This window comes from Salvelinus alpinus, chromosome 8 (genome assembly GCF_045679555.1).
Source record: "Salvelinus alpinus chromosome 8, SLU_Salpinus.1, whole genome shotgun sequence".
Classification (NCBI taxonomy): domain Eukaryota; kingdom Metazoa; phylum Chordata; class Actinopteri; order Salmoniformes; family Salmonidae; genus Salvelinus; species Salvelinus alpinus.
Genome location: NC_092093.1, coordinates 84119930 through 84192018, shown reverse-complemented (window position 1 = coordinate 84192018; position 72089 = coordinate 84119930). Strand labels below are relative to the sequence as shown.

At 43.5% G+C, this 72089-nt stretch overlaps 2 protein-coding genes across 6 annotated transcripts; one reads left to right on the top strand and one right to left on the bottom strand.

Moving 5' to 3' along the window:
* Positions 1–28944: 28944 nt before the first annotated feature.
* Positions 28945–44410, bottom strand: LOC139583783 (uncharacterized). Of its 4 annotated transcripts, none has more exons than XM_071415233.1 (17): positions 43918–44410; positions 43577–43651; positions 41317–41547; positions 40308–40448; positions 39837–40073; positions 39523–39627; positions 39046–39291; positions 38766–38861; positions 37593–37817; positions 34187–34301; positions 34079–34102; positions 33603–33646; positions 33267–33506; positions 32947–33072; positions 29582–29824; positions 29391–29495; positions 28945–29234 (listed from the first exon to the last, which is right to left on the bottom strand). In XM_071415233.1, exons 1-17 carry the CDS (start codon positions 44311–44313, stop codon positions 29205–29207), a joined length of 2679 nt encoding a protein of 892 aa, XP_071271334.1. In that variant the 5' UTR covers positions 44314–44410; the 3' UTR covers positions 28945–29204. The 4 variants fall into 4 exon arrangements, with proteins under 4 accessions (XP_071271334.1, XP_071271336.1, XP_071271335.1 ...); XM_071415235.1 differs by having other exon boundaries at positions 39148–39291; XM_071415234.1 differs by having other exon boundaries at positions 41317–41538.
* A 9477-nt stretch (positions 44411–53887) lies between these two features.
* On the top strand, positions 53888–70513 carry LOC139583782 (inositol monophosphatase 1-like). Of its 2 annotated transcripts, none has more exons than XM_071415232.1 (9): positions 53888–53906; positions 58726–58800; positions 66009–66142; positions 66477–66581; positions 66869–66914; positions 67044–67152; positions 67560–67668; positions 67934–68085; positions 68334–70513. In XM_071415232.1, the coding sequence occupies exons 2-9, from the start codon at positions 58738–58740 to the stop codon at positions 68450–68452; spliced, it is 837 nt and encodes a 278-aa protein (XP_071271333.1). In that variant the 5' UTR covers positions 53888–53906; positions 58726–58737; the 3' UTR covers positions 68453–70513. The 2 variants fall into 2 exon arrangements, with proteins under 2 accessions (XP_071271333.1, XP_071271332.1); XM_071415231.1 differs by lacking the exon at positions 53888–53906 and adding an exon at positions 58220–58318.
* The last annotated feature ends 1576 nt before the right edge of the window (positions 70514–72089 follow it).

Here is a 72089-nt window from a genome sequence, read left to right as displayed (position 1 = left end):
CACGACGCCAGGTCAGCGGAGTCAATCACCACCTTCCGGAGACACCTGAAACCCCACCTCTTTAAGGAATACCTAGGATAGGATAAAGTAATCCTTCTAACCCCCCCCCCTTAAAAGAGTTAGATGCACTATTGTAAAGTGGTTGTTCCACTGGATATCATAAGGTGAATGCACCAATTTGTAAGTCGCTCTGGATAAGAGCGTCTGCTAAATGACTTAAATGTAATGTAAATGTAAATGTAAAGGCAATGCTAGCAAATACTAATTGAGTGCATGTAAACTTCTGACCCACTGGGAATGTGATGAAAGAAATAAAAGCTGAAATAAATTATTCTCTCTACTATTATTCTGACATTTCACATTCTTGAAATTAAGTGGTGATCCTAATTGACCTAAGACAGGGATTATTTACTCTGATTAAATGTCAGGAATTGTGAAAAACGGAGTCTAAATGTATTTGGCTAAGGTGTATGTAAACTTCCGACTTCAACTGTAATTCACAAGTGACAGGGTAATATTTTCACCCATTAGACTATTCTTGATTTATTATTGTCTTTACATATACTAAATAATATATATGTGTGACATTTGTTTCGATTTAGAATGGACCATTATCATGCACCTGTATCGAAACAGGGGTAGCGGGAAAAAATACATGTCATCTATGCACTTAAATAACGAATGGAGGGCGCTTTTCCCTGTGGTTTATTGTCATGCCAGCCAGATAGGCTATACTCCTGTTGTAAATATAAGCAATGTGCTTAATATTAGGAAAGTGTAGAAATAAATATAGTAGGCCTAGCCTATAGAAAGCTGACGGGGAACCTCGTCTTTTTATTAGCGGCCGTCAATCTGTTTTGTCTCCCAGTTGCATAGCCTATAGAAATGTGGTACAATATTAGCTCATGGGCTCTCGTGAAGTGTTTGATTAGATTTTCAATTACATTTGCATTGATGTCAGATTGATTAGAGGGACAATAGAGTGCTGAGTACCAGGCATTTATCAAGTTGGTAGGCTACTAATGACCATCAGCAGCATCAGAGCTTGGAGAAGCCTAATTACCAAGACTAAACGGTCATGTGGAATTTGACTGCCTTCATGACTCATGACTGCTGGTGTAAACAGCCCTATATACAGTATATACATTACCAGTCAAAAGATTGGACACACCTACTTATCGAAGGGTTTTTCTTTATTTTCACTATTTTCTACATTGTAGAATAATAGTGAAGACATCAAAACTATGAAATGACACATATGGAATCATGTAGCAACCAAAAAAGCGTGAGAGAGATCACCTTACTTTTTTATTGGGGTTTCCCTCTGATGCACTGCACAATCTTCTAAGTAGTGCTGTCATCACACTCTGTCCGATTGGCTATCATCTGGAAGGGGATAGGAATTCACCTGCCAATATACCCTTTCAGAGAAAGACTGGTTACTCTTTCAGATCATACTCAGGCCTATCATGTTATTCATATTGTAACCAGTTTTGTAACATACTTCTGGCCCTTCCTTGGACACTGTGTTAACTAACCTCCAGACAAGCTTCAATGCCATAATACTCTCCTTCTGTGGCCTCCAACTGCTCTTAAATGCAAGTAAAACTAAATGCATGCTCTTCAACCGATTGCTGGCCACACCTGCCTGCCCATCCAGCATCACTACTCTGGACGGTTCTGACTTAGAATATGTGGACAACTACAAATACCTAGGTGTCTGGTTAGACTGTAAACTCTCCTTCCAGACTCACATTAAGCATCTCCAATCCAAAATTAAATCTAGAATCGGCTTCCTATTTCGCAACAAAGCATCCTTCACCCATGCTGCCAAACATACTCTCATAAAACTGACCATCCTACCGATCCTCGATTCGGCGATGTCATTTACAAAATAGCCTCCAACACTCTACTCAACAAACTGGATGCAGTCTATCACAGTGTCATCCGTTTGGTCACCAAAGCCCCATATACTACCCACCACTGTGACCTGTACGCTCTCGTTGGCTGGCCCTCGCTTCATACCAGTCGCCAAACCCACTGGCTCCACGTCTTCTACAAGTCTTTGCTAGGTAAAGCCCTGCCTTATCTCAGCTCACTGGTCACCATAGCAGCACCCACCCGTAGCACGCGCTCCAGCAGGTATATTTCACTGGTCACCCCCAAAGCCTTTGGCCGTCTTTCCTTCCAGTTCTCTGCTGCCAATGACTGGAACGAACTGCAAAAATCACTGAAGCTGGAAACTCATATCTTCCTCACTAACTTTATGCATCTATCACTCCAGTGTTTAATTGCTATATTGTAATTACTTTGCCACCATGGCCTATTTATTGCCTTACCTCCCTTATCTTACCTCATTTGCACACACTGTATATAGACTTTTCCTACTGTATTATTGCCTGTATGTTTGTTTATTCCATGTGTAACTCTGTGTTGTTATATGTGTCAAACTGTTTTGCTTTATCTTGGCCAGGTCGCAGTTGTAAATGAGAACTTGTTCTCAACTAGCCTACCTGGTTTAAATAAAGGTGAGATAAAATAAAATAAAAAAAATGGGGACAGGGGAGGCGTGGACCTGGCCATTCTGTTAGATATTCGTGGGAAGATAGGTACCTTGGAGTTGGCCAGTGGGTTGTTGATGTAATGGGCCACCAGTGGTGCCACTCCACTCATAGCGATGGCTCTGTGAAACAGGCCCTCAGCCAATGGAGACAACACCTGTCAGGTGATAGATAGAGCCATTGGGTCAAAAAAATGCTACAATCTTTAGTTTTGGTGACAACCACACCTGTTCTGCACCTGACCATCTCACTGCTGTGTCACATTGTCTCTTTCATACCTACCAGAATGGAGGTACTGATACTCCCAGCAGATTGTCCAAAGATGGTGACTGGTCTCCCACAATGTCCTTGATATTATCACAGACCCACTGAAGGCTGGCGATCTGGTCCAGGAAACCCCAGTTACCACCTACATGTTCATCTCCCGTAGTTGAAACAAACATTTAATACATCTGATGTCTAAGGTTGCAATTGTTTTGGCACACTTGGCACATCAAATGAGCATTTGAGGCACCATTGTAAAACATAGTAGAGTTCAAGTCACTTATAGTGAATTGGAGTAAAAGTAGAGTACCACTAGTGAAATGTTGTCGTGGTCGTCCCATACCAAAACCTAGGCCACTAAGGCGATAGTGAATGACAACCACAAACACATTCTGATAGGCACGGTTGGGGAGTAATGGATAAAAAAAAACTGTAACTGTAATCCGTTATGTTACCAGAAAAAATATTGTAATCAGATTAAAGATACTTTTGAAAACTAGATGACTTCTTGTAGGATTACTTTTAAATTAAGAAAGGATGTTTGCAAAAAAAATATTTGACACCTTTCTGTTTTCTCAATGACATTCAAATCAGAATAGAAAAAACAAATGTAAGTTTGTTCCACCTCAACGAGTCTGACCACAAGTCAGAGGCCACTATGATGGCACACTAAATGTGTTTGATGGATCACAGGAAAAGAGCATGAATACTAAGCTTTTGTAGGCTACAGTCCAAGCTGCAGTGTATGTCTTCCAATGGTGCGACTTCTGTCGGCATCCAAAGATTATCCAACTTGAATAAACGCTTGTAGGAAAGGAAGACAGCAGTGGTGTAGCATAGGGGCGATACGGAAATCCCTTAGGCCAGTGGTCACCAACCTTTTCTGAGATCTACTGCTCAGATTTAAAAAAACATGACTTAAATAATGTAACATTAACCTTCGAGTCCTTAGGAAACTATGCAGCATTTAGTTTTTTTAATGTATTATTTATTACATTGTTATGCCAAGAAATCTTAAGTCTTATTACATACAGCCGGGAAGAACTACTGGATATAAGTGTCACGCTCGTCAGAAGAAGACCAAGGTGCAGCGTTGTACGTGTTCATGCTTCTTTATTTTTAAAAAATAACACCAAATAAAACAACAAAAGAACAACGAACGTAACGTCTTGAATGCTACACAGAGCTAACAAAAACAACATCCCACAACCTAAGGTGGCAAGACATGCTGTCCCTGATTGAGAACCATACCCAGCCAAAACATAGAAACACAAATCATAGAAATAAAGAACATAGAATGCCCACCATAATCACACCCTGACCAAACCAAATAGAGACATAAAAAAGGCTCTCTAAGGTCAGGGCGAGACAATAAGAGTGACGTCAACTTACAAACATTACGACCAGGAATACGACTTTCCCGAAGCGGATCCTCTGTTTGAACCACCACCCAGGACAATGGATCTAATCCCAGAAGCCGACCCAAGACAACAGCGCCGCAGAAGGGGCAGACTGAGCGCCTCCTGGTCAGGCTCTGTAGACGTGCACATCGCCCACTACTTTTGAGTATACTACTCGCCAATGTCCCGTTCTTTTGGCAAGGTAGACGAAATTCAAGCAAGGGTTGCCGTCCAGCGAGACATCAGAGATTGTAACGTTCTCTGTTTCATGGAAACATGGCTCTCCTGGGATATCTTGTTGGAATCGGTTCAGCCATCGGGCTTCTCCATGCATCGCGCCGACAGAGGTAAACACCTCTTTGGGAAGAGAAAGCTTCATGATTAACGACTCATGGTGTAATCATAACAACATACAGGAACTCAAGTCCTTCTGCTCACCCGACTTAGAATTCCTCACAATCAAATTCCGGCCATATTACCTTCCAAGTGAATTCTCGTCAGTTATCGTCACAGCTGTTGTCACGTTCTGACCATAGTTCTTGTGTGTTTTGCTTGTTTTAGTGTTGGTCAGGGCGTGAGCTGGGTGGGCATTCTATGTTGTGTGTCTAGTTTGTCTGTTTCTATGTTTGGCCTAATATGGTTCTCAATCAGAGGCAGGTGTTTTGTGTTGTCTCTGATTGGGAATCATATATAGGTGGCTTGTTTTGTGTTGGGGTTTGTGGGTGGTTGTTTCCTGTCTTTGTGTTTTCTCTGCACCAGATAGGGCTGTATCGGTTTGCCACATTTGTTATTTTGTATCGTGTTAAGTGTTCACTCTTTATCGTTTTATTAAACATGTTGAGCACTGGCTACGCTGCGTGTTGGTCCGATCCCTGTTACACCCTCTCTTCTCGCAAAGAGAGGGAAGGCTGCCGTTACAGAACCACCCACCAATCTCGGACCAAGCAGCGTAGCAACGGGCAGCAGCGGCAGCAGCAGCAGCAGCGGTACCAGGAGGAATGGACTTGGGAAGAGGTGTTGGACGGAAAGGGTTGCTACACATGGGAGGAGATCCTGGCTGGTAAGGATCACCTTCCATGGGAACAGGTGGAGGCAGCTAGGAGAGCGGAAGCAGCCGCGAAGGGGAACCGGTGTTATGAGGGAACACGGCTGGCCAGGAAGCCCGAGAAGAAACCCCAAAAATGCCTTGGGGGGGGGGGGGGTTGGGGGGGGGGGCTAAAGGGGAGTGTGGCGAAGTCAGGTAGGAGACCTGCGCCAACTTCCCGGGCTTGCCGTGGAGAGCGAGAGTACGGGCAGACACCGTGTTGTGCGGAAAAGCGCACGGTGTCTCCTGTACGTGTGCTTAGCTCGGTGCGGTACATTCCAGCTCCACGTATCGGCCGGGCTAGAGTGGGCATCGAGCCAGGTGCCATGAAGCCGGCTCAACGTATCTGGCCTCCAGTACGTCTCCTCGGGCCGGTGTACATGGCATCAGCCTTACGCATGGTGTCCCCGGTTCGCCAGCACGGCCCAGTGCGGGCTATTCCACCTCGCCGCACTGGCCTGGCTACGGGGAGCATTAAACCAGGTAAGGTTGGGCAGGCTCGGTGCTTAAGAGCTCCTGTACGCCTTCACGGTCCGGTATATCCGGCGCCACCTCCTCGCCCCAGCCCAGTAACACCAGTGCCTACACCACGCACCAGGCTTCCTGTGCGTCTCCAGAACTCTGTTCCTCCTCCACGCACTCTCCCTGTGGTGCGTGTCTCCAGCCCGATACCACCAGTTCCGACACCACGCACCAAGCTTACTGTGCGTATCCAGAGCCCTGTACGCACTGTTCCTTCTCCCCGCACTTGCCCTGAGCTGCGTGCCCTCAGCCCGGTACCATCAGTGCCGGTACCACGCACCAGGTGTATAGTGCGCCTCGAGAGTCCAGTGTGCCCTGTTCCTGCTCCCCGCACTAGCCTTGAGGTGCGTATCTATAAACCGGTACCACCAGTTCCGGCAACACGCACCAGGCCTACTGTGCGCCTCAGCAAGTCTGAGCTGCCTGCCTGCCCAGCGCCGTCTGAGCTGCCTGCCCGCCCAGCGCCGTCTGAGCTGCCTGCCTGCCCAGCGCCATCTGAGCTGCCTGCCTGCCCAGCGCCATCTGAGCTGCCTGCCTGCCCAGCGCCATCTGAGCCATCCGTCTGCCCAGCGCCATCTGAGCCATCCGTCTGCCCAGCGCCATCTGAGCCACCCATCTGTCCCGAGCCATTAGAGCCATCCGTCAGTCAGGAGCCGCTAGAGCCGTCCGTCAGTCAGGAGCCGCCAGAGCCGTCCGTCAGTCAGGAGCCGCCAGAGCCGCCAGCCAGTCAGGAGCTGCCAGAGCCGCCAGCCAGTCAGGAGCTGCCAGAGCCGCCAGCCAGTCAGGAGCTGCCAGAGCCGCCAGCCAGTCAGGAGCTGCCATTCAGTCCGGAGCTGCCATTCAGTCCAGAGCTGCCATTCAGTCCGGAGCTACCTCTCTGTCCTGAGCTACCTCTCTGTCCTGAGCTACCTCTCTGTCCTAAGCTACCTCTCGGTTCGGAGCTGTCTCCTCAGTCTGATGGGGCCCTTTGTGAGGGTTCCTAGGCCAAGGTCGGCGGCGAGGGTCGCCACTCAAAGGACGCTAAGGAGGGGGACAAAGACAATGGTGGAGTGGTGTCCTCGTCCAGCGCCGGAGCCGCCACCGCGGACAGATGCCCACCCAGACCCTCCCCTAGAGTTTTAGGGGGTGCGTTCGGAGTCCGCACCTCAGGAGGGGGGTACTGTCACGTTCTGACCATAGTTCTTGTGTGTTTTGCTTGTTTTAGTGTTGGTCAGGACGTGAGCTGGGTGGGCATTCTATGTTGTGTGTCTAGTTTGTCTGTTTCTATGTTTGGCCTAATATGGTTCTCAATCAGAGGCAGGTGTTTTGTGTTGTCTCTGATTGGGAATCATATATAGGTGGCTTGTTTTGTGTTGGGGTTTGTGGGTGGTTGTTTCCTGTCTTTGTGTTTTCTCTGCACCAGATAGGGCTGTATCGGTTTGCCACATTTGTTATTTTGTATCGTGTTAAGTGTTCACTGTTTATCGTTTTATTAAACATGTTGAGCACTGGCTACGCTGCGTGTTGGTCTGATCCCTGTTACACCCTCTCTTCTCGTGAAGAGAGGGAAGGCTGCCGTTACAGCTGTGTACATTCCACCTCAAGCAGACACCCTCAAGGAACTTCACTGGACTCTATGTAAACTGGAAACCATATACCCTGAGGCTTCATTTATTGTAGGTGGGGATTTGAACAAAGCAAATTTGAGAACAAGGCTACCTAAATTCTATCAGCATATAAATTGCACTACGCGCGGGGGTAATACACTTTACCACTGCTACTCTAACTTCTGCGATGCATACAAAGCCCTCCCCCACCCTCCCTTCGGCAAATCAGACCATGACACCATCTTGCTCCTACTGTCTTATTGGCAGAAACTCAAACAGGATGTACCAGTGACTAGAACCATTCAACGCTGGTCTGACCAATCGGAATGGTCTGACCACGCTTCAAGATTGTTTTGATCACGCGGATGCGGACTGGGATATGTTCTGGTCAGCCTCAGAGAATAACATTGATCTATACGCTGACTCTGTGATTGAATTTATAAGGAAGTGCATTGGAGATGTTTTACCCACTGTGCCTATTAAAACCTACCCTAACCAGAAACTGTGGATGGATGGCGGCATTCGCACAAAACTGAAAGCGCGAATCTCCGCATTTAACCATGGAAAGAGGTCTGGGAATATGGCTGAATATAAACAGTGTAGATATTCCCTCTGCATGGCAATCAAAAAAGCTAAATGCCGGTACAGGGACAAAGTGGAGTCACAATTCAACGGCTCAGACGCGAGATGTATGTGGCAAGGTCTACAGGAAATCATGGACTACAAAAAGAAAACTAGCCACATCACGGACATCGACATCACACTTCCATACAAACTAAACACCTTCTTTGCCCACTTTGAGGATAATACAGTGCCACCGTCGCGGCCCGCTAACAGGAACTGCGCCCCCCCCCTCTCCTTCTCTGTGGCCGACCTGAGTGAGACATTTAAACGTGTTAACCCTCGCAAGGCTGCTGGCCCAGACGGCATCCCTAGCCGCGTCCTCAGAGCATGCGCAGACCAGCTGGCTGGTGTGTTTACAGACATATGCGATCGCTCCCTATCCCAGTCTGCTGTCCCCACATGCTTCAAGATGGCTACCATTTTCCTGTACCCAAGAAGGCAAAGATAACTGAACTAAATAACTACCGCCCCATAGAACTCACTTCTGTCATCATGAAGTGCTTTGAGAGACTAGTCAAGGATCACATCACCTCCACCTTACCGGCCATCCTAGACCCACTTTAGTTTGCGTAGCGCCCTAACAGGTCCACAGACGATGCAATCGCCATTACACTGCACACTGCCCTATCCCATCTGGACAAGAGGGATACCTATGTAAGAATGCTGTTCATTGACTACAGCTCAGCATTCAACACCATAATACCCTCCAAGCTCATCATCAAGTTGGAGGCCCTGGGCCTCAACCCCTCCCTGTGCAATTGGGTCCTGGACTTTCTGACGGGCCTCCCCCCCAGGTGATGAAGGTAGGAAACAACATCTCCATCTCGCTGGCCCTCAACACTGGGGCCCCACAAGGGTGTGTGCTCAGCCCCCTCCTGTACTCCCTGTTCACCCACGACTGTGTGGGAATGCACGCCTCTAACTCAATCATCAAGTTTGCAGACGACACAACAGTATTGGGCTTGATTACCAACAACAACGAGACAGCCTACAGGGAGGAGGTGAGGGCACTAGGAGTGTGTTGTCAGGAAAACAACCTCTAGCACCCGATGTCACAGGAAGGCAAAAAATATAATCAAAGACAACAACCACCCGAGTCACTGCATAATCACACTGCTACCATCCCGAAGACGAGGTCAGTACAGGTGCATCAAAGCTGGGACCGAGAGACTGAAGAACAGCTTCTATCTCAAGGCCATCAGACTGCTAAACAGCAATCACTAACTCAGAGAGGCTGCTGACTACATGGAGACCAAATCACTGGCCACTTTAAAAAATTGATCACTAGTCACTTTAACAAATGGATAACTATTCACTTTAAACAACGCCACTTTAAATAATGGCACTTTAATAAATGTTCATATCTTACATTACTCATATCCTATGTATATACTGTATTTTATAGCATCTATTGCACCTTGCCTATGCCGCTCGGCCATCGCTCATCCATATATTTATATGTACATATTCTCATTCACCCCTTTTAGATTTGTGAGTATTAGGTAGTTGTTGGGGAATTGTTAGATTACTTGTTAGATATTACTGCACTGTCAGAACCAGAAGTACAAGCATTTCGCTATACTCGCATTGACATCTGCTAACCATGTGTATGTGACAAACAACATTTTATTTTATCTGATTTAAACAGTTCTGTATAAATAAGGTTTGTGCAGTAGGCAGGCTTAATACATTATCACAGCATATTGTCAATATTGTTCTTCTCAGACCATATTATACTTCAAAACTCGAACTTTGAAAACAAAATAGATCAGTTCAGTGCTTGAAACGAACTTGTTGTTTCCACCAGCTCCTGTGGCAGGTAGATTTAAAAATCTACCAGTCACTCAGATTTTTTGCAAGCCCAAATATATTTTCGCCATAATTACACCAAAAACAAAAAATGGATGAGCATGCTTTGTAATGTTTCTAAAACATTACTAATAAGAAGTGGTGGTATATTGCTCAATTTTATTAGATTTTTTGTGACGAGTCTTTTAACCAAAATAAAACAAATGAGACAAATGCTCAGCTGCCCCTTTAGGGGCAAGAGGTTACCGTGTGCCTGCTTGTGAGATATGAGAATCTGACTATTAGCCGATGTGTCTTCGTTGAAGCATACACTCAAACGTTGAAAAACAACCTAGCTTGTGAACAAACCAATGTAAATAGCCAAGAAACACAAGGACAATGGCTCACTTTAGTAGACTTACGAGTGAATTAGACCAACATTTTTGCCTGTGCGCAGTGCTACTAAAAATGTAACTTCACTTCAATCACAGTGCGCACAGCTCTCCCCAACCAGGCAGTGTTGATGCGCGTTGCGTGAGGTGCAATATATATTGTAGCAACCTGCACAGACAGCTGTGTGTTATGCTGTTCGTTGGTTTTGTTGTAATTACCAGTACCCAGTGTTCGCAAGGGTCCGACATGCCAATCAACCTGCTATCTGCAACCCAACCACGGGAATGCCTTGAATGTTCTTGGAATGTTCTTGGGAGGGGGTTGGAGCATTGCAAGTCTAAGGCCATGTTTAGCCATTGTTCTCTCTCTTATGTCTGGTCTTCACAAGAGATGGACATTGGTTGTTTTATACGGGTATCCTTCTTTTATTTGGCATGGGCTACGGCCAAACATTAGCCTGTGTGGAGTTGGGTTAATAAACCGTGAATTCGTAAACTCCATCCTCTTTCTGGACAATTGTTCCTTTATGATCTAGTCAAGTCATTACATCGGTGTTAGAAGTAAAAACGTAGATAAAAGTTAGCCAGCTAGCTAGCTGGCAACCGTGGCTAGCTAACGTAAGTGAGAACGGGGGTTGAAAATGCTTTGAGAGAAGGTGGAGGTAGGGGACGATTATGGCCAAGGAGGTGCGTATGCATGGACGTCGGAGGATCTGGCCGAGGAGATTGCCAGGGCATCGAAGTACATAGGTCGCTTGAGGGTGACCGCTAGAATGATGGCGGCTGAAGCGGGCATGAGTGCTTCGTCGACTGTGCTTTGCACGCATTCTGGTGGGCGGACCGAAGGGGTGACGTCGACACTGCGGAGCGAGGAATCTGGTGCTCAGGATGTAAACAAACATGGTGGCGCCGAGTCCCCGATTGCGTCTGTATCTGTTAAGACCCTGAAGTACTCCGGTAAGGCGGCTTGGGAAGCTTTTCATGCTCAGTTTGAACTGTTAGCTCATTTTGGGGAGTGGTCGAATGAAGATATGGCACTGCAGTTGGCTTTGTGCCTCACTGATGATGCTCTGTCCTGTTTTATATTGATTAGCCCGAGAACAGATGTGATTATGGGGCTTTAGTGGGAGCATTGAGGAGACACTTTGGACAGTGTGTACACCCCTGGCCGCTGCGTTCCGAACTGAGTAATAGACGCAGGCAGCCTGGAGAGCCACTACGGGTGCTAGTGTGCTAGCTAATGACATTGAGGTCAGGCATATACTCGGCAGGCATATACTCTCATGCGACCCCCACCAGTTCATACAAGCGCTCTCACCTACTGAGCTACGCATACAGACCCAGCTGGCTCATCCGAGTCATTGCAGATAGCCTTGGAGATGGCTTTGGAGAGGGAGCTCATGTGGGCTGGAGCTTCAGATGGGGCTTCGGTGGGGGTGCAGGGAGACAAAAACAGTGCGTGCTGGGGGGCAGAGCAGCCCAGAGCCAGAAAAGCCTGCATGAGTGGCTGAAATGAATGAACTCATTCGTGCTGTGCCGAATGCACGCAACACACTCCCTTGTCCGATGGTCTGGACACGGACGCGAGCAATGTGAGCATGGGTGGGGTGCTGGCACAGGTGGGGCCAGAGGGGGAGAGAGTGGTGGCGTACATCAGCAAAACATTCAACAAACATGAGCACCGCTACTGTGTCACCCGGCGGGAGCTCCTGGCTGTTGTGGCTTCCGTCAAACACTTCAAGTACTACCTGAGTGGCCTGTCCTTTATTGTAAGGACTGACCACTCTGCTCTATAGTGGCTCATGTCTTTCAAAGAGCCAGATGGGCAGGTTGCACGCTGGTTGGAGCAGCTTCAGCCGTATGACTTCGCAGTGGTGCACAGGGCAGGGGCACGCCACTCCGACGCCGACGCCAGGTCCCGTCAGCCCTGTACTTCAGACACTGTGAGCAGAGAGAGGGCCGTGAGTGAGAGCTTAGTGGTCAAAGTCTGAGAGACTACGGCTGGATGATGGCGTGCTACTGCAGGCATGGAAGGAGCCAGCTACGGGAGAGGAGAGGTGGCAGGTTGTGGTCCCTAAAGCACCGCGGGACGCTGTGCCCTAGAGCACTCATGGGGGGGTGGGGACTGGACACTTTGGGGTCACAAATACCCTCCACTGCCTCCATCAGGGCTTTTACTGGGGTAAGGGAAGACTCCCATGAAATAGACAAACATTTATGGCATCTTATTGCCATTGGGCGAAACATATACACGAATATACACAAAAACCACTCAAATGGACGCAAATTCATTCAAAGCTTATGGCAACTGGCATATGGCAAATGCCAAGTGTCATACAGCAAAAATCCCTCCGTAAATGTTCATATTGCTAATGGACATAAAGTCAAGACCCAAAGGTCAATTTTTTTTAAAAATTATTATTATTATTTTTTTTATTCATCACCCTCTAAAAAAGTGCATTCTGGACAGTTTTTCGAAATTCTTTAATTTTTTTGTCAATTATACATATATAACAACTGTATGAACATACCTTTGTCTTATTTTATTGAGTTGTCCATAAGGCTCATGTTTTGTCCCATTTGCAATATTTAACCATAGACAGTCAAAAGTCAGTGAACGATGGCCAAATGGCATAAGAAATGTCCAAATGTCATATATAAGTATTGAAAGTGCCAAATCAGGATGTTATGTCCATTTGCCATATATGATCATAGGAAGTCGGTTTCCGAACCCAAAAGTCAGTGAACCATGTCCAAATGGCATAAGAAATGTCCAAATGCCATATATAAGTATTGAAAGTGCCAAATCAGGATGTTATGTCCATTTGCCATATATGATAATAGGAAGTCGGCTTCCAAACCCAAAAGTCAGTGAACCATGTCCATATGGCATTTATACTGACCAAATGATATATATCACTATGTCAAGCCCTGTATCAACCTAGATGGTCTATTTGTCATGTTTGATGAGAGAGAAGTGGGACTCTGTCGTTTTTTAAACGTTTTTTGGAAAAAGGTCCAAAATGACCAGGGTGGGCATGGGTGGGGGTGCTCCCTACCCAGCCGTGGACCCCTTGCACCCCCCTAAAGGCATTACAAACCATTTAAAAAATGTGCTCCTGGTAACCCGTTCCGATCACCAGGTGCACGGCTGTCCATTTGCAATGTCTTTCAATGGGCATTTACCATCACGAATTTGACATGCTCTAATATACTGCAGAAATGCCCAATTGACTGGGCAATTGAACTCAGGATGGTCGGGCAGTGATAGTGGTTTCTCTCCATCGCTCGTTAGTGTTGATTTCAGCATGTCAATTTGGTGATGGTTTATCACTGTTTAAACTTATTGCGAATGTACTGTCCATGGGCATTTACCATCATGAATTTGACATGCTCTAATATACTGCAGAAATGCCCAATTGACTGGCCAGTTGAACTCGGGATAGCCGGGCACTGATAGTGGTTCCTTTCCATCGCTCGCTTGGTGTTGATTTCTGCCGTGCACTATCCACTTGAGCTCTAGAACAGGTTTCTAAAGTTTCAGAGCTCTAGGTTTGACGGTTCTTTGATTGTTCAAACGCAGGTAACTATTGCAGGCTCTGTGTGTCTTTTAGCCCCACACTGTGTTACTCCATCCTTGCTGTGTGTGCGTGTGATTTTTTCTTGGACATCTGATGGGAGAAATGACTGATTTACAGTTCATGAGGGTTGCCTAATCACACATATGAAGTTTTGTAAAGATGTCACCTTTTTAGCCCTTCGAAACAGTCCCTTTGACCCCAATTTAACTTCTTTGGGGTAGGGGGCAGTATTTTCACGTCCGGATGAAAAGCATGCCCAGAGTAAACTGCCTGCTACTCAGGCCCAGATGCTAGGATATGCATATTAATAGTATATTTGGATAGAGAACACTCGGAAGTTTCTAAAACTGTTTGAATGATGTCTGTGAGTATAACAGAACTCATATGGCAGGCAAAAACCTGAGAAAAAAATCCAACCAGGAAGTGGGAAATCTGAGGTTTGTAGTTCAACTCTTTGCTTATCCAAGATAGTGGAAATAGGGTCATATTGCACCTCCTAAGGCTTCCACCAGATGTCAACTGTCTTTAGAACCTTGTTTGAGGCTTCTACTGTGAAGTGGGGGCGAATGAGAGGGGTTTGAGTAAGGTCTCTCCCAGTGTGCCATGAGCGTTCACGTGACAATTAGCTTGAGTTCCATTTCATTTTTGAAGACAAAGGAATTCTCCGGTTGGAACATTATTGAAGATTTATGTTAAAAACATCCTAAAGATTGATTCTATACATTGTTTGACATGTTTCTATGGACTGTAATGGAACTTTTTGACTTTATCTGGACCTAGTGATTGCGCCTCATGAATTTGGATTACTGGGCTAAACGCGCGAACAAAAAGGAGGTATTTGGACATAAAGTGAGCTATGGTCAAGTGGGGCATCTCGTTGAACTCGGCACGGCTTAGAGACTAGGTTGATGCCATTTGTTTCCCTTTCTGTGATGATTTCAGCCTGTTTGTGTAAGTTTCTAGTACAAATTGTGCTTCCAGAACAGCAGGAATACAGACTACAGGTCTTAATTGTTTATTATCTACTTCACTTGCTTTGGCAATGTTAACATATGTTTCCCATGCCAATAAATCCTAACTGTTTTTTCCAACCTTGAAAGACAGTAAACACAGTGAAGGTTCAACACTTACAAATTAAGTGACGCAGTCCAAATCCAAACCTTAAAAAAAAGCACAACAAAGAATTACTCAAATAATTATTTAATAAAACAGCACAAACCTTGACATTATAAAGAATCACACCGAAATAGAAAATCGAACAGACAGTTAGACTAAATTATACACATTTTACACTTTTGAAATCTGAACAAGCACACACACCAAAATAGAAAACCACACCAAACAAAATCAGAACAGTGTAAATGTGAGACAGTCTAACAGTTTTTAAGAGTCTTCGGGAAGAGGAAGTCTCATTGTTGGTCGGCTCCACTTCCTTCTAGCTGCATCAGGGCTCCCCTCTTTCCTTGTGCACCTTCTCCTGCAGCTTTATCCTCCTTGAGGCAATGGCTTTTTTGAGTCTGACTGTTTCAATTCAGATGATGCATGCCTTGCAATGTGACAATGGGGGAGTTGAGGGCCGAATTGCTGTTCATTTTGAAGGGTGAGACTAGCAGGGGGCTGACGGCCACCACCATGCGGGGCCTGAGGATCGTCTGCTTCCTCTTTGGGGTAAGTTCCAGCTGAGGCTTGGTCACCTTGGAGGGTGTCTTCTGACAGAGCAAACACAAGAAATTAGATCTATCTCAAAATTCACACTTGACTGTTACATAGTTTACAAGTACATTTTGATAATCGAATGTGTCCTGTCAGAATAGCTGATCTTACTGGAGGTTGTCTGGCCGTCTGTTCCTCATCTTCATCCTCTTCCTCCTCCTCCGAGTCCCTGGCGGATGTGCCAGACTCCTGGTACATCACCTTGGTCTCTTCAGGGGTGGTGCTCCCCTCGGAGAGGGAGGCGTCCTCTCTCACCTTCTGCTGTTATATCTTCACCCTTCAGTGCAGCCTCAAAGAGTGCCCTGGTTTCATTGCCTTGGGATGGATTTAAATTGATGGCGTAAAATTTGTCTGCCGTCTGGATGTTGTGGCACATGAAGTTGGCCACCCTTTCCCTGTCAATCTTCGGGAGCATGTTTTTTGACCTGTAAGACACACACTAAGATATGATATTACTGATATTACTTCAGGCAACAGTGGAATAGGATCTTACAATAATTAGATTCCTATCTAATCTGACCTACATGAGTGACAATGGAGGTCCGCAGGTCAGTGAAGGAAGGACTTTCGGGCAGACCCATCTCCTTCCACACCTCCCTCAGGTAGGCAGGCAGGTTCTTCAGCTGGTATTTGTGGGATTGAAAAAGAAGTGCTGGGCCTTCTTTCCCCTTGAGAGACAGTGTTTGAATTTCAGGAAGTCTGAAAACCAACTGTACTCCTCCTTCGTCAGCGACATCTGGACCATGCCATACTCTCGATTAGTTTTGTGTTCCCCACCTAATAGAAATTGAACAGAAAAAAAACACACAAAAATACACATTACGCTCCGGCGACTGCAATTGTTTCCAAAAATAACCAACCAAGCAAACAAACAAATAAACACAGTCTGGTGATTTTATAGACTTACATTGATCAGATACACCCCAGACTGGTCACATTTTGCCTCCTCCACCAACATGTTTTTAGACGGGCCTGGTCTGTGGCCGTGTATGGAGGTAAAGTAGGCACACAGGTACCCATAAAACCGGCTACTGATTCCTCTGTGTCCTTGTTTCTTCCAATGTTTGTGGGAATATGAAAATAAAAAAAGGCAGCTTCATAATCCTACTTCATAATGCACTCTATACATCTGATGTCTATAAGTGTGTAAAAACAGTGACATCACAGATTGAGAAAAACTTACTCAGCACTTGAAGGATTTTTGCCTTGGCAAGAGACTGGCACTCCAGCAGGCTCTTTTTGGACACCACCTTGCCTTCCTTGTTGTCCTTCACCTTTACCTGGTGAAGGGAAACTGGTCATCTCATGGACTTGTTAATGCCCTTCATCAACAGGTTGATCCCCTTCCATTGGTTTACGGTCAGCCGGCTGCCAGGTGGAGGGGTCTCCTCGGTATATTTAAGAAATGCACCAATAGTCAAGGTGTAGTGGTTGACTGTGGTGATTGCCTTGTTTTTCTGGAGGAATTGAACACATCTAAAAAATAAAAAAAACACACACACACAAAAATCATACAATCAAATACTGTTTTGTTAATGAATGCTTATGAGACTAAAGAGAAAGAAAGAACTCTGCTTACTGCCTTATTTTGTCATGGTCTGTCAGGAAAATGAGAGAGGACTGGTAGGTCTCATTCTTGGCCAAGTAGTTCAAAAATTGCGTCACCCTCTTGACCTTTGAGGCACAATTTTCCCTCAGCTTATAATTTGGATTGGGGCCCTCACAGGTCTTCCTGAATCCCTTGATATACACACCCAATCAAAAAAAAACATAACATTTTCAACTAGAATTAAAATCCCATGAGGCTACATGAATCAGTCAGGCAATTTATCATATTCTTTTCAAACACAAACTCTTGCCACTATTTAAAGAAAAAGTACTTACTCATTGCAGAGCCCGGGAAGATGAGTTTGCAGCTAGATCCGGACACTGTAGGCTCCTCTCTCTGGTCCCCTGAACCTGTCGCTTGGTCCTGCTGCAGCTCCTCTTGCTTTGTGTCTGTCGGCCTCTGCCTGAAAGTTGAGGGCCTTCTTTGCCGGACTCAATCTGACAATCCCCATCTGCCTTTTCAGCAGCTGTTACTTCTTCCTCACTCTATGCAGCTCAGAGATCAACTTCAGGTTGTCCTCTTTAATGGATTGGTTGGTCTCACTTCTCATTGTCAGTGCCTCATCCCTCTCTTGCACAGCTTTCTTCAGTCTCAGGATTGGTGCATGGCAGTGGCAGGAATCATCTTTGCAGTCCACTTCCTCCTCTGCTTCTGTTGGTGAACATAACATCTCCTCCTCTTCTTTCCTTACAGTCTCCACAATATCCAATCGGTCACCAGTGGGATGGCAGGGATCGATACCCTCAACGCCGCTAGCCTCTCCATCGTCAGTCGTCTCCTAAGGTCCTCTAAAACTTGTCTCCTCTGTGCTCTGTTGAGCTTTGTGTGAGAGTCTATATGCCGGTCTAGTCTGCTGACATTGTAACGGTTTTGACTTGGTTATTTATAGGGGTGCCAGGTAGGTTGTGCCTACCAGAGAAAACATTGGTTTCTCCTTTTGGTTTGGGAGGGAATGAGTCCCATCTGGTCCGTCAAGTCACACCAATACAAAGGACTTATGTAAAAGTCAGGATGGAAATATACTTTTCATAAACCCCTTAAAACATTATAATGAACTTCAAAAAAGTGTATTCTTTTGCGTGGTTGTATTAACAACATAAATGATCACACACACACAACAATATAACAAAAAAGGCACTTATGTTCATTTAGAAATGTCCTGTACCTCAGGCATAAAAAGAGTCCAGCCCGGTAAATAAGTTCAGGGACTCAAGTGACCTTAGTCACGCAACGTTTGTCCGTAGCGTAAACCCAGTATTATTCATACACTCAAAATAACACTTATTTTGCAACACAACTATAAAGCGTATCAAAGACTAATCAAAGACTAATACGTCCTCACAACTACATAAATCACAGTATACATCACCCCAAAACAAATCAAATACCATGTACAAAAAGTTGTAGTCAGTCGGTCAGTCATACAATCCAATCCGCCAACATCTCCAGCAGAAGCGCCCTATTAGAAGGAGAAGCACTGAGACGGTTCAGAAAAATTCAGGGCCTTCACAAGATGTGTGGAGCATCCTGTCACTGGACACTGCTCCTGCCTGACATTGACACGGCCCGACTGCCAATTACAAAGGAGCATCCTCTCTTCACTGTTCCTCGCATTGTGTACATACCTAAGGTGCTGACTGAAGCCAATCACAACCTTATAGCAAAGTGGACATGAGCGCACTGGAGCCATCTATACTATTCTGTACCATTGAAAAGTGAAATAACAGTAAATAAAAACCTTAACACAATCCCTTAAGCAATACAGAAAGTACAATGCTTCAGGCTGCTTAATTTATACTTATAAACACACATGAGACCACTCTAGATTCTCCTCTTTACACTCCTCCTCTGCTTGTCAGCACAAAGTGAAATGCAGTCTATTAGAAAAAAAATCACTCTTCTCATTAAAACACTCCCCCAACTCCTCCCTTGCTGTCAGCACATGGTCAATCTCTGTGTTTTTCAGTTTAAGAATGCTCACATAGATGAGGCCCCTACTCTGCTTGTCAGCCTGTAGTCAAATACATTCTATTTATAGAAAACACTCCCCCAACTACTCCCATACTGTCAGCTCATAGTCAAATTCTCTCTTTTCCCATTAAAAACAATCACATTGATGAGACTACTTTTTTGCATGGTCCCTGTGGTCAGACCGAGTGAGCTACATGAGATTACTTTGTTACACAGACCAAGCCTGCTACATGAGACTACTTTTTTGAATGCTCGCTACGGTCAAGTGCGGTGTCTTGTTGAACACGACAAGGCCTAGAGATTATGGTGATGCCATTGCAGGCTCTGTGTGTCTTTAAGCCCCACACTGTGTCACTCCATCCTAGCTGTGTGTGTGTGTGTGTGTGTGTGTGTGTGTGTGTGTGTGTGTGTGTGTGTGTGTGTGTGTGTGTGTGTGTGTGTGTGTGTGTGTGTGTGTGTGTGTGTGTGTGTGTGTGCGTGTGCGTGTGCGTGACTTTTTTCTTGGACATCTGTTGGGAGAAATTACTGATTTACAGTTCATGAGGGTTGCCTAATCACACATATGAAGTTTTGGAAAACCCTTCGAAACAGACCCTATGACCCCAATTTAATAAGGTACTTCCAGTTGGCACAGGAAGCTGAAAGTAAACACATTGGGGTAGGCTTTTACAGAATCCTGCGTTTTAAGGCTTTACGTTAAGAACTGACTGATTTATACAGGGTTGAATGCACTATTTTTCACAAACTGCAGGTTGCGTATGGCAAAACACTTTTAGGTTGATTTGAACCACTTCCGGATGCTCCAGGAAGCTTAGAATCAACACAGGTAGTCCTCATAGTGGCCTGATGGATTGTCATCGAAGACAGTTTGATATGGCATTCATAACCCACATAGGCTTCAGGTTGAATTTAGGGGAGCAGGCAATGTATTCCTATGGGGAGAGATGTCATTGTAAACTGTGAGATGAAAAAACCCTGTTTTCACTGTTAAGGGTTAATGCCACACGGTCAGCGTTAGGCTTGCACAGATCGGGAGGACCTTAGGAATGTTTCTGTGGTTGAATTGTCCTTCTAACCCTAAAGGTTCTGCCGCTGTCCCCCAAAAGCACCTGAATTTAGGGCCAGGCTTCATTTTGGGCCTACTTTCTTTCACGGTCGCTGTGCTCAGAGCGAGCTACAGTCAAGCGGGGCATCTCATTGAACTCGGCACGGCCTAGAGACTATGGTGATGCCATTTTTAGTGTTGATTTCAGTCTGTCATTTTGGTGATGGTTCATCACTGTTTAAACATATTGCAAATGTACAAAAGTCACACATCAAGTAAGCGTCTATCAGTCAATAAGATATCATTCTGACACCAAACGGATACAAACTGACACCAAACCCACTTTGTCCAACTCGTTTAAAAGCCAACCATCACATATTTCAGAGCAGACCCAAAATTCACAGTGCCTTCTGTTCAGAAACTTTAGGGTTTCTCAGCCTGAGAACCTTCTAGAGCCACATAACTCACTGTGCACGATCAACTTATGCTGTAGAACATGTATATAAAGTTCCAGAGCTCTAGGTCTGATGGTTCTTTGATAGTTCAAACGCATGTAACTATTGCAGGCTCTGTGTATCTGTAAGCCCCTCACTGTTACTCCCCAGTGACAGTGTGTGTGATTTCAGAAAATCACAGAAATCACGTAGCCCCCCGAAACCCACCTTTATGGATTCGTCTGAACACGCCGCAACTGGATCTGTAACTTTTTTCATTTTTTTTCTTCTTTAACCATCACCAATGGTCGTAATTTCCGATAAATGTCTGGTTCTTTTTTTCCTGACACCGTAGGTTCATGTACTTTGACGTGAAGCGGTCAAATTAGCGCTCCATTTTCGTTTTTGACCTTTAATCCCAGAAGAATGGCCTTAAGTCAAAAAGGGTTGAGGCCTCGACGCCATCTTGTTTCTGGGCTAACAGTCCATTAGACCAAACCTACCAAACCTAAACGGAAACCAAATGTCCGAGAGGCTTTATTTGATGACTTCTCGGAAGATCTGGCCCTGGGGCACGGCCCAAGGCCGTCGGCGAATTTTAAAAACATTTGCGGACGTCTAGTAAGGGACCGTACATTTGCAATATGGGGATCCTCATCAATCATATAGCAAATGCCATTTATGTAGGTACCGGTACAGAGCCAGTTACACTAGCATGCTCTAATTGTAATGTTCGCATTTGCTCCCTGCTCATTCGGTTGTTTCTATGCTAACAGACAAATCACAAATCTACAGCCATCAACTTACTGTTTTCCTGCACATATGTGCTTCCTTGTGTCTATTGTCAGGGACTTAGATGTATTAGATTTTATACTATTTTTGTAATTGTTATGTTTGATTACAAAATAACCCCGTCTGATATTGACATGCAAGCGACAAATTGCGAATCTTCTCCTTTGTTGCTCCTTGCGGAAACAAGCGAACAAGTCTTTGGTTGCCTAGTCACAATGCAGCAGCAGCACACATAGAAATATAATTAATAGAATGAGTTCAGAACCTCTAACCTGGTTTTAATGACTTTGCCTCTAACCCTGGCAATAGGGTCAATGCATTCTAGCCACTAATGTACAATAAGAACTGGAGTCTGCATCCAAGAAGTCTGTCGTTGTTTTCAAGGTAATCTAGTTTAAGGTAATCTAGTCACGCATACGCCGATTCATGGTACGTCTATATTCGCGCAGTTGCAAAACCCAGGAGTGTAGAGTGAGGTTGAAGTTGGCTGAATAGAACAGGTCCTGAGGGGAATCCAAGGTAATGGTGGTGAGTGATATCCAGAGCAAGGTGGTTGGTGGTGAGATGTGGAACAGGAGACAGGAGCTAGAGACAAGGAGAGGACAAAAATGGTGTAAGGCAGGAAAACGAGCAAAGCAGAGCAACAGGATCTTGAGAATAGACAAAAGGCTAGAATGATAACTGACTGAGCAGAGATTACGATCTGGCAGAGTGGAGGTGGCAGGGATGAGTATATGTAGAGGTCTTGATTTATGGGATGATTTGCAGCTGTTAGGGATCTGCTCTGACTCCAGCACATCTGTCTCCAACCACACAATCACACAGAGAGAGAGAGAGAGAGAGAGAGAGAGAGAGAGAGAGAGAGAGAGAGAGAGAGAGAGAGAGAGAGAGAGAGAGAGAGAGAGAGAGAGAGAGAGAGAGAGAGAGAGAGAGAGAGAGAGAGAGAGAGAGAGAGAGAGAGAGAGAGAGAGAGAGAGAGAGAGAGAGAGAGAGAGAGAGAGAGAGAGAGAGAGAGAGAGAGAACTGAATGTTAGGACGACACCGGATGAACACCAGAGGGCGTAGTGGACGCAGATGTGACAAAGGTCACTACCATAAATTATATAAATAATCTTTGTTTCATAGTGTACTTTATTTTAAATTTAGTTTAGTCACATGATTTCTTAATTTGCAGAACGTTTGCCAATCAGTTGGGCTGCCAGACTTAATTGCCATACCTTTTAATTAATTGCCTCATCCCTCTCAACCATATAATTTTTCAATTCCTCATCAATCCAAGGGGATTTAACAGTTTTTATAGTCATTTTCTTATTGGGTGCGTGCTTATTAGTAACTGGAATAAATAGTTTCATAAATGCGTCAAGTGCAGCGTCTGGTTGCTCCTCATTACACACCACAGACCAGCAAATATTATTTACATCATCAACATATGAATCACTACAAAACTTATTGTATGACCTCTTATACACTATATTAGGCCCAGCCTTTGGAACTTTGGTTTTCCTAGATATGGCTATTATATTGTGATCACTACATCGTATGGATTTGGATACTGCTTTAAAGCAAATATTTGCAGCGTTAGTAAAAATGTGATCAATACATGTTGTTGATTTAATTCCTGTGCTGTTTGTATTTACTCTGGTAGGTTGACTGACAGCCTGATCCAGGTTGCAGGCACTGGTTACAATTTGAAGTTTTTTTCCCTGAGTGAACAGCTTGATGATAGCCAGTCAATATTTATATCACCCAGAAAATATACTTCTCTGTTGATATCACCTACATTATCAAGCATTTCACACATAATATCCAGATACTGACTGTTAGCACTTGGCGGTCTATAGCAGCTTCCCACAAGAATGGGCTTTAGGTGATGCAGATGAACCTGTAGCCATATTACTTCAACAGTATTTAACATCAGATCGTCTCTAAGCTTTACAGGAATGTGGTTCTGAATACTGACCGCAACACCGCCTCCGTTGGCATTTCTGTCTTTTCGGTAGATGTTATAACCATGTATTGCTACCACTGTATCATCAAAGGTATTATCTAAGTGAGTTTCAGAGATAGTCAGAATATTAATGTCATATGTTACAAGCAAGTTATTGACTTAATGAACCTAGTTAATTAGGCTACATATGTATACATATACCGAGAGCTTCTGGTCAGCGGGGTGGTGGCACTGGGATCCTCATCTCTCCCAAGTGGACATTCTCTCTTTCTCCCCTGACCCATCTGTCTATCGCCTCCTTTGAATTCCATGCTGTCACAGTTACCAGCCCTTTCAAGCTTAACATCCTTATCATTTATCGCCCTCCAGGTTCCCTTGGAGAGTTCATCAATGAGCTTGACGCCCTGATAAGTTCCTTTCCTGAGGATGGCTCACCTCTCACAGTTCTGGGTGACTTTAACCTCCCCACGTCTACCTTTGACTCATTCCTCTCTGCCTCCTTCTTTCCACTCCTCTCCTCTTTTGACCTCACCCTCTCACCTTCCCCCCCTACTCACAAGGCAGGCAATACGCTTGACCTCATCTTTACTAGATGCTGTTCTTCCACTAATCTCATTGCAACTCCCCTCCAAGTCTCCGACCACTACCTTGTATCCTTTTCCCTCTCGCTCTCATCCAACACTTCCCACACTGCCCCTACTCGGATGGTATCGCGCCGTCCCAACCTTCGCTCTCTCTCCCCCGCTACTCTCTCCTCTTCCATCCTATCATCTCTTCCCTCTGCTCAAACCTTCTCCAACCTATCTCCTGATTCTGCCTCCTCAACCCTCCTCTCCTCCCTTTCTGCATCCTTTGACTCTCTATGTCCCCTATCCTCCAGGCCGGCTCGGTCCTCCCCTCCTGCTCCGTGGCTCGACGACTCATTGCGAGCTCACAGAACAGGGCTCCGGGCAGCCGAGCGGAAATGGAGGAAAACTCGCCTCCCTGCGGACCTGGCATCCTTTCACTCCCTCCTCTCTACATTCTCCTCTTCTGTCTCTGCTGCTAAAGCCAATTTCTACCACTCTAAATTCCAAGCATCTGCCTCTAACCCTAGGAAGCTCTTTGCCACCTTCTCCTCCCTCCTGAATCCTCCTCCCCCTCCTCCCCCCTCCTCCCTCTCTGCTGATGACTTCGTCAACCATTTTGAAAAGAAGGTCGACGACATCCGATCCTCGTTTGCTAAGTCAAACGACACCGCTGGTTCTGCTCACACTGCCCTACCCTGTGCTTTGTCCTCTTTCTCCCCTCTCTCTCCAGATGAAATCTCGCGTCTTGTGACGGCCGGCCGCCCAACAACCTGCCCGCTTGACCCTATCCCCTCCTCTCTTCTCCAGACCATTTCCGGAGACCTTCTCCCTTACCTCACCTCGCTCATCAACTCATCCTTGACCGCTGGCTACGTCCCTTCCGTCTTCAAGAGAGCGAGAGTTGCACCCCTTCTGAAAAAACCTACACTCGATCCCTCCGATGTCAACAACTACAGACCAGTATCCCTTCTTTCTTTTCTCTCCAAAACTCTTGAACGTGCCGTCCTTGGCCAGCTCTCCTGCTATCTCTCTCAGAATGACCTTCTTGATCCAAATCAGTCAGGTTTCAAGACTAGTCATTCAACTGAGACTGCTCTTCTCTGTGTCACGGAGGCGCTCCGCACTGCTAAAGCTAACTCTCTCTCCTCTGCTCTCATCCTTCTAGACCTATCGGCTGCCTTTGATATTGTGAACAATCAGATCCTCCTCTCCACCATCTCCGAGCTGGGCATCTCCGGCGCGGCCCACGCTTGGATTGCGTCCTACCTGACAGGTCGCTCCTACCAGGTGGCGTGGCGAGAATCTGTCTCCGCACCACGTGCTCTCACCACTGGTGTCCCCCAGGGCTCTGTTCTAGGCCCTCTCCTATTCTCGCTATACACCAAGTCACTTGGCTCTGTCATATCCTCACATGGTCTCTCCTATCATTGCTATGCAGACGACACACAATTAATCTTCTCCTTTCCCCCCTCTGATAACCAGGTAGTGAATCGCATCTCTGCATGTCTGGCAGACATATCAGTGTGGATGACGGATCACCACCTCAAGCTGAACCTTGGCAAGACGGAGCTGCTCTTCCTCCCGGGGAAGGACTGCCCGTTCCATGATCTCGCCATCACGGTTGACAACTCCATTGTGTCCTCCTCCCAGAGTGCTAAGAACCTTGGCGTGATCCTGGACAACACCCTGTCGTTCTCAACTAACATCAAGGCGGTGACCCGTTCCTGTAGGTTCATGCTCTACAACATTCGCAGAGTACGACCCTGCCTCACGCAGGAAGCGGCGCAGGTCCTAATCCAGGCACTTGTCATCTCCCGTCTGGATTACTGCAACTCGCTGTTGGCTGGGCTCCCTGCCTGTGCCATTAAACCCCTACAACTCATCCAGAACGCCGCAGCCCGTCTGGTGTTCAACTTTCCCAAGTTCTCTCACGTCACCCCGCTCCTCCGCTCTCTCCACTGGCTTCCAGTTGAAGCTCGCATCCGCTACAAGACCATGGTGCTTGCCTACGGAGCTGTGAGGGGAACGGCACCTCCGTACCTTCAGGCTCTGATCAGGCCCTACACCCAAACAAGGGCACTGCGTTCATCCACCTCTGGCCTGCTCGCCTCCCTACCTCTGAGGAAGTACAGTTCCCGCTCAGCCCAGTCAAAACTGTTCGCTGCTCTGGCACCCCAATGGTGGAACAAACTCCCTCACGACGCCAGGTCAGCGGAGTCAATCACCACCTTCCGGAGACACCTGAAACCCCACCTCTTTAAGGAATACCTAGGATAGGATAAAGTAATCCTTCTAAACCCCCCCCCCCTTAAAAGAGTTAGATGCACTATTGTAAAGTGGTTGTTCCACTGGATATCATAAGGTGAATGCACCAATTTGTAAGTCGCTCTGGATAAGAGCGTCTGCTAAATGACTTAAATGTAAATGTAAAAATGTAAATATGTTAATATGGGATATTTTCAACCCTTTTCTGGGTTGCTTGATTGTTTTTAATGCTTTCCTGGGAAGCTTATCAGAGGTAGACTTACTCATGTTATTTACATTGGAGCTGATGGTGCAGGGTGACCTGCATAAAGTGGTCTTCCTACTACTGCACACTGCCTCAGTGCTAACAATGTAACTCTGGTTTATAGGCTCATGATTACTGCTTACAATAGCTGTAGGAAAAACAGATGCATTCGGTGCAATTATGGGTACATAAATAAAATTACTTACATTGTGTTTGCCAATGCCCTTAAGATCATGTACATTTGATGCAGCATTATGACGACTCATTGTCACAATGGTAGGGATTAACGGAGCTGGTCTTGGATCATTTACCAGTCATTGTTTCAACGCAGCCTTGAAATGCATCCAGCAGCCAAGATGATTTGGATGGACTCCATCATCCCTGTAGAGTATCTTCTGTTTCCAGAAGGTGTCAAAGTTATCAATAGAAATGACTCCCGCAGAGCTACAGTAGTCTTTTAGCAAGATGTGTAATGCCTGCAGTCTGCTGAATCTTTAACACCCGCGGCCCAACGATGGTACTGGACCTGAAATTATTGGCCTGTTTTTGGAGTCTTTTAATGCTAAAATCAGTTCTTTAAAATACATTTTCAAACTTTCCGAGCCAGACCTTCTGATGTCGTTTGAACCCACATCGACTACGACAGTGTCAGCTCCCGGCATCTGTGGTAGAACAGTCAGAAGCAGCCTTGTTATGTCCTGTACTCGTTCTCCTGGGTAGCACAGGGTTTTCTCACAAGCTCCGGTGTCTAAGAGATACTTCAAAAAATATTTCTACGACATAAAATGGCGAGTTAGCCAGGAGTGGCTACAAGGGACCAATAATGGGTGGAAAACTCTGTAGCTGCAGAGGGGTCATTTTGGATGAATTACACAAACAAGTGGCCACCTAAAAACAGTTAAGCAAAGTTGTTACTTATAGTATAAAGTTTGTGTGGTTCGTTTCAAGAGCCTGCCTCAGAAATATAACACCAAGTAGGTCTCTCCAAATTTAACAAACTAAGGATATTAAAAGCTTTTGAGTTCAATAAAGTGCATGCAAAACAATGAAGGGATAAAAGCTTTGAGGGTTGCAACAGTGAAAATATAATTGAAAGATTGGTGAGACCACTGCAGGGGGGAGTTGTGTGCCTCATCTGTTTTGATTGGCTCAGTTGAGTGAGGTTATTCACCCGTTTTATTCGGGTAGTTCATCTGACCAGTTTGTTCAGGCTGTTTGAGTTTGGATTGTTGTTTCTGATTCAGTTTGGCCGGACTTGTTTGTTCAACCTGTTTGAGGTTGCGAACGCAACTTGTTGCAAATGCAACTGATCTGTCGGTTGCAAATTCCATCTGACGTGTCTTTATGTCAGAGGTTGCAACAATAGCTATTTTTTTGGGGATGTTATTCAATCGGTCCGAGTCGCGTCACTCAATTCATCCAGCTCATCTGGGGCATTTGTTGGATCTCGTTCAATACATCTGTCTGCCCTTTTGGCTGTTCCGCTCAATCCATTTCTGGGGCGGCAACTGTCCGTATGCACGATCGAATAAAAATAAATAAAAGTCCTATGGATCACTCTCTAGTGTGTTGAGGTAGTGAATCACTAGGGGACTGCACAGATAGGAAATAAAAGTCCTATAGATACCGCTCTTGTGTGTTGAGGAAGTGTTATCACTGGGGGACTACACGGATAGACCTGTGGATACCGCTTTGTTGAGGAAGTGAATCAATATAGGGCTGCATAGGCAGGCAAAAACCCTGTATAATATCACTTTTCTGTGCCGAGGAAGTGTATCAGAGAAGGGATGAATTTGCAGGTCGCTTAGGAAAGCGTAAGAGATTGTGAAAGTGAGAGTGAAAATCTTTTGTCCTTGGTGGGGAAAAGGTTGCGCACCACTCCTGGATCGTCACTTAAGTGTGACCCGTCCAGTCCTAATTCAAGATGGCGGACTGAACTTAGCTACAGTTGAAGTCGGAAGTTTACATTAGAGTGTCTAGTTTGAGAAACAGATGCCTCACAAGTCCTCAACTGGCAGCTTCATTAAATAGTACCCGCAAAACACCAGTCTCAACGTCAACAGCGAAGAGGGGACTCCGGGATGCTGGCCTTCTAGGCAGAGTTGCAAAGAAAAAGTTATTGTTGACAGTGAGATTATATATATATTTTTTTAGCTGAGTTTAGCTGTTCCATTTTTTATTTTTAATCAGCCATTTCCAGCTATAATAGTAATTTACAACATTAACAGTGTCTACACTGTATTTCTGATGAATTTGATGTTATTTAAAAAAATGGACAAAACTGTGATTTCTTTCAAAAACAAGGACATTTATTTCTAAGTGACCCCAAACTTTTGAATGGTAGTGAATTTCTTATAATAAGGCTGAAAAATGGGTGGATTGCAAACCAGGTAGTGTGTGGGTGTCGTGTCACTTAGTGCCAGTGGATGGTATCACCAGTCGATATTGATGTGAGTTATGGTGACGTTTCACACACCACTCCTTCAATCACATCAACTCAACTCCAGTCTCACTATATTTACATGTAATTAAACAAATAAAGTAGACAGAAATTTGCAGGGGGAAAAAATGGATTTATTGTAGGACACTGTACATCTTATGATTCAATTATTATGAACCATCAATATTTCATTATACTTTTCCAATGTGATCGCTCCTATCCAGAGCATCTTACAGTATTGATTCCATACATTTTCATACTGGTTCCCCTTGGGAATCGAACCCACAACTCTGGCGTTGCAAGCGCTATGCTCTACCAACTGAGCTACACGGGACATCATTAAACCTCATAGAAAAGATCTGGTTCTTCGCTTCAATTGTCTTTATTTTTCTCCAAATTGAGCTAGAGAAAGAGAACAGAGTGTAAAACATCAGACTTTAACAAAAATGACAATCTAATATCAGCCATATAAGATTAGAGGATATGCGAGACAGACAGACAAAGACAACCAAAGACAAACAGCAGTTGAAGGTCAATTGACATTAATACGTGTCATACCTCTCTGAGGTCCATCGCATCACACAGCATGTAGCGGATTCTGGGGGATGTCCTCTTTTTATTAATGATCACCACAATCTGCCTGTAGTGCTGATCCATTCTGGACTGTGGAAGTATAGACTGGTTATTAGTGATCACATTAATAAATCAGAAAGACAAACAGACAAGAGACAGACGATATGTAGTTGTACCTCTGCCTCCTGAGAATCCTCCTCTAAGTCCTTGCCGATGGTGAAGAGTAATGTGCACAGGCCCTCCAGTGAACCATCATCACCATTCTTTAGTAGCTTTACAATGCTGTTGTGCATGACGGCCTCCATAATCATCTTTAGCTTGAACAACTCGCACATGAACCTGATGTTGCATAGCAACTCCCGCTGCCCCTCTGCCTTCTTCTCCTCCAGCTCCTCCCTCAGTCGCTGTCGGTCCTCCTCCTGGAAGGAATCAGGGAGATTTGGTGAGCCTGCCTTGAACTAATCAAAATTGCATTGGACTAAACAAGGTACAAGTTAGTGAGTTGTTACAATGATCAGTTGAAGGGAATAAATTCTTCAATGTAAGGTTAACGGCTAGTAGACCAAAAGTGATAGGGGGCTTCATGACCACAATCCCGAACTATCTACAGTCGTGGCCAAAAGTTTTGAGAATGACACAAATATTAATTTTCAAAGTCTGCTGCCTCAGTTTGTGTGATGGCAATTTGAATATACTCCAGAATGTTATGAAGAGTGATCAGATGAATTGCAATTAATTGCAAAGTCCCTCTTTGCCATGCAAATTAACTGAATCACCAAAAAACTTTTCCACTGCATTTCACCCCTGCCACAAAAGGACCAGCTGACATCATGTCAGTGATTCTCCCATTAACACAGGTGTGAGTGTTGGCGAGGACAAGGCTGGAGATAACTCTGTCATTCTGATTGAGTTCGAATAACAGACTGGAAGCTTCAAAAGGAGGGTGGTGCTTGTAATCATTGTTCTTCCTCTGTCAACCATGGTTACCTGCAAGGATCTGCAAGGATCATTGCTTTGCACAAAAAGGGCTTCACTGGCAAGGATGTTGCTGCCAATAAGATTGCACCTAAATCAACCATTTATCGGATCATTAAGAACTTCAAGGAGGTAGCGGTTCAATTGTTGTGAAGAAGGCTTCAGGAAGGTCCAGCAAGCACCAGGACTGTCTCCTAAAGTTAATTCAGCTGGGGGATCGGGGCACCACCAGTACATAGCTTGCTCAGGAATGGCAGTAGGCAGGTGTGAGTGCATCTGCACGCACAGTGAGGCGAAGACTTTTGGAGGATGGCCTGGTGTCAAGAAGGGCAGCAAAGAAGCCACTACTCTCCAGGAAAAACATCAGGGACAGACTGATATTCTGCAAAAGGTACAGGGATTGGACTGCTGAGGACTGGGGTAAAGTCATTGTCTCTGATGAATCCCCTTTCCAATTGTTTGGGGCATCCCGAAAAAAGCTTGTCCGGAGAAGACAAGGTGAGCGCTACCATCAGTCCTGTGTCATGCCAACAGTAAAGCATCCTGAGAACATTCATGTTTGGGGTTGCTTCTCAGCCAAGGGAGTGGGCTCACTCACAATTTTGCCTAAGAACACAGCCATGAATAAAGAATGGTACCAACACATCCTCTGAGAGCAACTTCTCCCAACCATCCAGGAACAGTTTGGTGATGGAGCACCTTGCCGTAAGGCAAAAGTGATAACTAAGTGGCTCGGGGAACAAAACATCGATATTTTGGGTCCATGGCCAGGAAACTCCCCAGACCTTAATCTCATTGAGAACTTGTGGTCAATCCTCAAGAGGCGGGTGGACAAACAAAAACCCACAAATTCTGACAAACTCCAAGCATTGATTATGCAAGAATGGGCTGCCATCAGTCAGGATGTGGCCCAGAAGTTAATTGACAGCATGCCAGGGTGGATTGCAGAGGTCTTGAAAACGAAGGGTCAATACTGCGAATATTGACTCTTTCAACTTCATGTAATTGTCAATAAAAGCCTTTGCACTTATGAAATGCTTGTAGTTATGCTTCAGTATTCCATAGTAACATCTGACAAAAATATCTAAAAACACTGAGGCAGCAGACTTTGTGAAAATTAATATTTGTGTCATTCTCAAAACTTTTTGATTTGCTAGGTAGCTTTAGCGCAATGACAAAGTCTAATAGACTTCCAGTTGTTGCGCTAATGCTACCTAGCAACTTCCTTCAAACTGAACACCGAGACATACAAATGGTATCCACGAGTTCATCTGACTCTGGGAAAGTAGGGCTTCATTGGCAAAATCTCAAACTATCCCTTTAAATCAATTACAATTGTTAAGAAAGCATAAGGTAATATGAGGAGAAATTATGTTCATGTAATGTATACTGAACAAAAATATAAAACGCAACATGTAAAGTGTTGGTCCCATGTTTCATGAGCTGAAATAAAAGATCCCAGGAATGTTCCATATGCACAAAAATTTCATTTCATATGTTGTGCAGAAATGTGTTTACATCCCTGTTAAAATAACCCATCCACCTGACAGGTGTGGAATATCAAGAAGCTGATTAAACAGCATGATCATTACACAGGTGCCACTTGTAATGGGGACAATAAAAGGACACTCGGAATGTGCAGTTGTCACAACACAATGCCACAGATGTTTCAAGTTGAAGCAGGGTGTAATTGGCATGCTGACTGAAGGAATGTCCACCAGAGCTGTTGCCAGATAATTGAAAGTTAATTTCTCCACCATAAGCCGTTGTTTTAGAGAATTTGGTGGTATGTGCAACCGGCCTCACGACTGCAGACCACATGTATGGCGTATGGGCGAGCAGTTTGCTGATGTCAACGTTGTGAAATTAGTGCCCCATGATGGCGGTGGGGTTATGGTATAGGCAAGCTAAGGACAACAAACACAATTGCATTTTATCGATGACAATTTGAATGCAGAGACACCGTGACGAGATCCTGAGGCTCATTGTCGTACCATTCATCCGCCGCCATCACCTCATGTTTCAGCATGATAATACATGGGCCCATGTCGCAAGGATCTGTACACAATTCATGGAAGCTGAAAATGGCCCAGTTCTTCCATTGTCTGCATACTCAGACATCACCCACTGAGTATGTCTGGGATGCTCTGGATCGACGTGTACGTCAGCCTGTTGCAGTTCCCGCAAATATCCAGCAACATCGCACAGCCATTGAAGAGGAGTGGGACAACATTCCACAGGCCACAATCAACAGCCTGATCAACTCTATGTGAAGGAAATGTGTCTCGCTGCATGAGGCAAATGGTGGTCATACCAGATACTGACTGGTTTTCTGATCCATGCACCTACTTTTTAAAATGTTTTTAAGGTATCGGTGACAAGTCATGTAAGGTATAATATTCCCTGTCATGTGGAATCCATATATTAGGGCTTAATGAATGTATTTCAATTGACTGATATGAACTGTAACTCAGTAAAATCTTTGAAATTGTTGCTTGTTGCGTTTTCTTTTTTTGTTCAGTATGGATCAAGTTCAAGTAATTTTGACATCAAAATGTTGGTCTACCTCAGTGATCGAGTCCAGTTCTCTCTGCATTTCCTTTAAGATCTTACTATTGTCTTTCTCAAAGCCCTTCTGGCATCGGTTCAGCAGCAGCTTGCGGAAGGGTACTGTCACTCCGGGTACTTTCAGCTGAAAAGGCAGGATATGTGGGAGGTAAAACTCATTGAAGGCTGATGGGTTGTTGTTATTGTGTCAGAGAGAGCAATTGAGAGAGCAAGATGGACAGAGAAGGAAAAATACAAAAATAAGTCCTTTTTTTTTGCTATCACCTCTGGGATTGAGACGGTGAGAAATAGACAGAAAACTTTAACATGTAGACTTACCCCCATGAGTTGGTGATGGTGGCACACCTTGGCGTAGACATCAGCGTAGGTAGGGTATTCAATGGCATTCTTATATATGCGGTCAATAAAGCCCTTGAGTTTGTCCTCGGTGTCAATGGTAAATGCACTCACTACCTTCATCGACTGATGGAAGTTCTTAGGAGTCAGCCTGTCCAGGATGTCATCCATTTGTGCATATATTTCCTCTGTCTTCACTGTATCTAGGTCCACAAAGTCCTCCTTCAAGTCATAAATTAGGGGGCAGGTGGGGGAGTAAACAAACAATATAGAACCAGGAGATTATTCCTAAACACACATTTTCTGGACAGATCTTACCAGGTCCTTTTCTTCCACCTCCTGTCTGTCAAGAGAAGTGATGGCTGTGAGAGAGGGCGAGAGAGAGAGAATCTGGGATTGGTACATCCATTTTAATAAAATTATAAATATAGCCATTGATTCTTCAGGAACATGAGTTAGAAATGCCATGTGAGCTTAGTTCAACTTTCTTATTCTACCACAAACCAAAATATGAGCTTATATAAAAACTTGTTTGATATAAACCCATAGCTTCAAAAAACAAAACACAGTAATTTTGATCTCATGGATGGTCAGTCCTCGTCCTCCATAGCACTGGCTAAGAGTTTGAGAGAAGTTACATTTCTCCAGCTCCATCCCTCAGCTGTTTACCCCAAAAAGTGGCGGGTTGACCAGTTGCCACCCCCGATTGCCCCTTTAAAAAAGGTAAGCTTAGAGGTCGAGAACGACTGAGATACTTTACTGTGGGCCAATTGTGCTGTAATGGTAATGCTTACTGTATGGTTCCAGCATGTCTTCAACTGTTGAAAAAAAAAGAATGTTATGTCTGAAAGAATATGGTTTATGCTAAAACAAATAGTACAGCTATAATCCTTAATGAGTACCTATTTCATAAAACATCTTAAATTGTCTCTTGGAGGTATTTTCAAATAGCTTTTGGATTTTAGTGGCATATATCCTCTTCACTTTTCCAAAAGCCTCAGTGATGCTGGGCAATTTCTACAGACAGACAAATAAACATTCAGTAAATCAGAAACCGTACAAATCCAATTCAGAAAGACAGTAAATACACTGATGAAATGGTAAAACACAACAGGCGTCCATATAAATAGTTACAGTGAAACCTAAGAGCCCATCATAAGTATTCACCCTGTGTGTTACAAAGTGGGGTTAAAATGGATTAAATTGTCACTCTGTAAAAAATCTAAGTGGAAGATCAATTCTAAACATAAAAATGTATAAAAATACCCCCCTTTTCCACATTTTGTTACGTTAGACTTATTCTAAAATGCTATAAAAAAAAAAATCCTCATCAATTTACACACAATACCCCATAATGACAATGCAAAAATATAAAAGTATTCAGACCCTTTGCTATGAGACTTGAAATTGAGCTCAGGTGCATCATGTTTCCATTGATCATTCCTGCTGTTTCTACAACTTGATTGTAGTCCACTTGTGGTAAATTCAATTGATTGGACATGATTTGGAAAGGCGCAAACCAGTCTAAATATAAGGTCCCACAGTTGACAGTGCATGTCAGAGCAAAAACCAAGCCATGAGGTCGAAGGAATTGTCCGTAGAGCTCCGAAACAGGATTGTGTCGAGGCACAGATCTGGGGCAGGATACCAAAACATTTCTGCACCATTGAAGGTCCCCAATAACACAGTGGCCTCCATCATTCTTATATGAAAGAAGTTTGGAATCACCAAGAATCTTCTTAGAGCTGGCCACCGGGCCAAACTGAGCAATTGGGAGAGATCATTTGTCAGGGAGGTGACTAAGAACCCGATGGTCACTCTGACAGAGCTCCAGAGTTCCTCTGTGGAGATGGGAGAATATTCCAGAAGAGTATCTCTGCAGCACTCCACCAATCAGGCCTTTATGGTAGTGGCCAGACGAAAGCCACTCCTCAGAAAAACAAAATATGACTGCCCGCTTGGAGATTGCCAAAAGGCACCTAAAGGACTCTCAGACCATGAGAAACAAGATTCTCTGGTCTGATGAAACCAACTCTTTTGAACTCTTTGGCCCGAATGCCAAACGTCACGTCTGGAGGAAACCTGGAACCATCCCTACGGTGAAGCATGGTGGTGGCAGCATCATGCTGTGGGGATATTGTTCAGCAGCAGGGACTGGGAGACTAGTCAGGAATGAGGGAAAGATGAACGGAACAAAGTACACAGAGAACCTTGATGAAAACCTGTCCCAGAGTGCCCAGGACCACAGACTGGGGCAACGGTTCACCTTCCAACAGAACAATGACCCTAAGCACACAGCCAAGAGAACGCAGGAGGGGCTTCGGGACAATTTTCTGAATGTCCTTGAGTGGGCCAGCCAGAGCCCGGACTTGAACCCGATCCAACATCTCTGGAGACATGAAAATAGCTGTGCAGCGACGCTCCCCAACCTGACAGAGCTTCAGAGGATCTGCAGAGAAGAATGGGAGAAACTCCAATACAGGTGTGCCAAGGTTTGAGAAGCCTTGAGAAGACTCAAGGCTATAATCGCTGCCAAAGGTGCTTCAACAAAGTACTGAGTAAAGAGTCTGAATACTTATGTAAATGTGATAGTTCCGTTTCTTTTTTAAAACATTTGCATAAAAAACATTTCATACATTTTGCTTTGTCATTATGGGGTATTGTGTGTAGATTGATGAGGGGGAAAAACAATTTAATACACTTTAGAACAAGGCTTTAATGTAACAAAGTCTGAATACATTGTAGAATAATAGTGAAGACATTAGAACTATGAAATAACACATATGGAATCATGTAGTAACCAAACAAAAGTGTTAAACAAATCAACATATATTGTAGATTATTCAAAGTAGCCACCCTTTGCCTTGATGACAGCTCTGCAAACTCTTGGCATTGCCTCAACCACCTTCAGCAACAGTCTTGAAGGAGTTCCCACATATGCTGAGCACTTGTTGGCTGCTTTTCCTTCACTCTGCGGTCCAACTCATCCCAAACCATCTCAATTGGGTTGAGGTCAGGTGAATGTGGAGGCCAGGTCATCTGATGCAGCACTCCTTTACTCTCCTTTTTGGTCAAATAGCCCATACACAGCCTGGTGGTGTGTTGGGTCATTGTCCTGTTGAAAAACAAATGATAGTCCCACTAAGCGCAAACCAGATGGCATGGCATATCGCTGCAGAATGCTGTGGTAGCTATGCTGGTTAAGTGTACCTTGAATTCTAAATAAATCACAGACAGTGTCACCAGCAAAGCACCACCACACCTCCTCATCCATGCTTCACGGTAGGAACTACACATGGAGATCATCCATTCACCTACTCTGCGTCTCACAAAGACAGTGGTTGGAACCAAAAATCTCAAATTTGGACTCAGACCAAAAGGACATTCCACCGGTCTAATGTCCATTGCTTGTGTTTCTTGGCCTAAGCAAGTCTCTTCTTCTTATTGGTCCTTTAGTAGTGGTTCTTTGCAGCAATTTGACCATGTAGGTCTGATTCACAGTCTCCTCTGAACAGTTGATATTGAGATGTGTCTGTTATTTGAACTCTGTGAAGCATTGATTTGGGCTACAATTTCTGAGGCTGGTAACTCTAATGAACTTATCCTCTGCAGCAGAGGTAACTCTGGGTCTTCCGTTCCTGTGGCGGTCCTCATGAGAGCCAGTTTCATCATAGCGCTTGATGGTTTTTGCGACTGCACTTGAAAATATTTCAAAGTTCGTGAAATATTCTGGATTGACTGACCTTTATGTCTTAAAGTAATGATGGACTGTCGTTTCTCTTTGCTTATTATTTTAGCTGTTCTTGACATAATATGGACTTGGGCTTTTACCAAATAGGGCTATCTTCTGTAAACTACCCCTACCTTGTCACAACAACTGATTGGCACAAACACATTATGAAGGAAAGAAATTCCACAAATTAGCTTTTAACAAGGCACACCTATTAATTGAAATGCATTCCAGGTGACTATCTCATGAAACTGGTTGAGAGAATGCCAAGAGTGTGCAAAGCTGTCAAGGCAAAGGGTGGCTATTTTGAAGAATCTCAAATATAAAATATATGTTGATTTGTTTAACACTTTTTTGGTTACTACATGATTCCATGTGTTATTTCATAGTGTTGATGTCTTCACTATTATTCTACAATGTGGAAAATAGTACAAATAAAGTAAAACCCATGAATGAGTAGGTGTGTCCAAACTTTTGACTGGTACCGTATATGGAAATATTACCCACCGCAAAATAATCCAAGGGGGTGAACACTTATGAAAACCTGTAACACTTTATTAGAGAGCTCCTGATCTTACCTGGAAGAAATGGGGGACGTCCTCTATGTGTGGAAGCTGCCTACCCTCTGTTTCAGTCCTCTTCAGCTCATCAAGCTCCTTCTCGAGTGTCTGTATGAGTCCCTCAGCCTCACTCACCATCTCCTTCTCTTTTGCTTGGATCCACTCTCTCACCTCTGAGCACCTTGTCTCAATCAATTTGGTGAAGAACCTCTCACCGTCCTCCAGTGTAGCCTGAGATAAGCACTGTCAAAAGACAGGGAGAGAAAGAGTCGTCCGTTTCAAGGTGTTTGTCTCAGAAAGTTTGGGAAGCATCTGCTTTGTTCCGACTCTCCACACTTCTCCCAAAGTATGGACTTGCACACTCCCTGTCTAGATTATAATTGAAATGCATTGGCTGGATGGAGTTAAATCCATCATTGTTAAATCCATTACGGGGAGTGTGCAACTGCACACTTTGGGAGAACGATGGAGAATAACGGAGCCATAGGATGAATACCAATTGTAATTGCTTGATTCCTCATTGAAGGAGAAGAAACTCTGGACCTTATACAGTATGACGTGATTCACCTGACGGGACCAGTTTTTCTAATCAGGTCACAAAAAACTTCTGGAATAACTCCTGGCCTTGGGGAAGATGAAAACCCTGTCAAACTGCTGCAACCTTGAACTTGTTCATATGAATGATTTTTTAAAAGCAGGACAGGGTGCATAATATGTTAGACTACGCAGCTGCTGTTGTAAGTAGCTTAGTTGATCGGACTGAAAAATAGTATTGTTTCCATGCAATACAGCATGTCAGATCGCAAATATATAGGTGTATAATGCTGCCACATATATGTACGAGTTTTTGCTTGTGTTTGTTGGGAGTGATGTGTTATCAGCTTGTTAAGTAAATACCAGAGTAAAGTGGAGAGCGCGACTTGAGCTTTTTGCGTTGTGACCGGTATGCGCGACCTGTGATTCCTGTGAATCTGATTGGTCAAGATATGCAAAGAGCCTGCAGCAGCACTCCAATGTGAAGGTCAGAGAAAATGTGCGAGAGTTGACAAATCATGAGGCAAATCGGTAACAAAAAAAACAGAACTTTGCCCCTCTTTTTAACGCTTAACTCTGTCCAATAGAAATTCTCGTTTTCGTTACAAAACGTTTTGCAATGGAATCCGACTAATGAATACACCCCTGATGTCTGACCTTTAGAGACTCCACTTCCTGTCTCAGTTTCTGTAGCTCCTCCTCTCTCTCCTGGATTATCTGCTGGCATGTTTTAAAGGGCACACAAACCTTTTTCTGTGGACAAACATACAGACAGTTGTAATTGGCATCACACAATGGATCAAAACATATCCCTTTGTGATACATACATCAGCATGGTCTTTATTCAGGTTGAAATATGTCTATCTACACTAGCTGATGGGTAAAGCCTGCAACATTTCTCTCTTATCCTTAGCCTATAACGGTATCCCATGAATACCTTCTTGGTAGCCGGCCCTGCAGAGTCTGTCTCATGGTCTTCAGCTTTCAGCTTATCATCATGAGGACATACGTTCTCCTGTAGTGGTGTAAATATGCTAACCAGCTCCTGTTGCTTCATGGGTGATGACTTATAATGAGGTCGCAAAACAGGTTCCGTATCTGCAGGTCCAGTGTGATCGTCAGCATCATCGTCAGCTTGCAGTCTGGTCTTCTCCATCTTTTCAGCAAGCTGGGGTATTTCTGTCTAGAGAGAAAATGCATACACACCCCCCCCCCACCACACACACACAACATTACTAATATTACATAAAAGACAATGCAATAATGAATAAATTATGGAACTTACAGAACTGTAATTCCTGAAATTGATGCATATAAACTACATACTACGGCTTTAGAGCGTAGAGCAAAAAAAGAGACAACCAAGAAGTTAGATATGGATGTTAAAAGAGGAAAGAAGAATAACTGGTCATACCTTTCGGAGATCCAGCACATTTTGCAGCATGCTTGTGATTCTGGGAGAGGTTGTCCTATTCTTCACGATCTTCTCAATCTGGTTGCAGTACTCATCCATTCTGGGCTGTGGAAGTAGACAGTCCAAGTGAATGCTTTTGACTGATTTATAGATTTGAATCTATTGGATTAATCTATCAGATCATTTGTGATAAAAAAACCCGATGCACTGTACTTGTTAAATGCCATTGATTTTGCGATCATGGATTTAAACTAAATAAAAAAGATTAAAAAACAGACAGACGGGAGGATGGACAGAGAGAGACAATGCTGTACCCTGGCCTTCTCAAAGTCCAATTCCTTGCCGATGGTGCAGAGTAAGGTGCACAAACACTCCAGCGAATCCTCGTCGTGGTTCTTCAACAGCTTTACGATGGTGTTGTGCATGATGCCCTCCGTAATCATCTTCAACCTGTATAACTCGCACATGAACTGGATGTTGCCTAGAGATTGCCTCCGCCCCTTGGCCTTGACCTCCTCCAGCTCTTCTCTCAGTTGCTGGCCGTCCTCCTCCTGGAAGGAATCAGTAAACAAATTAAACTATACAATTTGTGACTAGTTAGATAAGAAAACATTTTCCAATGATCAATTCAGGGGAAGAACACCATGCAAGGTTAAGGCACATAATCAATGATGCATTAGAGCATCAGTAAAATGCTGAGGTATTAATATAATTTAGATCAGACTTTCTCAAAGCGTTGGTCTATAATGTAATGGGCAGTGCGTCTAAAGAGATGAATGTGATACCTTGGTGATGGCGTCCATCTTCTTCTGCAAGATTTCATGACTGTCCCTCCCCATGTTCTCAAAGTCTGTCTTGACTCGGTTCAGAAGTATCTTGCGGAAATTTATTGTCACTCCTGGTACGGCAGCCGTGGGTACTTTGAGCTGAGGGGGAAAAATATGCAGGGGGGGTAAAAACGAATTGGTGGGTGTGGTGCAGCAGGGCCAAGCCAGCACCAGGAATGTTGGCTAGGGGTGTTGGAATGTTGGGAATGTGAAGTGTGCTCCAGCTGAGCACTGTTCCCTTACAAGGGTGTGGCAACACTCTAATTGACTGCCTAAAGACTTAAAGGTGTGCAGCTCTCACCGCTGGGTAGAGCGGAATAGATTAGTCCTGTGGACTTCATGCTTTTGTTTTCTAAATTTAAAGTCTAAGAGCCAGGATTTCATTTGCCTTTTCTTACTATAAGCTTCTTTGTTTGCACCTGGCTCCTGTGCATTTACCTTTGAATCATTGCCTATGCCCGACCCCTTAGACCAGGGGTCAGCAATTAGATTCAGCCGCCGGGCTGATTTTTTTGTCTTGATAGGATGGTCGTGGGGCCGGAACATAATTACATATAATTAGTATTAGTGACCGAAAGAAACCAGACTAAAACATTAATTTCACCTTGCTTACATTTGTATATGATCAGGTGTATCTATTATGCGTGGAAACACTTGAACAGATATCCAAAATTAAAATGACTTAGAGTTGATTTCCTGGTGTTTTTACAGTCAGTCTTGTGCCCAACAATAAAAATAGATTTTATGAATAAAATGTCATTATAAATAAAAGACCCGCCAGTTGGGGAACACTGCCCGAGAAAGCGTTAAACCCTTTGCACTGTAACAGATGATTAAAGGCAAAATCTGTAAGATTTCCAACTGTTCTCCATGTCTGGTCATTGGCATTTGACAAAAAAAATAGCAATCACCCCTGTGAGACAGACAAAATACAGACAGATTGAGAATTGTACAGATACAGACTTACCCCCATGAGGTAGTGGCACATGTTGGCGTAGACCACAGAGCTGGCAGGGCGTGCTATGGCCCTCTCATATATGAGGTCAGTGATGGCCCTCAGTCTGCCCTCTGTGTTAATGGTGAGCTCAGTTATTGCATTCATTGATTGCTGGAAGTTGTTTTGAGTCACCCTATCCAGGATGTCATCCATTTGGGCATACAGTTCCTGTGTCTTCCCTGGCTCTGGATCCTGAAACTCCTTAAAGTTATAAGTTGGGGGCAGGTGAGCCAGTCACATACAGACATTCAAGTTAAAAGAGGGGAGCATGATATCACCAACAATATTAAAATCAGGAGGGTATTACTGAACACACATGTACCAACTGTGTACATACAGTGGTTCCTCCTTTAAAACTTGCAGCGTACTGCGGCGCAGCTTGTATGGTGCTGCAGAATTCTATGGCACGTTATTTAAGTGTGTACCACTGGTACCATTAATGCTAAGTTAGTGCTAGTTTGACCACCAGAGGGCATCTTTGAGAAGCATTTGATAGCCTTCAATAACAGCTGTACTAGAGAATGCGGGCAGGCGGGAGACCGGGGTTCAATTCCCCGATGGGGAGGAAGGAGTAGGCTGTCCTTGTAAATAAGAATTTGTTCTTAACTGATTCCATATGTGTTATTTCACAGTTGTGATGTCTTCACTATTATTCTACAATATGTAAAATAGTAAAAATAAAGAAAAACTCTGGAATGAGTAGGTGTGTCCAAACTTTTGACTGGTACTTGCTTAATTAATTTGATTAATATTATGGTGTTTCTATTCCAAGGAAAATGAAAAACCCTCTGGGTTTCCATTAGGATGAAACAGAAATCATGGCGCTGTACAACGTGACGGTTGGGATTACAGTACTGGGCTATTTAGCTAAAAAATCCAGTCTCCTGCGGGCACGTGGGAGAACGGGGTTCAATTCCCCGACAGGGAGGAAGGAGTAGACTGTCCTTGTGAATTAGACTTTGTTCATAACTGACTTGCCTAGTTAAAAAAAGGTTACGCTAAGAGCATAACATTTCTACACCCTAATTTTCTAATTCTAGTCTAACTAATACCCAAACGGAGATTCAGTGAAAATAAAAATCTTATTGATTTATCAAGACCAGTCCCCATGCTTGTCTCAGAGCAGCACAAAACGGTGCTACAATAGTTGAAGGCCATTGCTTCAAATCCTATTGCTTCTATCTTCAATATGCTCTTTAAATAAATAAGACCTACACCACTTTTAACAGCACATTACTCAACACTAGTGAGAATCATGTTGCCTACGGTAGGTCTACAGCATATCGAAAAATATGACTTGACTCTCTGCCAATAATTGCATATAGAGGATTGGAGGATATTTCTGTAATTCAGTGATATTTATTCCCATAGTAATTCGTTATGGATCCATAACTACATAAACATTGGCATTTTGAAAGAGTATTTTTATCATTATTTTATTAATGAAAGCATAAAGATGCCATTATTAGTTACATTGTTTTAGTTTGAAGAATATGACCAATATATATTGTCCTGCTAATAACAGGGTTAATAATATATCTGTGAGAATATCCAACGGGCTTTTATATCATTCTAAATTAATAATAATAATTGCTTTGTTTAAAAAATAATATTTTGGAGATGATTTTGTTTTCAAATAACATAAAACGAGCGAGAAAAAGGCAATTCTTGAACATGGGGTGAGACATTGTTACTAATTTGTAAATAAAGCCAGTTTGTTATTTAGAATGATTCATTTCTGTTTTTAAGAGGGAGAAAAATCTACTGTCATATCTTGGGTCTCCCAGTCAAGACCGGCAGAGGGTATTGAACCAGCATATCTGTAGCAACACAGCTTGCACTGCAATGCAGTGTCTTAGAACATTGCATCATTCAGGCACTGTACAACGTGACCTGTCGGGAGTGGCCTACAGCACTACAGTAAGAGCAAAATAATCCTAACAAAATAAAGTAATAAAAACCTAAGTGTAACAACAGTTTTAGTAAGTAATACTGAAGTCGTGCACAATTATCAGTTTCTATTTAGGTTTATGTCACCCATTCATTGCCAGTTAGAGACACAGTAGGACCCAAAAGCATAAACAGTGCTCTAACTCCCCTTTGCTCTGGTCTGGAGCAATGAAGTGGTGACGCAGGGTACCGTACTAAACCACAAATTACCTCTAAGTCCCGCGGTGTAAGCTCACAACTTTTAAAGGAGGAACCACTGTACACACTTGCCAGAGCTTACCAAGTTCTGTCCGCTGGAAGAGGGAGCTGGTGACTGGGCTTCTTGTTTGCGTGTCTTGCTCCCACTCATCTTTTTCTGTTGGCAAACACGCAGTGGTATTGAGGCAATAATACTGTGGTATTAGTACATTGTTCTCAGTGTGATATACACTCTTCCTGAATCTTGAACTGTGTCTCTGCCTGTTCTGGTAGATGGGTGGGGCCTGCATAATCTTCACATGACATCTAAAGTACATTGTACAAAGTAGACTACAGCTATGATTTCATAATACGCCACATTTCTTTCTACATCTACTCCATGTAGTTGAGTCACCGCAGATAGGAAATAGTTCTTATCCATACCTTGTTCATGCTGACCAGGTGCTGATTTCTCAGCATATGTTTGCGGAGTATCTCCTCAGTATGCAGTATTTCCTCAGTATATGACTTGGAGTATGTGACTATGTTTCCAGATCCAGTGTCATCAGCTTGCAGTCCAGTCTTTTCAATTTTTTCCACCACTTCATCAAGCTTGGTGTTTGTATATAGTGCAGGTCTTGGGGTGTAGGTCTGTCTGCACTTAAGGCAGATGTGGTAGGGATCATTTTGGTGGTCCTGAACCCAGTTACAAATACAGACTTTACAGTAACTCTGTCCACAGGGAATACTCAGCGGATCCAGTAAACCTACACAGATTAGACAACTTAACTTTTTTTGATTCAAAAGTTCTAGAGTTTCAGCCCAGCGAAATCGAGACATACCAGAGAGGAAGATCTTTGATATTACTACTAAGACTCGGTGTAACCTACTGCTAATGTCTCAGCTCAGCTGTTGGTTTCAATTCTCCGGAATCGTGAGAGTGAGAGGGGAGTGGCTTTCATATGTCAGAAAGAGGGGGGTGAGCTGCAGTGTTGCCATGTTCGTAGTTGTCTGTATATTGGGCTACTTTGAAAACGATGTCGCGGGTGAAAATGTATTGGTACAGGGTTTTTGGGCTATTTCTAAGTTGCACCGCAGCCGACATTTATCAATACATATATTTCACTGTGACCTGCTCTTCACTGTCAAGCAGTGATACAGGCTGAGGCACGTGATCGAGAGGAGAGAGCAACAGGCGCACACGTTGTGACAACTTTTGACCAGTTGTAGGTAGGCTATTTAGATTGTCCTTATGGTGACAGCTATTTCCATAAAACATATTAATACGCTGGAACTGATGCACATCAAGAAATAAGGGAGACAAAGCACTAGAAAACGACTTTGGGCGCACTGGAGCGCATACTATTACCAGTCAAAGGTTTGGACACACCTAATCATTCAAGGTTTTTTCTTTAGTTTTACATCGTAGAATAATAGTGAAGACATCAACACTATGAAATAACACATAGAATCATGTAGAAACCCAAATAGTGTTAAACACATTTTTCAAAGTAGCCACTCTTTGCCTTGACAGCTTTGCACACTCTTGGTATTCTCACAACCAGCTTCAAGAGGTAGGTGCCTGGAATGTGTTTTAATTAACAGGTGTGCCTTGTTAAAAGTTAGTTTGTGGAATTTATTCCCTTCTTAATGCGTTTGAGCCAATCAGTTGTGTTGTGACAAGGTAGGGGTGGCATACAGGAGATAGCCCTATTTTGTAAAAGACCAAGTCCATATTATGGCAAGAACAGCTTTTAAAAAATGTAACTAGGCAAGTAATTTAAGAACAAATTCTTATTTACAATGATGGCCTACCACAGCCAGCACTGGACCAATTGCGCGCCACCCTAATGGGACTCCCAAACACAGCCAGATGTGATGCAGCCTGGATTCAAACCAGAGACTGCAGTGACACCTCTTGCCCTGAGATGCAGTGTCTTAGACCGCTGCGCCACTCGGGAGCCAAAAATAAGGAAAGAGAAACAACAGTCCATCATTACTTTAAGACATGAAGGTCAGTCCATCTGCAAAATTTCAGTGCAGTCGCAAAAACCATCAAGCCTTATGATGAGACTGGCTCTCATGAGGGCCGCTACAGGAAAGGAAGAACCAGAGTTACCTCTGCTGCAGAGGATAAGTTAGAGTTACCAGCCTCAGAAATTGCAGCCCAAATAAATGCTTCACAGAGTTCAAGTAAAAGACATCTCAACATCAACTGTTCAGAGGAGACTGCGTGAATCAGGCCTTCATGGTCGATTTGATGCAAAGAAACCACTACAAAAGGAAACCAATAATAAGAAGAGACTTGCTTGGGCCAAAAAAACATGCGCAATGGACATTAGACCGGTGGAAATCTGTCCTTTGGTCTGGAGTCCAAATTTGAGATTTTTGGTTCCAACTGCTGTCTTTGTGAGACGCAGAGTAGGTGAACGGATGATCTCCGCATGTGTGGTTCCCACCGTGAAGCATGGAGGTATGATGGTGTGGGGGTGCTTTGCTGGTGACACTGTCAGTGATTTATTTAGAATTCTAATCCAATAAATTGTTATTTGTCACATGCACCGAATACAACAGGTATAGCACTGCTCACCAGGGTTCCCAAGTCAAGCTAAAATTTCTAGCCCAATAAGCACTCAAAACCTACCCAAAAGGCCTGAAAACTTTTTTTTTACAGCAAGAGAGGAGTTGCCATATCTATATAATATTTTTTTCCCCATAACGCTATCTAGCCAATTAAGAAGGAATATCATAGTAACTTTAGAAGCTAAATTTGGGTTTCCTCAAAATAATAATCATTGCAAGCTATGACATGGCATAATAAAGGAATTTGAATATGTGACGAGAAAATATAATTTTTATAATTTTTAAAATAATTTTAAGGTACTAGCTTCTTACAAACATAAGTTATATTTTAATAATAATCAGGCCTTAATTTGTGTAATAAAATATAAATATGACACTGCAACAATGTTGAATTTAGTCATAACATGGGAAAAAATTGTTTTGCTCAGTTGGACACCATTCATTTTGTATTTAGCTTGAATGGCACCCTCTGCTGCCACTGGTATTGCAAGGAAGGCTGAGCTCCTTCTAGTAAGTAGTTTTTTTCATGCTGTGAATGACGGTTCAGCACTTCAGTGGTTCTTTTACTGTCAATAATTCCATTGAACCAATAGTGGCCGTTTATACAGGTATTCCCTCCCCTGGAACAATTTTGGAAGCTCAACACAGGGATGGTGGTTGGAAGAGCAAGCTAGTTTGAAATGGAAAAGCGTCGCGGTAGCTTTTGATAAAGAATAACATCAAGACGAAACAGACGCTTTATAAGTGGGATACACTGTTGAGCGCTACATCCCGAGGGGTTCGTGCTGCTTGTACGTAGATTGTGACAGCCGGTTAAATGGCGTCCCTTGAGAAAGCAAGAACAAGATGTATGTCAGGAGAAGTGCAGTATTATCATAAGGAGACGAATACTTGGAATACGGAGGAATGGAGGGGAAAAAAGGCAGAGGAGGTCGAAGAGAGAGAGGGAAGAAGGCGGTGAGCTTGAGTCAGTTAAAAGTGGCAGGAAAAAGGGAGATGGTTTGTTAAAGAAGAATGGTAGAAAGTGTAAGCAGAGTGAGCTGAAGGCAGGAGGAGAAATTGAAGTGAATGAGGGCGAAGTATCGGAAGTAGTAAGTTTGGTGAAGTTCTCAGAACCCGGGGCTTGCACTGAGGGTCAAGACAAAGATGAGTCTGTGTCAGTAGGAGTGAAGTTTTTGGAAAAAGTGGACCCTTGCCTTTTGGCTGATCCATTTGTGGTTTCAGGGTGGGTGAAAACAGAGTTGGGTACTGTGGAATCGGTGAAGGTAACCAGAAGTGGTCTTGTGATAATTGTTTGTGTTTCTGCTGGTCAGAGGGAGAAGGTGTTCAGCGTTAAAAACGAATGGGGGCAAGAAATGTGAATTGTTTCGCTCTCAAGAAAATGAGAGCGAAAGGAGTGATTACTGGGGTAGCGGTAAATGTAAAAGTTGACCAACTGAAGGAGAAGATTCCCGGTGTTTGTGATGCTCGTTGTTTGGTGTGACGCAGACAGGGTGGCGAGAGTGGTGAAACAGAAGAGTCATTGTCTGTTCTTTTGAGTTTTGATGTTGAGTCTTTGCCCAACAATGTGATGTTAGGATATATAAGTTATCCTGTATGATGTGCCGAATACATTACATTGTTACAGGTGTCAAGCTTATGGGCATGGGGCAGCAGTGTGTAGGAGGGAGGTTCCTAGGTGTGCAGAAGGGCATGAGACAAAGGAATGTGTAGCATTGGGGAAAGTAGAGATATGTGTTAATTGTAGGGGTGCCCATGGGGCTGGGGATCAGAAATGTCACATGCGAGACAGGTTTCCAGGGTTAGAGTAGTGCAGAAGTTGTCATATGCTGAGGCAGTGAAGTAGAGGAAGGTGGGTCAAGGGGGAGGGATCCGGAGAGGAGTGGTGTGAGTAGTGTTAAGGCTGCGTAAGGTTAAACTGAGATAGGAACAATAACACAACTGAACTTGATTAAAATAATTGTTTAATTCAAAAGTTAATAAATGCAATTTCCGTATATACGGGTTCACTGCACCACCCCGCAGGGTGGAACCGAGAACTGACTTGTTCCTGACAAAGATATTATAATATACTCATGACAGAGATAGTTCCCGCTTCCGAGCCGGCCTGTCAGAGTAGAGACTGGGCGTGGTTTAGACTCACCCAGCCTGTCGTTGGTGTTGGCGCTTTAAGCCAGTCCTGGCCCCTTAGCGCATGTGATGTCCCGACGCTGTTGCTGTGTAGATTACACTCCCTCACCCCAGAGACTGAGGTCAGACAGCTCTGCAATATTGTCTGAGCTATTCGCACCTGTATACAATGCCCACTGTTCCCACTCAAGGCTAACCACAGCTTCCCAGCACACTTATCTGGGGCTAACTGTTACTTTCAGCACACACACACAGACACCCAGAATCCCAGGCCAACAGTTGCAACAATATTCAATCACATGTGTTATAGTCTTGGGTTATAGTGCATAATTCAGAACCTCACAGCTGATCTTCGTGTGTATAGTTTATCTATTATTGTCTATTGTACACCATAGTCAGCAGTCTCCTGATTAACCCCCCTTCCTCTACACCCCTCCTGTGCCTCTCTAAGATTAGCAAAGTTTCGGTCACACAGTACAGCGCACACACATTTCACACTGCTGTTCATATCTTATGCCCTTGTACAATGTTGCATACACACACATTCTTTGGGTTGCATCCTAACAGTCAGGCTTCTGAGAATATTGTACAATGCAGGTTCACATGAGTCATAAATTCAAACTTTAATACATAGGATATTTTCTTGTTTATAGTTAGTTAAGCAAGCATGCTAAAAACCTTAAAGAACCCCACAGTAGTAGATATGTACCAGTACAGAGGGATAGGCCAACAAGTGATATGTTTCAGTAAGATTGGATTTTTAGCATTTATAACAGTGGTTATCAACTGTACTGCAAGGATGGAACGTAAGTCGCAGAAAATTGAAGTTGTGGTGGCAGCTGCAGAGGTATTTGGGTGTGCGAGACTTTACATCAGAAGAGTTACAGGGTGTGGTGATGTCCCATCCTTTCAGGTTGTTGGCATAAGGTAGGACTAAATATTTTTGAGTAGGGTATTCTTTTTATTTATTTTTAGAATTCTTTTTGAGTGTAGTGTTAGATGGTGGTAGAGTACAACTCACTTATACTTTGCTTGATAAAAAAATGTAACGACTACATTGCCTTGTTTGCAGCTAACCTGTATGCTAACCAGAGCCATGTACAGTGGGGAGAACAAGTATTTGATACACTGCCGATTTTGCAGGTTTTCCTACTTACAAAGCATGTAGAGGTCTGTAATTTTTATCATAGGTACACTTCAACTGTGAGAGACGGAATCTAAAACAAAAATCCAGAAAATCACATTGTTTGATTTTTAAGTAATTAATTTGCATTTTATTGCATGACATAAGTATTTGATCACCTACCAACCAGTAAGAATTCCGGCTCTCACAGACCTGTTCGTTTTTCTTTAAGAAACCCTCCTGTTCTCCACTCAATACCTGTATTAACTGCACCTGTTTGAACTCATTAGCTGTATAAAAGACACCTGTCCACACACTCAATCAAACAGACTCCAACCTCTCCACAATGGCCAAGATCAGAGAGCTGTGTAAGGACATCAGGGATAAAATTGCAGACCTGCACAAGGCTGGGATGGGCTACAGGACAATAGGCAAGCAGCTTGGTGAGAAGGCAACAACTGTTGGCGCAATTATTAGAAAATGGAAGAAGTTCAAGATGACGGTCAATCACCCTTGGTCTGGGGCTCCATGCAAGATCTCACCTCGTGGGGCATCAATGATCATGAGGAAGGTGAGGGATCAGCCCAGAACTACACGGCAGGACCTGGTCAATGACCTGAAGAGAGCTGGGACCACAGTCTCAAAGAAAACCATTAGTAACACACTACGCCATCATGGATTAAAATCCTGCAGCGCACGCAAGGTCCCCCTGCTCAAGCCAGCGCATGTCCAGGCCCATCTGAAGTTTGCCAATGACCATCTGGATGATCCAGAGGAGGAATGGGAGAAGGTCATGTGGTCTGATGAGACAAAAATAGAGCTTTTTGGTCTAAACTCCACTCGCCGTGTTTGGAGGAAGAAGAAGGATGAGTACAACCCCAAGAACACCATCCCAACCATGAAGCATGGAGGTTGAAACATCATTCTTTGGGGATGCTTTTCTGCAAAGGGGACAGGATGACTGCACCGTATTGAGGGGAGGATGGATGGGGCCATGTATCACGAGATCTTGGCCAACAACCTCCTTCCCTCAGTAAGAGCATTGAAGATGGGTCGTGGCTGGATCTTCCAGCATGACAACGACCCGAAACACACAGCCAGGGCAACTAAGGAGTGGCTCCGTAAGAAGCATCTCAAGGTCCTGGAGTGGCCTAGCCAGTCTCCAGACCTGAACCCAATAGAAAATCTTTGGAGGGAGCTGAAAGTCTGTATTGCCCAGCGACAGCCCCGAAACCTGAAGGATCTGGAGAAGGTCTGTATGGAGGAGTGGGACAAAATCCCTGCTGCAGTGTGTGCAAACCTGGTCAAGAACTACAGGAAACGTATGATCTCTGTAATTGCAAACAAAGGTTTCTGTACCAAATATTTAAGTTCTGCTTTTCTGATGTATCAAATACTTATGTCATGCAATAAAATGCAAATTAATTACTTAAAAATCATACAATGTGATTTTCTGGATTTTTGTTTTAGATTCCGTCTCTCACAGTTGAAGTGTACCTATGATAAAAATTACAGACCTCTACATGCTTTGTAAGTAGGAAAACCTGCAAAATCGGCAGTGTATCAAATACTTGTTCTCCCCACTGTATGTGTAAAAAAGAATAATACATATAGCCAGCTAGCTAGCTCTAATTGCAATTTTGGATAAATAGCTAATCTGCTCCAGTTATTGTTTCGTTATTTTTCAGATATTTCGTTTGAACACCATGACCACAAGGTGCCAGCCTGCGTGGTAGCTAGGTAGATATTCCTGCCTCAGCCATTGCATTGGCTATCTTGTCAGCACGTATGGATGAATGCAGATGTAACGTTATCGAGCATAGACAAACAACCCTCGTTTTCATTGAATAAACTGGCTTGGTAGCTACATCAGCACACACCTATTTCATAATCCGATGCCAATAACGGTTCCATAACCTGCCATACGTGAGTTGCTGGGGCTAGGAGGTCATCAAAAAGAGTACTACTGTAGCTAGCTACTTGTCTGGCATACATACAGTACACCATAGTCGATATGTAATAATTACACTTTTTATGTGAGAATTGTTTTCCTCATCTAGCTACCAGATTTGAACTAGTTGCCTGCTTGATTTTTTGAAGTTAATGTTTTACACAGAAAATAACGTCTGTTTAACAGACGACATTATTGCTTGACTGATATCCTTTATCTATGAATAAACAAGCACAGTCTATCATATTGCTCGTTGATTGCGAACTAACAGTTTTGGACGTGGCTCACTAACCTCACATAGCTAGGTAATGAATGGATCTATTGGCTCACAACCGCCATCTGCGAGGTAATTTCGAGATTACACCATGAAATAGCACTACGACATTTACAATGATCATGTTAGTTGGAAAGTCGATTACACCAGCTCCTTACTGTAATGTCATTATGCGATTACTGATTTGCGAATACAGAGCACAACCATGCAGAGAACCCTAATAAAACCATGCACAGAACGCAACTTTTTCCATCTGGAACTAAATTTGTTTGCTATTGTGACATCATGGTGATCTCTCGTATTGGCTCGTTCTAGCATATATTAGCATATTTCAATTAGGACACGCCTACTCTGATCTTATTGCGTGTGCAATAACTCAATTCGCTCTTGTACTCCTTCCAAACAACACCATTTAAAAAAAACTTTGGCAAAGGAAAAAGTCTGTTCGTAACATATTGTATTTTTGGGAACAGAAAACTGTATTGAGATCAAATGTCTCATGTGCAGAATTTCGGCCAAAATCCATCTTCTCCCACAGCGGTCTACTGGGCTTCTTCTCATCACCATATTTGGTGGGGAACGGAATTGCCAAACGGATGCTTCAGATTTATACATTTGGCTAAACGTCTGGCTCAGGCTCATTATTCTTTTACCTGTGGTATTACCTAAGAGTTTATATTATATTGACAAGATAGAGCGGTCACGCGACTAACAATGGAAATACATGGAAGGCAGGCTCATTATTATTCTACCTGTGGTATTACCTAAGAGTTTATATTATATTGACAAGATAGAGCGGTAACGCGACTAACAATGGAAATATGGGATCATTCTCTAGCCAGTGAGACGGCAGATACGCTTGTAAACAACAGCACAACTCCGAATTCAAGTTTGTAATATTTTTGCCGAAATGCCACGTGCGTCCACTTATACCAGTGCATCCCTAACAACCTAACCACTACACAACGTCTATTCGATCAAATAAGCCTCACGTAGCAAATTAGCAATTACTTTTTTGTTGTTGACACTCTCATTGACTTCTTGGTCTTCTTTTCATGGACAGATTCCGGGGGAGTAAACCCTCTCGCTTTGCCTTTTCTAGTCTGGTATTACCCATTCTGCTGGCAGTGCAAACACGGATTTATTTTCTTAAAAATAAGAGTCATCCTGCAAAAATGCTAAGCCTGGGAATATCGATTTTTGTTGTTGTTGTTGCACTAGTGCAGTACAACTGTGTTGCACAGCATTGGAACCACATAGGAAACAAATACAGATACAATTATTATTAATACCAGCATTTAAAAAAAAAAAGTTTACATAAATACTGGTATTTTTAAACCAATTATGTATATTTAAGGATTTTCCCTTTAATAACATAAGCTGTGGACCACACTATCTACCTAGAGAGTTCTCATCTATATTATTCGTAGCCATCTATATACCACCACAAATTGATGCTGGCACTAAGACCGCACTCAACGAGCTGTATAAGGCCATAAGCAAACAAGAAAATGCTCATCCAGAAGCGGCTCTCCGAGTAGCTGGGGACTTTAACTTAGGGCTAGGCCCCTTTTTTCTCAATTGTCCGCCAAATGCACATAACGTGGCCTGCTAAAGGTAAACTGCCTGTTTCTGGCAGTGCACCTCCTTGCACAAAGGCGGAGGTAGCGGTCCTGCTGCTGGGTTGTTGCCCTCCTACGGCCTCCTCCACGTCTCCGGATATACTGAAATGTCTCCTGAAACACCTAATGCTAGGAGACTATAGACACAGCATAGCTTTATGCCGTAGCTCGCATTGATATACCATCCAAAGAAAAACTGCACTACCTGAGTTATTTGTGTGGTTTGTAGACTCAGTCTCATGCTACTTACTAGAGTGGAAAGCACCGCCGGCATACTGAAGTGATCATAGTATGCCAGGATGCAATGTCCTAGTGGCTTCCACAGGGTGTCAGCAGTCCATCTTCAAGGTTTCAGGCTTGTAATTCCATCTACACAACAGCATATGAAATGATCATCAATCAGTTTTAGCTACCTAGGAACACAGTGTTTGGGCGCGCCATGACGACAAGGCGCACCTGCTAAAATCAGTTTCCTATTGAACATACTTCTTTCCATAAGAAATATTATAGTTTGATTACATTTTAGGGTATCTGAGGAGTAAATAAAAATGTATTTCGACTTTTTGAAACAAAGTTTAGGGGTAGATTTTCTGATTATTTTCTCTGCATGTTGAACGAGTGGATCAGTCAAATCGATGTTGCCAACTAAACTGACTTTGGGATATAAAGAAGGATTTTATCTAACAAAACGTCACTACATGTTATAGCTGGGACCCTTTGGATGACAAATCAGAGGAAGATTTTCAGCAAGTAAGTGAATATTTCATCGCTATTTGTGAATTTATGAAACCTGTGCCGGTGGAAAAATATTTGATCACCATCCTCAAACAATTGCATGGCATGCTTTCGCTGTATTACATTTACATTTTAGTCATTTAGCAGACGCTCTTATCCAGAGCGACTTACAGTAGAGTGCATACATTTTATTACATACTGAGACAAGGATATCCCTACCAGCCAAACCCTCCCTACCGGCCAAACCCTCCCTAACCCGGACGACGCTATGCCAATTGTGCGTCGCCCCACGGATCTCCCGGTTGCGGCCGGCTGCGACAGAGCCTGGGCGCGAACCCAGCTCAGCCTGGGCGCGAACCCAGAGACTCTGGTGGCGCAGATAGCACTGCGATGCAGTGCCCTAGACCACTGCGCCACCCGGGAGATATATTATTAGCTACTGTATTAGCTACTGTAAATCAGATAGTGCAGTTAGGCTAACACGAATTTAAGCTTTCAACCGATATAAGACACTTGTATGTACATAAATGTTTAATATCCATCATTTTTATGATTATTTATTTGAATTGCATGCCCTCCAGTTTCACCGGAAGTTGTCCCGCTAGCGGGACGCCTATCCCCGAGGGGATTTATTAATGCAGGCAAACTTAAATCTGTTCCACCTAGTTTCTACCAGCATATCACATGTGCAACAAGAAGGAAAAAAATTCTAGACCACCTTTACTCCACACACAGAGATGGATACAAAGCTATCCCTCTCCCTCCATTTGGCAAATCTGACCACATCTCTATCCTCCTGATTCCTGCTTATAAGCAAAATCTAAAGCAGGAAGTACCAGTGACTCGCTCAATATGGAAGTGGTCCGATGTGGCAGATGGTACGCTACAAGACTGTTTTTCTAGCACAGACTAATATATGTTCCGTGATTCATCCAATGGCATTGCTGAGTGTACCACCTCAGTCACCGGCTTCATCAATAAGTGCATTGAGAACGTCGTCCCCACAGTGACCGTACGTACATATCCCAACCAGAAGCCATGGACTACAGGCAACATCCGCACTGAACTAAAGGCTAGAGCTGCCGCATTTAAGGAGCAGGACACTAATCCGGACACTTATATGAAATTCCGCTATGCCCTCAGACAAACCATCAAACGGCCAAAGTGTCAATACGGGACTAAGACTGAAACCTACTACACCGGCTCTTACGTTCGTCGGTTGTGGCAGGGTTTGCAAACTATTACGGACTACAAAGGGAAACCCAGCCACGAGCTCCCCAGTGATGCAAGCCTGCCAGACGAGCTAAATACCTTTTTTGTTTGCTTCAAGGCAAGCAACACTGAAGCATGCATAAGAGCACCAGCTGTTCCGGACGACTGTGATCATGTTCGGCGAGATGTGAGCAAGACCTTTAAACAGGTCAACATTCACAAGGCTGCGAGGTTAGATGAATTACAATGGCGTATACTGGCAAGTGTCTTCACTGACATTTTCAACCTCTCCCAGTCTGTAATACCCACATGTTTTAAGCAGACCACCATAGTCCCTGTGCCCAAGAATGTGAAGGTAACCTGCCTAAAAGATTACCGCCACGTAGCACTCATGTCCGTAGCTATGAAGTGCTTTGAAAGGCTGGTCATGGCTCACATCAAAACCATCATCCTGGAAACCCTAGACCATCTCCAATTCACATACCGCCCCAATAGATCCACAGATGACGCAATCTCAATCGCACTCTATACTGCCCTTTCCCACCTGGACAAAAGGAACACCTATGTGAGAATACTGTTCATTGACTACAGCTCAGCGTTCAACACAATAGTGCCCAGAAAGCTCATCACTGAGCTAAGGACCCTGGTACACATCCCTCTGAAACTGGATCCTGGACTTCCTGGCAGGCCACCGACAGGTGGTAAGGGTAGGCAACAACACATCTGCAACGCTGATCCTCAACACCAGTGCCCCTCAGGTGTGTGCTTAGTCCCCTCCTGTACTCCCTGTTCACCCACAACTGCGTGGACAAGCACGATTCCACCACCATCATTAAGTTTGCTGATGACACAACGTTGGTAGCCATGATCACCAACAACGATGAAATCTGTCAGTGCGGTGCCAGGCCAAAAACCTCTCCCTCATTGTGAGCATGACAAAGGAGATGATCGTGGACTATAGGAAAAGGAGGGCAGAACAGCCCCCCCATTTACATCGACGGGGCTGAAGTGGAGCGGGTCGAGAGTTTCAAGTTCTTTGGTGTCCACATCACCAACAAACTATCATGGTGTAAGCACACCAAGACAGTTGTGGAGAGGGCACGACAACACATTTTCCCCCTCAGGAGACTGAAACGATTTGGTATAGACCAGATCCTCAAAAAGTTATACAGCTCCACCAGCGAGAGTATCCTGACCGGTTGCATCACCGGCTGGTATGGCAACTGCTCGGTATCTGACCGTAAGGTGCTACAGAGGGTAGTGCGTGTACGGCCCAATACATCTGCGGGGCCAAGCTTCCTGGAATCCAGGACCTATATACCAGGCGATGTCAGCCTGTAATCGAAACCACAGATGCTGACGCTCCAGATACTCAACTAGTCTAAAGAAGGCCAGTTGTATTGCTTCTTTAATTAGCACAACAGTTTTCATCTGTGCTAACATAATTGCAAAACGGTTTTCTAATGAACAATTAGCCTTTTAAATGATAAACTTGGATTAGCTAACACAACGTGCCATTGGAACACAGGAGTGATGGTAGCTGATAATGGGCCTCTGTACACCTATGCAGATATTCCATAAAAAATCAGCCGTTTCCAGCTACAATAGTCATTTACAATTTAGCAATGTCTACACTGTATTTCTGATCAAGTTGATGTTATTTTAATGGACCCAAAAATTTGCTTTTCTTTCAAAAACAAGGACATTTCTAAGTGACCCCAAAGTTATGAACGGCAGTGTATATTACTGTAATTGCTCAATAGAATCAATAGAATTAAACTAGATCTCTTCTGGTGGGCAACAGGTCTTATGCCGTGTTCATATGCTATCGGAAACTCGGAACCTCCAAGTTAAAATGAATGTAAGTTATTTGCGTAGAGCTTCTGATTGGTTGATTCTGATAGTTGGAAACTGGGATCATCTTAGTACAACGAGTTAGAAAATTAGAAATTTCATTGTTTCCAATTTCCGACTGGCATGTGAGCGCGACATTATACATAATGCTGTTGGCACCTTATTTTGCTCCCTCCATTTGCAAGATGGAGGTTGTTGGCACCTTAATTGGGAAGGATGGGCTTGTGGTAATGGCTGGAGTGGAATAGGTGGAATGGTATCAAACACATAACACAGTATTCCATGTGTTTTATTCCATTTACTCCGTTCCAGCCATTATGAACCGTTCTCCCCTCAGCAACCTCCACTGCTGTATATGGGATACTTTTTGTGTTGTAGAGAAAAAAACCGACTACCATCTCATATAAACTGCCGTGGAAAATACTCAGTAGGGTCTCTACTAACCTAACATGGTTACTTTTTGAGGGGAACTGTGTCACATGGCCTGCTGCATTTTTTCTCTCTCACTCCACCCCCTCGCTATCCCCAGGTTGACAGTTGTTGTCATGAATCTTGCCCTGGAGGCAGAGCTGAGCGATTTCCACTAGATGGGGCAGCTGCAAAGTCAAAATTGTCTTTTTTGTAAAAAGTTATGAAAACAAAAGTTAGCTTAATTTAAGGTTAGCAGTGTGGTTAAGGTTAGGTTCAAAACCAGTTAGGGTTAGGGTGACTACTCAGCAGAGCTGCCACCAGGGCAAGATTCATGTCAATAAATGCCAACATGCCTGGGGTGGAAAAATCCTCAATTGGGTCTTTTGAGGGGGATTGTGTCACACGGCCTGCTGCTGGCCCTTTTTATAGCCCTCCATAGCACCCAATGCAATACTCTGTAATACATATTGGGTTGTTGACATTTCTAACTGTCTCAGCTAAGTGGGGTTGGGAAATACTCAGCAGGGCAACCAAATATGTTTCGTTTTTGAAGGGGACTGTGTTGCATGGTCTGCTGCTGGCTTTTCTCTGCCCCCTATTTGGTTAGTAGAGACCCTACTGATTATTTCCCATCCCACTTAGCTGATACAGGTAGTAACGTTTTTTTCTCTACATCCCAATATTCTCAACATACCAATGTGAACATTGTATTTTTTTGAAACATATGTTTAAATCCGTTTTCAGAAATTACTAATTGCCTTTCTTGATGCCAAAATAAACACGGCCAATAATTAAATTGCAATATCCTTTTAATCAGCAAATGATATTACAACGGTATTCAAATGCTGGCTTTTATTTTGAAGGTTTTGTCATTGCTATAGGAAAATGATGTCATAATTTGTGCTGCTGGCAGAATAGTAGTGCAGAGGTTAGAAAAGGGAAACAATACAGTAAGTTTCGGTTTTCAAACTGTCTTTGCTGGCAAATCGATTATTGTTAAAATGTATAGGACGGTTAACTGGTCACTAGCTAGCTGTTGTGTATCCTTGCTGATTTTGCTAGTGCTCAATGCCGGGAAGACCTCATAGCCTATCAGCTGGCTAACGTTAGCTAACGTTAGCTTGGTTATGTGTAACATTTTCGACGTTGATTATTTATTTTTCTATTTAGCTAGAATAATTTGTTAACCTCTTGCAAATTATTCTCCAGGGCTGGGTTTCCGAAAAGCATCGTAGTACAAATATAATATTTTGGCCATTTAGTTTCAATGGAATTAATATGATTTTAGTGCTTTTGGGAAATCCAGCTCCGGTTTGAATATAATTCTCATATTGGGTGTTGTTACTTGTTTGTTTAGGTTGTCGTCATCATGGCAGACCCTTGGAAAGAGTGCATGGACCACTGCCTTGAGGTGACCAAAGAGGCTGGGAAGGTGAGAAAACAGCATTATACCCTACTAGCTAGGTTACGGTGAATAATATTACATTATGTCAGGGATCATCAACTAGATTCAGCCGCGGGCCGATTTCTTTCTTGAGCGGATAGTCAAGGGGGCCGGAACATGAATGCAAATTGACCGCAAAAAGCCCAAACAGATAGAATATTATACTAAATAATAATAATTTCAAACCTTGCTTACATTTGTATACGATCACATAAAGTGCTTTCAGAAAGTATTCATACCCCTTAATGTATTGAATATGAAATACAGAAATAAATAATTTACATAAGTATTCAGACCACTGAGTCAATACTTTGTAGAAGCACCTTTGGCAGTGATTACAACTGAGTCTTTATGGGTAAATCTCTAAGCATTCCACACCTGGATTGTGCAATATTTACCCATTTGTTTTTTTCAAAATTCTTCAAGCTCTGTAAAATTGGTTGTTGATCAATGCTACACAACCATTTGCAGGTCTTCCCATAGATTTTCAAGTAGTTTTAATGTGTTTTTTAGTTATGTGTTTTTGTTGGATTTGTCTCAAACATAACACTTTGTACATTTTGTACAGTATTACTTGTGTGCCTTGTTACAAACAGGATGCATCTTTAGAAATATTTGTATTCTGTAGAGGCTTCCTTTTCACTCTGTCAATTAGGTTAGTATTTTGGAGTAACTACAATGTTGTTGATCCATCCTCAGTTTTCTCCTATCACAGACATTAAAGTCACCATTGGCCTAATGGTGAAATCCCTGGTTTCCTTCTTCTCCGGGCAACTGAGTTAAGAAGGGCACCCATATCTTTGTAGTGACTGGGTGTATTGATACACCATTGATACACCATCCAAAGTCTAATTAATACCATGCTCAAAGGGATATTCAATGTCTGCTTTATTTGTACACAATCTACCAGTAGGTGCCCTACTTTGCGAGGCAATGGAAAATCTCCCTGGTCATTGTGGTTGAAACTGTGTTTGAAATTCACTTGTCGACTGAGGGGCCTTGCAGATAACTGTATGTGTCGGGTAAAGAGACGAGGTAGTCATTCAAAAATCATGTTAAACACTATTATTGCACACAGTGACTCCATACACATCTTTACTCCTGAATTTATTTAGGCTTGCCATAAAGCGGTTGAATACTTATTGACTCAAGACTTTTCAGCTTTTAATTTAATTAATTTGTAAATATTTCAAAAAATATAATTTCACTATGACATTATGGGGTATTATGTGAAGGCCAGTGACCAAAAAAATCTATATTTAATCCATTTTAAATTCAGGCTGTAACACAACAAAATGTGAAAAAGTCAAGGGGTGTGAATACTTTCTGAAGAAGGCACTTCATCTCTCTATTATACATGGGAATACTTTGGAACAGATGTCCTAAATTAAAATCACTTGGAGCTGTTTTTTACAGTCTTTATATACAAGAATTTCAATGTTTTTTATTTCAAAAAAATTTGGGGGCCAAATAAAATCACCCGCGCACCAAATTCAGCCTGTGGGCCGCCAGTTGGGAAACCTGCCTTATCAAATCAAATTTTATTTGTCACATACACATGGTTAGCAGATGTTAATGCGAGTGTAGCGAAATGCTTGTGCTTCTAGTTCCGACAATGCAGTGATAACCAACAAGTAATCTAACCTAACAATTCCACAACTACTACCTTATACACACAAGTGTAAAGGGATAAAGAATATGTACATAAAGATATATGAATGAGTGATGGTACAGAACGGCATAGGCAAGATGCAGTAGATGGTATAGAGTACAGTATATACATATGAGATGAGTAATGTAGGGTATGTAAACATAAAGTGGCATAGTTTAAAGTGGCTAGTGATACATGTATTACATAAAGATGGCAAGATGCAGTAGATGATATAGAGTACAGTATATACATATGAGATGGGTAATGTAGGGTATGTAAACATTATATTAAGTGGCATTGTTTAAAGTGGCTAGTGGTACATTTTTACATAATTTCCATCAATTCCCATTGTTAAAGTGGCTGGAGTTGAGTCAGTATGTTGGCAGCGGCCACTAAATGTTAGTGGTGGCTGTTTAACAGTCTGATGGCCTTGAGATAGAAGCTGTTTTTCAGTCTCTCGGTCCCTGCTTTGATGCACCTGTACTGACCTCGCCTTCTGGATGATAGCGGGGTGAACAGGCAGTGGCTTGGGTGGTTGTTGTCCTTGATGATCTTTATGGCCTTCCTGTGACATTGGGTGGTGTAGGTGTCCTGGAGGGCAGGTAGTTTGCCCCCGGTGATGCGTTGTGCAGACCTCACTACCCTCTGGAGAGCCTTACGGTTGTGGGCGGAGCAGTTGCCGTACCAGGCGGTGAGACAGCCCGACAGGATGCTCTCGATTGTGCATCTGTAGAAGTTTGTGAGTGCTTTTGGTGACAAGCCGAATTTCTTCAGCCTCCTGAGGTTGAAGAGGCGCTGCTGCGCCTTCTTCACAACGCTGTCTGTGTGGGTGGACCAATTCAGTTTGTCTGTGATGTGTACACCGAGGAACTTAACTTTCCACCTTCTCCACTACTGTCCCGTCGATGTGGATAGGGGGTGCTCCCTCTGCTGTTTCCTGAAGTCCACAATCATCTCCTTTGTTTTGTTGACGTTGAGTGTGAGGTTATTTTCCTGACACCACACTCCGAGGGCCCTCACCTCCTCCCTGTAGGCCGTCTCGTTGTTGTTGGTAATCAAGCCTACCACTGTAGTGTCGTCCGCAAACTTGATGATTGAGTTGGAGGCGTGCATGGCCACGCAGTCGTGGGTGAACAGGGAGTACAGGAGAGGGCTCAGAATGCACCCTTGTGTGGCCCCAGTGTTGAGGATCAGCGTGGTGGAGATGTTGTTACCTACCCTCACCACCTGGGGGCGGCCCGTCAGGAAGTCCAGGACCCAGTTGCACAGGGCGGAGTCGAGACCCAGGGTCTCGAGCTTGATGACGTGTTTGGAGGGTACTATGGTGTTAAATGCTGAGCTGTAGAACATTATGGTTTATCAATGCCTTGTAGTCTATCATAGTGGGCTATCATACTCTCATCAGGGTGCTGTGCTTATATAAACCATTATAATTAAAACGTTACAGTAATGAAACAGTGATCTGTCATCGCCCAAGTGGGTGCTACAAATTGGTGGTGGAAGAGGTGAGTTTCACGCCTTACTATGTAAAGTGCTTTGAGCACCTACTCTACTGTATGTATAGTTGAAGTCGGAAGTTTACATACACCTTAGCCAAATACATTTAAACTCAGTTTTTCCACAATTCCTGACATTTAATCCTACTAACAATTCCTTGTCTTAGGTCAGTTAGGATCACCACTTCATTTTAAGAATGTGAAATGTCACAATAATAGTAGAGAGAATGACTTATTTCAGCTTTAATTTCTTTCATCTCATTCCCAGTGGGTCAGACGTTTACATACACTCAATTAGTATTTGATAGCATTGCCTTTAAATTGTTTTACTTGGGTCAAACCTTTCAGGTAGCCTTCCACAAGCTTCCCACAATAAGTTGGGTGAATTTTGGCCCATTCCTTCTGACAGAGCTGGTGTAACTGAGTCAGGTTAATAGGCCTCCTTGCTCGCACACACTTTTTCAGTTCTGCCCACAAATTGTCTATGGAATTGAGGTCAGGGCTTTTTGATGGCCACTCCAATACCGTGACTTTGTTGTCTTTAAGCCATTTTGCCACAACTTTGGAAGGATGCTTGGGGTCATTGTCCATTTGGAAGACCCATTGTGACCAAGCTTTAACTTCCTGACTAATGTCTTGAGATGTTGCTTCAAGATATCCACATAATTTTCCTCCCTCATGATGCCATCTATTTTGTGAAGTGCACCAGTCCCTCCTGCAGCAAAGCACCCCCACAACATGATGCTGCCACCCCCATGCTTCACGGTTGGGATGGTGTTCTTCGGCTTGCAAGCATTCCCCTTTTTCCTCCAAACATATCGATGGTCATTATGGCCAAACAGTTCTATTTTTGTTTCATCAGAACAGAGGACATTTCTCAAAAAAATACGATCTTTGTCCCCATGTGCAGTTGCAAACCGTAGTCTGGTCTTTTTATGGAGGTTTTGGAGCAGTGGCTTCTTCCTTGCTGAGCGGCCTGTCAGGTTATATTGATATAGGACTCGTTTTACTGTGGATATAGATAACTTTGTACCCGTTTCCTCCAGCATCTTCACAAGGTCCTTTGCTGTTGTTCTGGGATTGATTTGTACTTTTTCACCAAAGTACATTCATCTCTAGGAGACAGAACGCGTCTCCTTCCTGAGCGGTATGACGGCTGCGTGGTCCCATGGTGTTTATACTTGCGTACTATTGTTTGTACAGATGAACGTGGTACCTTCAAGCGTTTGGAAATTGCTCCCAAGGAGGAACCAGACTTGTGGAGGTCTACAATTTTTCTTCTGAGGTCTTGGCTGATTTCTTTTGATTTTCCCATGATGTCAAGCAAAGAGGCACTGCGTTTGAAGATAGGCCTTGAAATGCATCCACAGGTACACCTCCAGTAGACTCAAATTATGTCAATTAGCCTATCAGAAGCTTCTAAAGCCATGACATCATTTTCTGGAATTTTCCAAGTTGTTTAAAGGCACAGTCAACTTAGTGTATGTAAACTTCTGACCCACTGGAATTGTGATACAGTGAATGATATGTGAAATAGTCTGTCTGTAATCAATTGTTGGAAAAATTACTTGTGTCATGCACAAAGTATATGTCCTAACCGACTTGCCAAAACTATAGTTTGTTATCAAGAAATGTGTGGAGTGGTTGAAAAACGAGTTGTAATGACTCCAACCTAAGTGTATGTAAACTTCCGACTTCAACTGTAGGTGGAACAACGTTATATAAATCCAATCCGTTTTGATCACGCAGACTGGGATATGTTCCGGCTAGCCTCAGAGAATAATATGCGGATCTGGTGAGTGAGTTTATAAGGAAGTGTATAGGAGATGTTGTACCCACTGTGACTATTAAAACCTACCCTAACCAGAAACCGTGGATAGATGGCGGCATTCGCACAAAACTGAAAGCGCGAACCACCGCATTTAACCATGGAAAGGTGACTGGGAATATGGCCGAATACAAACAGTGTAGTTATTCACTCGGCAAGGCAATCAAACAAGCAACATGTCAGTATAGAGACAAAGTGGAGTCGCAATTCAATGACTCAGACACAAGACGTATGTGGCAGGGTCTACAGACAATCACGGACTACAAAAGGAAAACCAGCAACGTCATGGATACCAATGTCTTGCTTCCAGACAAACTAAACACCTTCTTTGCCCGCTTTAAGGATAATACAGTGCCACCGACGCGGCCCGCTTCCAAGGACTATGCTCTCTCCGCCGTGGCCAACGTAAGACATTTAAACGTGTTAACCCTCATAAGGCTGCCGGCCCAGACGGCATCCCTAGCCGCGTCCTCAGAACATGCACAGACCTGCTGGCTGGTGTGTTTACGGACATATTCAATGTCTCCCTATCCCAGTCTGCTGTCCCCACATCCTTCAAGATGGCCACCATTGTTCCTGTACTCAAGACTGCAAAGGTAACTGAACTAAATGACTATCGCCCCGTTGCACTCACTTCTGTCATCATGAAGTGCTTTGAGAGACTAGTCAAGGATCATATCAACTCCACCTTACCTGTCACCCTAGACCCACTTCAATTTGCTTACCACCCCAATAGGCCACAGACAATGCAATCGCCATCACACTGCACACTGCCCTATTCCATTTGGACAAGAGGAATACCTATGTAAGAATGCTGTTCATTGACTATAGCTCAGAACTCAACACCATAGTACCATCTAAGCTCATCATTAAGCTTTAAGCCCTGGGTCTCAACCCTGCCCTGTGCAATTGGGTCCTGGACTTCCTAACGGGCCGCCCCCAGGTGTTGAAGGTAGGAAACATCATCTCCACTTCGCTGATCCTCAACATTGGGGCCACACTTGGGTGCGTGCTCAGCCCCCTCCGGTACTCCCTGTTCACCCATGACTGCATGGCCATGCACGCCTCCATCTCAATCAAGTTTGTAGACACACAACAGTAGTAGGCTTGATTACCAAGAACTACGAGACAGCCTACAGGGAGGAGGTGAGGGTTCTCGGAGTGTGGTGTCAGGAAAACAATCTCACTCAACATCAACAAAACAAAGGAGATGATCGTGGACTTCAGGAAACAGCAGAGGGAGCACCCCGCTTTCCACGAAGGGACAGTAGTGGAGAAGGTGGAATGTTTTTTAAAGTTCCTCGGCATACACATCACAGACAAAATGAAATGGTCCACATACACAGACAGTGTGGGGCAGAAGGCGCAACAGCGCCTCTTCAACCTCAGGAGGCTGAAGAAATGTGACTTGTCACCTAAAACCCTCACAAACCTTTACAGGTGCACAATTGAGAGCATCCTGTCGGGCTGTATCACCGCCTGGTACGGCAACTGCACTGCCCACAATGTCAGGGCTCTCCAGAGGGTGGTGCGGTCTGCACAACGTATCACCGGGGGCAAACTACCTGCCCTCCAGGACACCTACAGCACCCGATGTCACAGTTAGGCCAAAAAGATCATCAAGGACAACAACCACCCGAGCCACTGCCTGTTCATCTCGCTACCATCCAGAAGGCGAGGTCAGTTCAGGTGCATCAAAGCTAGGACAGAAAGACAGCTTCTATCTCAAAGCCATCAGACTGTTTAACAGCCATCACTAAGACAGAGAGGCTGCTGCCTACATACAGTTTTGAAATCATTGGCCACTTTAATAAATGGAACACTAGTCACTTTAATAATGTCACTTTAATAATGTTTACATATCTAGCATTACTCATTTCGTATGTATATACTGTATTTTACACCATCTGTTGCATCTTGCCTATGCCGCTCTGTCATTACTCATCCATATATTTAGATATTTTTATTCCATTCCTTTACTTAGATTTGTGTGTATTAGGTAGTTGTTGTGGAATTGTTAGATTAATTGTTAGATATTGCTGAACTGTCGGAACTAGAAGCACAAGCATTTCGCTACACTCGCAATAACATCTGCTCACCATGTGTATGTGACCAATAAAATTTGATTCAAACAATTATTGTTATTATTATCATCCCTATTAATTAATCCCTCATGAGACTAGCTGGCTGACATTCTCTCTTTCTAATCTCTCTCTGTCAGATGATCCAAGAAGCGTTGCAGAAGGACATCTCCATCATGCAGAAGAGCTCCCCTGTGGACCTGGTCACTGAGACTGACCAGAAGGTGGAGCAACTCATCATCTCCTCCATCAAGGAGAAGTTCCCCACACACAGGTACAGTAGCTCACTGCAGGGCTTTAAAGCCTGAACCACCACTCACCACCATTTGCTGCTTTCGAGAGTCTATTTCTTGACATTGTTCCCAGCAGACTTGGGTCAAATGCATAACTAAAATGCTTGAAATTGATTTAGCTTGCGTGGTATAATGGAACCCGATTCATTAGTCCCGAAAGTGCACATTTTGCCCACTTTGCATGCAGGTCAAGCACACATCAATTATTTGTATTTGATCCAGGTCTGGTTCCTAAGTGCCTGAAAGGTGTGGTACTGTGCTTCTGTCTCTGATATTCATTATCCACCATATTCTCTTGAATTCTTCTTTCACCAGTTTTATAGGTGAAGAGTCTGTAGCGGCGGGAGCAACCAGCAACCTAACTGACAATCCCACCTGGATCATTGACCCCATTGATGGGACCACCAACTTTGTCCACAGGTGCTGCACAATGTTACAGTTCTGTATTGCAAACATGCCCCATTATATAGCCTAACATATGATGAAAGCATCTAATGTCCTCATAACCAAAGAAGCTATAGCCTCTTACATCAATAGTATTTTTTGGGGGGGCATAGGTAGCTTCATATTAAAATGGCTATTTTTAACAAGATTTTTCCTGGCGTGACCTCAAGGGTTTTAATAGAAATAGATTTTTATGTGCTTAGTTCCTCTAGGAGTTCACTTATTTAATACCTTAACACATTTTCTCTTTTCTTTTACCTCAGATTCCCCTTTGTCTCTATGTCGATTGGTTTTGCTGTGAAGAAAGAGGTAAAGGTTTTCTGTGTTTGGCAACGTCATGAGATTTATAAGACAGTAATAACTGAGTAGCAGGAACTCAGCAGGTTTTGACTTTGCATTTGAAGTCATCCTTCTCTCTATGCAATGTCTTTGACTCAGATAGAGTTTGGCATTGTCTACAGCTGCCAAGAGGACAAGATGTACACAGCACGGAAGGGGAAAGGGTCATTCTGTAATGGAGAACCCATCAAAGTGTCTGGGCAGGAAGGTATGTTGTACAGCCTTGTCTGTCTGGCTGAGCCAATTGAGATAATATCAACTAGGGAGAGTCATTCACCAAGTACCAAACATCAGGGCTGGTATTCATAAAGCGTTCTAGAGTAGGAGTGCTGATCGAGGGTCTGGTCCCCCCGTCCATGTAATCTTCGTCATTATGATCTAAAAGGTCAGTTAAACTGATCCTACATCCTCATTTCTCTTAATTTGAGCGTTGTGCCTTCAGAATGGTCTGTCATAACAGCTATTAGGAATCAATTGATCATGATAACACTAGGAAGATATACAGATGAATTGTATCTCATTTTATTGTATGAGATTTAGCTTGGTTAGCGTTATGCTAGTTTGTTGTGTAATGGATTCAATGAGTAGTCATAACTCATGACACTCTCTGTGTAGACATCACCAAGTCCTTGGTCCTGACAGAGATGGGCTTTAAGAAGGATCCAGAGCACTTCAAAACCATGATGGGAAACATCGAGACAATCCTCACCATCCCTGTACACGGGTAAACATTACTTCCCACACTCTCTGTTTAAACATCATCTCAATATTGTGAGCTTGTAATGCATCAAACATTAATAAGGCCACAGAAAGAGAGATGTAATATAATAATATATACCATTTAGCAGACGTTTTTATTCAAAGCGACTTACAGTAGTGCATCAAAAGTGCAAGTGCCATGCTCTACCCATTGAGCCACACGTGATTGTTGTTTGACTTACAGTGGTTTAGATATGTATGAGGCTAACAAGCAAACATTGCTCCCGTAGCATCCGCTCGCCGGGCAGTGCGGCAGTCAACATGTGCCTGGTGGCGTGCGGAGCGGCTGATGCCTACTACCACATGGGCATCCACTGCTGGGACATGGCTGGAGGAGCTGCCATCATTAGAGAGGCTGGGGGTGTCATAATGGACATCTCAGGTGATTCACTGTGCACTGCAGCGATGCTACCTACTGTACATAGTTGTAACCAGGATGTGGCGGGCTTCTGAAGAAGTGGTGTGGATTGTAGATGGTACATGATCAAGGCCTCCAAGTCATGAGTAAATTATTTTATTGATATAATTAATTAAAATAGAATTAATAAGATCTTAAAGTTCTCAATGAGGTGAAAATGAGTACTGGGCACTTGCTATAACATGGATCTATTGTATTGTTGTCCTACCCAGGAGGCCCATTTGACCTGATGTCCAGGAGGCTGATCATTGCCAGCAGCAGAACCATCGCAGAGCGCATCTCCCAAGTGATAAAAGCATTCCCTGTAGGAAGGGATGACATCGAGGGATAGAGTACCATCACATGCACGCACAGAGGGAATGACAGATGGCTGCAGGTGCATGCACACCCAGCAGGAAGCACCCAGCAGTACACACATACACACATTTAGATGAGTCAGGATCCTCTCTGCGCCTTAATTGTTAAACTGGTGGTATTAACCTTTCTCTGAATGCACCTCAGTGGATTTGCGAAAACCTATCAATGAAGACCAACTTTATTCATTTAATTGACTGTTTGCCCCTCAAGGGCTTTGACTTGCATCTCATTTTTGGGGGGTATTTAAGTGAGAACAAGATTAGGAAATGTGGTCATTGTAGACCAAGACATTTTCTGTCTCAATCATACACCACATGGCCAAAGGTATGTGGACACACCTTCAAATTTGTGGATTTGTTTATTTTAGCCACACTCATTGCTGACAAGTGTTTAAAATCAAGCACACAGCCATGCAATCTCCATAGACAAACATTGGCAGTAAAATGGCCTTACTGAAGAGCTCAGTGACTTTCAACGTGGCACTGTCATAGGATACCATCTTTCCAATAAGTTAGTTTGTCAGATTTCTGCTCTGCTAGAGCTGCCCCGGTCAACTGTAATTGCTGTTATTGTGAATCATTGTGTCTAGGAGCAACAACGGCTCAGCCGCGAAGTGGTAGGCCACACAAGCTCACAGAACAGGACCGCCGAGTTCGTCAGGGGAGCTTCATGAAATGGGTTTCCATGGCAGAGCAGCCGCAACACCAGCCTAAGATCACCATGCGTAATGCCAAGCGTCGGCTGGAGTGGTGTAAAGCTCGCCGCCATTGGACTCTGGAGTAGTGGAAACGTGTTCTCTGGAGTGATGAATCACGCTTCACCATCTGTCAATCCGATGGACGAATCTGGGTTTGGCGGATGCCAGGAGAACGCTACCTGCCCCAGTGCCTTATTCCAACTATAAAGTTGGAAATGGTCTGTGGCTGTTTTTCATGGTTCAGGCTAGGCCCCTTAGTTCCAGTGAATGGAAATCTTAACGCTACAGCATACAATGACATTCTAGACGATTCTGTGCTTCCTGTTTCAGCATGATAATGCCCCCGTGCACAAAGCGGGGTCCATACAGAAATGGTTTGTCGAGATGAGTGTGGACAAACATGACTGGCCTGCACAGAGCCCTGACATCAACCCCATCGGAAACCTTTGGGATGAATTGGAACGCAGACTGCGAGTCCGGCCTAATCGCCGCATCAGTGCTTCTACACCTGCATTACTAGCTGTTTGGGGTTTTAGGCTGGGTGTCTGTACAGCACTTCGAGATATTAGCTGATGTACGAAGGGCTATATAAAATAAAATTGATTGATTGATTGATTGATGACCTAACTAATAATGCTCTTGTGGCTGAATGGAAGCCAGTCCCTGCTGCAATGTTCCAACATCTAGTGGAAAGCCTTCCCAGCTGAGTGGAGGCTGTTATAGTATCAAAGGGGGAACAACTCCATATTAATGGCCATGATTTTGGAATTAAATGTTCAACGAGCAGGTTCTCCACATACTTTTTGTCATGTAGTGTAAGTTGCATATTTTAAGTAGCTGTATTATAACTTGAACAAATAACACGAACCTCAGCAGTATATGGCTTCCTTGACTGATTTAGAATCTTGAGTTACAAAGACATCCATTGACTTTCCACAAAATATATAGGGAAATCTGTATTTATTTAGATCTGAATTGTAAGTAATTATTTCCCTACTCTACTACAGTGCTAAATACTTGATATGTTATGTACTGTGAGGTATATTTATTTATTGCAGGTATTGGTATAAAATGTTAATGCTTTCATAATAACTTGTTATCCACATTTTATTATTTTACAAACCTCTCATATTTGGAGTGACCATACATTGAATCCTCACTCCCAGAGAACATACCATGTTGGGTAGCTACCTGACATTAGCTTATAAGCCATAAAGAGTATTGCAGATATCTTACTATGAGTGTAGCTTTGTATGATTTAGTGACTAAATCAAGACATGTTTTGAGAAGTGATGTTCTGTAATGTTTTCTTAGGATGTATGAAGAGGGAAGTAAAAATAAATAAATATATATGTCATTTCTATACTAATAATGATATTGCCACACATTTCTTTATGAATAACTGATGGGTATAGTGTTTTGTATTTTTGTTCCTTATGTAGTTGTCTGTGCTAACAGCGAGGTGGAAGAAAGATCTTCACATCACATAAATCGGTAATTTAATATAGCCCATGCCCAAACAGGAAAGTCACAAGAGATGAGAATATGTAGCAATGGTTAGTTATCACAGGGGAAGGCTAAGAATCACGTTGTCTGTCTGAACTGTCGCCTGATAAAACCAATTTGTTTTACAGCCAACCTGAGGATAGAAGGTCTTGATAATAAGCTCTTTGAAGTAGGTTTACATTTAATAATTTTGGAATGTTTTATCAAGGGTCAATACATTATTTTATAAAGAACATACATTCACACCAACTGTCAGTGATGTCAATCTTCTTTGTGCACAGCAAACAGGACATATGGGCATGTGTGTTTCGACATGCATGCAGTTGAGTTATGCAAGGTGTGGCAACGCTGTGTGTCTGAACCAGTCTAAACATGGGCCCTACTAAATGTCCTCTAGAAATAAGTACAGAACCCAGCAGCGTTGCAGTTCTTGTCACAAGCCAGTGTGCCTGGCACCTACTACCATACCCCGTTCAAAGGCACTTAAATATTTTGTTTATTCACCCTCTGAATGGCACACATATAAAATCCATGTCTCAATTGTCTCAAGGCTTAAAAAGCCTTCTTTAACCTGTCTTTCATCTACATTGATTGAAGTGGATTTAACAAGTGACATCAATAAGGGATCACCTGGATTCACCTCGTCAGTCTGTCATGGAAAGAGCATGTGTTCTTAATGTTTTGTATACTCAGTGTATATGTATTGCCATAGTAATACATACCATAATTGTAAAGTGCTTATTTACTTTTAAGGGGCAATATGCAGTTCAGCCTACCACCTTTTTTGTTTTCAAAAGTTAATATTTGGGGTTCTGATGGGGTTAAACAGTTTAACTAAGTTCATGAGGCATTTGTAAGTTATATTATTAAAGAATCGTTGGCTATAATTAATTTAAAAGTCCAAAAATTGATGTATCAATGGCAGAGTTCCCCTTTAATGGAGGATTCATGTCATTGTTTCTTCACAACTAGTATGACAACCAGCACAGATCGTTTTGCATTCATGAAGATTGTTTATCACACAGTTGCAATTGGATATTGAAAGAAAAGAGGCTTTACTTAGTTGTTTAAGCTTCTCCTTGTTTGTGTTTTGGGCATTCCAGGATAAATTATTCAATATTGTGTGTACCCCACATAGGATGACTCTACTAGTTTTCATATAATAGAGCCTAATGCTCTGGAATTAGTGGAACTATTGTGTAATAAATGGTACCACAGTTTTGTGCTATAGGGGCCATCTGTGATGACTCAGATGGCCTCTATAGCTGAGGAGTGGCATGATTTAAAGGTCGTTTTACTCTTTAGTCTCATGGGTCCATTTACGTCAAAGGGGGCAGGAATGAAAGACTGCTTGCATGGCTTTTTGGCATTAGATTATGGGATTTCTGATCATTATTTCCCATTCACT

Bases quoted from the DNA above. Each gene is read 5' to 3' on its own strand.
- LOC139583783 (XM_071415233.1), bottom strand. From the start codon at position 44,313: ATGTCTCGATTTCGCTGGGCTGAAACTCTAGAACTTTTGAATCAAAAA. The intron at 33,647-34,078 runs GTAAGCATTACC...CCTCTCTCACAG, and splicing joins AGACATGCTGGAACCATACA to CCATCACTTCTCTTGACAGA. The intron at 33,073-33,266 runs GTAAGTCTACAT...CTGCCTTTTCAG, and splicing joins ACCATCACCAACTCATGGGG to CTGAAAGTACCCGGAGTGAC.
- LOC139583782 (XM_071415232.1), top strand. From the start codon at position 58,738: ATGGCAGACCCTTGGAAAGAGTGCATGGACCACTGCCTTGAGGTGACC. The intron at 66,143-66,476 runs GTACAGTAGCTC...TTCTTTCACCAG, and splicing joins GAGAAGTTCCCCACACACAG to TTTTATAGGTGAAGAGTCTG. The intron at 66,915-67,043 runs GTAAAGGTTTTC...TCTTTGACTCAG, and splicing joins GTTTTGCTGTGAAGAAAGAG to ATAGAGTTTGGCATTGTCTA.